The sequence below is a fragment of the Salmo trutta genome, chromosome 16 (genome assembly GCF_901001165.1).
Source record: "Salmo trutta chromosome 16, fSalTru1.1, whole genome shotgun sequence".
In the NCBI taxonomy this organism is placed as follows: Eukaryota; Metazoa; Chordata; class Actinopteri; order Salmoniformes; family Salmonidae; genus Salmo; species Salmo trutta.
This window is the reverse complement of record NC_042972.1, coordinates 6,930,509-7,002,159: the sequence shown is the minus strand read 5'-3', so window position 1 is coordinate 7,002,159 and position 71,651 is coordinate 6,930,509. Positions and strand designations below refer to the sequence as shown.

At 43.1% G+C, this 71,651-nt stretch overlaps 4 protein-coding genes and 1 pseudogene across 4 annotated transcripts; 3 read left to right on the top strand and 2 right to left on the bottom strand.

Annotated features, from left to right (window-relative positions):
- The first annotated feature begins 20,521 nt into the window (after positions 1 to 20,521).
- On the top strand, positions 20,522 to 23,728 carry LOC115150016 (L-rhamnose-binding lectin CSL3-like). Its single transcript, XM_029692874.1, has 9 exons — positions 20,522 to 20,585; positions 20,868 to 20,903; positions 20,984 to 21,028; positions 21,167 to 21,302; positions 21,430 to 21,548; positions 23,032 to 23,076; positions 23,187 to 23,322; positions 23,394 to 23,501; positions 23,573 to 23,728. The coding sequence occupies exons 1-8, from the start codon at positions 20,555 to 20,557 to the stop codon at positions 23,497 to 23,499; spliced, it is 654 nt and encodes a 217-aa protein (XP_029548734.1). The 5' UTR covers positions 20,522 to 20,554; the 3' UTR covers positions 23,500 to 23,501; positions 23,573 to 23,728.
- A 6,051-nt stretch (positions 23,729 to 29,779) lies between these two features.
- On the top strand, positions 29,780 to 31,935 carry LOC115151164 (L-rhamnose-binding lectin CSL3-like). Its single transcript, XM_029695176.1, has 5 exons — positions 29,780 to 29,783; positions 31,209 to 31,283; positions 31,394 to 31,529; positions 31,601 to 31,708; positions 31,780 to 31,935. Exons 1-4 carry the CDS (start codon positions 29,780 to 29,782, stop codon positions 31,704 to 31,706), a joined length of 321 nt encoding a protein of 106 aa, XP_029551036.1. The 3' UTR covers positions 31,707 to 31,708; positions 31,780 to 31,935.
- Positions 31,936 to 36,069: 4,134 nt separating this feature from the next.
- LOC115150007 (L-rhamnose-binding lectin CSL3) lies at positions 36,070 to 39,147 on the bottom strand. The gene is made up of 9 exons (XM_029692868.1): positions 39,063 to 39,147; positions 38,711 to 38,746; positions 38,586 to 38,630; positions 38,316 to 38,451; positions 38,070 to 38,188; positions 36,749 to 36,793; positions 36,503 to 36,638; positions 36,318 to 36,425; positions 36,070 to 36,239 (listed from the first exon to the last, which is right to left on the bottom strand). The coding sequence occupies exons 1-8, from the start codon at positions 39,091 to 39,093 to the stop codon at positions 36,320 to 36,322; spliced, it is 654 nt and encodes a 217-aa protein (XP_029548728.1). The 5' UTR covers positions 39,094 to 39,147; the 3' UTR covers positions 36,070 to 36,239; positions 36,318 to 36,319.
- Positions 39,148 to 54,361: 15,214 nt separating this feature from the next.
- On the top strand, positions 54,362 to 57,575 carry LOC115150014 (L-rhamnose-binding lectin CSL3-like; annotated as a pseudogene).
- A 5,621-nt stretch (positions 57,576 to 63,196) lies between these two features.
- Positions 63,197 to 66,269, bottom strand: LOC115150006 (L-rhamnose-binding lectin CSL3-like). Its single transcript, XM_029692867.1, has 9 exons — positions 66,184 to 66,269; positions 65,856 to 65,891; positions 65,731 to 65,775; positions 65,447 to 65,582; positions 65,201 to 65,319; positions 63,880 to 63,924; positions 63,634 to 63,769; positions 63,449 to 63,556; positions 63,197 to 63,366 (listed from the first exon to the last, which is right to left on the bottom strand). The coding sequence occupies exons 1-8, from the start codon at positions 66,212 to 66,214 to the stop codon at positions 63,451 to 63,453; spliced, it is 654 nt and encodes a 217-aa protein (XP_029548727.1). The 5' UTR covers positions 66,215 to 66,269; the 3' UTR covers positions 63,197 to 63,366; positions 63,449 to 63,450.
- Between the last annotated feature and the right edge of the window lie 5,382 nt (positions 66,270 to 71,651).

Here is a 71,651-nt window from a genome sequence, read left to right as displayed (position 1 = left end):
AGTGGATTGTAACAATATGTGGTATACTGTAGATTATTAGTGGTTTAGAACCATTAATGGTTTGGCTGACATTGCACTATTTACCAGTCCCACCTAGCCAGGTCTGAATAGACGCGTTCCAGGTCGTCCTTATTGCAGTCCTTATTGAGACCTAAAAACACCTCTCATAATGCAAAGAAAGTACAGAACTTTCATTACAATAATATAATTTGTAAAGCACATAACCAGCAGATCCGTAATGTTGATCTGACTTGAACTGCTATACTGGCTTCAACTTTTATTAACAGATTAAAAAAAATCTAATAACAATAGGAAGATGATTGGATCATATTGGTTTTTGTTTATCATTAACGTCTTTGAACCACTGTTTTCATCTGCTTTGATATAAAAATCCATAAATCAAACCTTCATCTTTGCGGGTTGGAGCCTAGTCTGCTGCTAATCTGCACATCTATTCACTGGTGGGATTTCATCAGACACCTCCATTTCTGACCAAGCTTTTAACCCACTGTGTCAGCAGGAATCCACTCAGAAGTACTCTGAGAGTACATCCCAAATGGCCCCCTATTCCTTTTGGGCCCTGGTCAAAAGTAGCTCACTACATAAGGAGTAGACTGCCATTTGGGACACACACAGAGTATATATTTCCTGGGTTTAATAGAGTGTTTTACTGGCTCATCTCCTCCTTCCTGCTTCCTGCTCTGTGCTTCTTCCCACGTTGTTGACGTTGACAGACTGTCTAACAACAGGAGGGGTTGGCTGCTGGCAGGCACAGCTAGCTACAACATCTATGGGAACATTAGTTGTTTCTCATACCCATAGAGGATACATGAAGATAACTAATTGTGTGGAATATAAGTAATGTTATATGTGTCCGCTATGTACAGTGGCTTGCGAAAGTATTCACCCCCCTTGGCATTTTTCCTATTTTGTTGCCTTACAACCTGGAATTAAAATATATGTTTTGGAGGTTTGTATCATTTGAATAACACAACACTTTGAAGATGCAAAATAGTTTTATTGTGAAACAAACAAGAAATAAGTCAAAAAACAGAAAACTTGAGCATGCATAACTATTCACCCCCCAAAGTCAATACTTTGTAGAGCCACCTTTTGCAGCAATTACAGCTGCAAGTCTCTCTTGGGGTATGTCTTTATAAGCTTGGCACATCTAGCCACTGGGATTTTTGCCCATTCTTCAAGGCAAAACTGCTCCAGCTCCTTCATGTTGGAAGGGTTCCGCTGGTGTACAGCAATATTTAAATCATACCACAGATTCTCAGTTGGATTGAGGTCTGGGCTTTGACTAGGCCATTCCAAGACATTTAAATGTTTCCCCTTAAAACACTCAAGTGTTGCTTTAGCAGTATCCTTAGGGTCATTGTCCTGCGTGAAGGTGAACCTCCGTCCCAGTCTCAAATCTCTGGAAGACTGAAACAGGTTTCCCTCAAGAATTTCCCTGTGTTTAGCACCATCCATCATTCCTTCAATTCTGACCAGTTTCCCAGTCCCTGCTTCACTGTGGGGATGGTGTTCTCGGGGTGATAAGAGGTGATAAGAGGTGTTGGGTTTGTGCCAAACATAATGTTTCCCTTGATGGCCAAAAAGCTCAATTTTAGTCTCATCTGACCAGAGAAAACTTACATATGTTTGGGGAGTCTCCCACGTGCCTTCTGGCAAACGCATATTTTTTTCATTAAGCAATGGCTTTTTTCTGGCCACTCTTCTGTAAAGTCCAGCTCTGTGGAGTGTATGGCTTAAAGTGGTCCTATGGACAAATACTTCAATCTCTGGTGTGGAGCTTTGCAGCTCCTTCAGGATTATCATTGGTCTCTTTGTTGCCTCTCCGATTCATTTGCCAGGTCCTTGAGTTTTGGTGGGCGGTCCTCTCTTGGCAGATTTGTTGTGGTGCCATATTCTGTCCATTTTTTAATAATGGATTTAATGGTGCTCTGTGGGATGTTCAAAGTTTCAGATATTTTTTTATAACCCAACCCTGATCTTTACTTCTCCACAACCTTGTCCCTGACCTATTTGGAGAGCTCCTTGGTGCCACTTGCTTGGTGGTGTCCCTTGCTTAGTTGTGTTGCAGACTCTGGGGCCTTTCAGAACATTTTACATTTTAGTCATTTAGCAGATGCTCTTATCCAGAGCGACTTACAGTAGTGAATGCATACATTTCATACATTTCATACATTATTTATTATTTTTTTTCCCCGTACTGGTCCCCAGTGGGAATCAAACCCACAACCCTGGCGTTGCAAACACCATGCTCTACCAACTGAGCCACACGGGACCAATAGGTGTATATATACTGAGATCGTGTGACAAATCATGTGACACGTAGATTGCACACAGGTGGACTTTTATTTAACCAATTATGTGACTTCTGAAGGTAATTGGTTGCACCAGATCTTATTTTCATAGTAAAGGGGTGAATACATATGCACGCACCACTTTTCGTTTAAAAAATAAATAAATTTAAACAAGTCATTTTGTTCATTTCACTTCACCAATTTGGACTATTTTGTGTATGTCCATTAAATGAAATCCAAATAAAAATCCATTTAAATTATAGGTTGTAATGCAACAAAATATGAAAAGGGGGATGAATACTTTTGCAAGGCACTGTAACGTAGCATAGCGTAACATAACATAACGTAGCATAGTGTAAGGTAATGTAGCATAACGTAGCATAGCATAGCATTACGTAGCATAGCATAGCATAACGTAACATCACATAGCATACCGTAACGTAGCATAACATAATGTAACGTAGCATACTGTAGCATAATGTAACATAATATAACGTGGCATTGGGTAGCATAAAGTAGGATAACGTAACCAGATCTTATTTAGGGGCTTAATATACATATGCACACACCACTTTTCCAGGGTTTTTTTGTTAAATTTTTTTAAACAAGTTATTTTTTTCATTTCACTTCACCAATTTGGACTATTTTGTGTATGTCTGTTACATTAAATCCAAATAAAATCTATTTAAATTACAGGTTGTAATGCAACAAAATAGGAAAAACGGCAAGGGTGATGAATACTTTTACAAGGCGGAGCTGTGGCGTATCCCCTGGTTGTTGATTGGCCGTCTTTTGCCCCGCAGTTCCTCCAGGTTTGGGGGAAGGTGTTTACCTCCTGTCCCTGGTATTCACCTCAGACTGGCGATATTCATTTATGTAGAGAGTATGGAGGTAGAGGGGCTCGTTTGCACAATGGAAAGCTGGCGAGTTACTTATCTCCAGAGGTTAAAAATGAGTCTAATCTTAGCACTGTGCTACCAAGTAAACAGTGCCGGTTCTTGGAGGATCAACTGCACACAGTGTACCGTGCTGAGGGTGTCGCTGCATGATCATTTAATGTGGTCACAACGCTGCAGATGTATTATATATATATTTGCTGCAGGAGCTGAATAGGACCTTGGAGGCGGGGAAGCCGGTTTCAGATAATCTCCACCAAATCCATGTGACGGCTGATTTTTTTATGATGCGTCTGTTCCACTGAACTATCCTGGCTGTGGCTCAGCGCCACCTCTGGTTGACGATGTCCCGGATTCCTGAGAGGGACAAGCCAATGTATTTAGATGAGCCAGTTTCGCCAAAAAGGTTGTTTGGCTAAGCTTTGGAGTACTTACAGGCCCGTTTTGAGGAGAAACAAAAACAGGACGCAGCTCTACACGTCCTTTTCCCATGAAAATCCTTTGTGGGGGGAGGCTCAGCAGTTGCTGAGGCATGAAGGAAAGGGTCCAGGCCAGAGGCGGGTTGCCATGGGCAAGGGGGCAGCTTTGAGGTCGGTTTTTGACTGTCTTTGTGATTCTGGGTAGCTGCGAACGTCTTGGCACAGGCGCCATGCTCGGCCGAAGAATAGCGGGATGAAAGCAAATTCTTACGCGGTGCAGGGGACAAAGCAGGCCTCACGACCTTAGCTTGAGGCCTCGGGAGGGGGCGTGTTCTCGACACCCTCATCCCCAAGCATTTACTGTGGCTCGGTCAATGGTCTCAAGTTACTGGTTGCTGAAGTACCCAAGTTCCAGAATGAAAAGCACATTGTTTCTACCCAAGGTTCCTCTGTGTTCACAGATATCGAGAGTGCGGTATCGTCCAAGTGTGGACGTAACAAACACAGTTCATTCCCCACATTCAGACATAGGGTTGTCAAGAGTGGTGGATATGAAAACAAGCATGACAAAAAAAACTGAATCATCTAAGTCCTCAGGGTGGCTCTCTGCCCCTTCAGGAGATAATGTGTGGGAGACTGGCAACATGCTCTGTCCAGTGGCGGGCATGCACAGTTTCACTTTGGGTGATGGGGACGGTGACGAGGCGGTACGGTCTGCAGGTCGTTATGTGTCCTCCTCCTTTTCGTTGTGTCATTACATCAATGGTTCCTAGGTCCTAGCTCCTGTCTTATTTCCTCTCTCCTTCAAAAGCAGGTTATTTGGGTGGTCCCCTTTTCAGAAGTACAGAGTGGTTGGTACAGCCAATACTTCTTAGTTCCCATTAGCGCTGGAACTTGCAAACCTCAAAGTTTGCAAGTTTAAAACGCTCACACTTTGCTGGCTATTGCAGTCGGTGTGTCCTAGCGATTAGTTCACGCCATAGATCTGAAGGATGCTTATTTTAATGTCGCTATACATCCTCCCCACAGAAAGTTTCGGAGGTTTCATTTCAACGGTGTGGTCCTTCCTTTCAGACTCTCCCTATCGCCATTCAACGTTTCTTTGACTCAAATGCAGTAGGATCAGAGTATTGGCCTATCTGGATGATTGCCGGTCATAGCGGAGTCGAGGGAACAGGTGGATCTCCACACTCCCACGCTGGTTTCCCATATTCAGTCTCTGGGGTTCCTAGTGAATAACAAGAAAAGTCTCTGGGTCTCATGCTGGACTTGGTTTTGAATCATGTGTTTTTGTCCCAATAGAGGTGGGTCGAATTCCGTCTCTGTCTGGCACGGTTTCAGCTAGGGCACTCTGTGCTTTTTAGCTTGTGCCTGCAGTTATTGGGTCTGATGTCCTCTATGATAGCTGTTGTACCTCTGGGACTTCTGTTGATGCATCTGTTTCAGCGCTGGGTGATTGCTTAGCGTCTGGACACATCTCATCACGGCTCAAGGTATCCCTGTCATGCCTCAGGGCGTTGACACCTTCCAGGAACCAGTGACTATTGTTGCAGGGATTATTAATTTGTCGGGTAGTGTTTCGCAGGGTGATCGCGACAGACGCATCCTTACCGGGATTGGGAGTTCTGTGTGTGGCCACTCGGATATGAGGGATTGGGGCAACAGCGCAAAAGGGCACTGCATATCAATTACCTAGAGCCACTGACTATTTTGCTAACACTGAGGCAATTCCTTTCGATGTTGGAGGGCAAGCATGTGTTGGTAAGGTCCGACAACAGGACGGTGTTGGCGTACATCAACAGGTAGGGGGACACACAGTCTAGCTCTCTCCTTAACCTGGCCTGTTGTCTGCTTGTATGGAGCAGTTCGCATTTCCTGTTGCTCAAGGCAACATATCTTCCAGAATCTCTTAAAGTTGGTGCATATCTATTTTCCAAGAAGGGTCCTATCTCTACAGAGTGGAGACTGCACCCCGATGTGGTTGCCCGGATATGGGACCGGTTCGGCAAGGCCGACGTAGATCTTCACGTATTGCGAGAAATCACACATTGTCATCTGTTATTCTCAATGAGGGATTTAGGCAATTCCTTGAGAACGGATGCTTTGGCATATCAGTGGCCTCGAACCCTGCACTAAGCATTTCCTCCAGGGGACCTGTTTCAGGACACTGTGGAGAGGGTCCATCAGGAGGGTCTGTTGTTGATTCTGGTGGCTCCCCGTTGGCCAAGACAACCCTGATTCCCAGAGATCATTTGCATGTTGGTCGAGGACCGGTGGAGGGTTCCGTGTCATCGGGATCTATTGTCGCAGGCACACGGGACAGTTTGGCACCCATGACCGCAGATATGGGATCTGTGGGTTTGGCCCCTGAAAGGTTGAATTGGATTGCTAGGGGTTTACCTTCAATCGTAATTACGACTATACGGTCGGCGCGTGCACTGTCTCCGAGAAGGTTGCATACATGTAAGTGCAGTGTGTTTGAGGGTTGGTGTCAGGTTAAAGGTATTTCTCCTTTTCAGAGCTCTTTAGTGAAAATTTGGATTTCTTTGCAAGAGAATTTTTTAGCTGGGCCTTTCTTTTTCCACATTTACGGTTTATATGGCAGCCATCTCAGCATGTGATGGCTGAGGTCTCTGGTGGTGCGGTTCCTGGCAGGCATGCGTCGGCTCAGACTAGTCTCTAAGCCTATGGTACCAACCTGGGACCTGGCTTTGGTCCTGGACGCTCTGTGTGAGCCTCCTTTTGAAACCATTGGAGTCTGTGGGCCTGAAGGTCCTTTCCTACAAAACTGGCCTTAGAATCGGCCAAGCATGTTGGGGATCTCCACATGCTATCAGTACACCCTTCCTGATTGGAGTTTGTGCCTGGTGACTCCAAAGTAATGTTACGTCCTAATGCAGCATTTGCTCCAAAGATTATGCCTATGTCTTACAGGTCCCTGGTTTTTCAAGCTGTTCCCTTTCTCGCCTCCACCGTTTGCTTCCAGTGAACAATGGAGGTTGCAGTGCTTTATATGGATAGGAACAAGGATATCGGCATTTGTGACCATTTTCTTTTTGTCTATTTCGCTAATCTCCCTGGCAGCAAAGGCCAGGGTTGGCCTAGTGGTGTGAATGCTTACTAGAGGTGTGGCGGCTTCTTGGGCATTGTTCAGGGTCCTGACAATTGGTGCAACGAGTTGGGGTTCCCACATTCTTTTGTGAGATTTTATCGCTTGGATGTAACTGTACCCAGTCTGGCTCATAGTGTTCTTATGGCTGGGTCCATGAGTGGGTGTTAGGCAGCGTGCACGTTGAGCAATTATCCGGGTTACTACAGTTCCCTGTGGGTTTGAGCCTTGGGATGCCATGGTTCATCGACTTTGATTGATGCTAAGCAGCGTTCACGTGCGCTTTACCAAGTCATGACAGATGTTCTGTTGTTTTGGACATGCAGTTCCTTGTATGAGGTCTGGCATTTCAGACTCAAAAGTACAGTGCATTCAGAAAGTATTCAGACCCCTGGACTTTTTCCACATTTTGTTACGTTACAGCCTTATTCCAAAATTAATTAAATAGTTTTTTTCATCATCAATCAACACACAATACCCCATAATGACAAAGCAAACATGGGTTTTTAGACATTTTTTCAAATGAAGGGTTCCAAACTTCTTCCATTTAAGAAAGATGGAGGCCACTGTGTTCTTGGGGACCTTCAATGCTGCAGACATGTATTGGTACCCTTCCCCAGAGCAGTGCCACTACACAATCCTGTCTCCAATCCTGATTTGATCTAATATTCTTCCTTGTGTCTATCATCAGGTACTTTAATTTATTATATATTTATTATTTATTTTAATTTATTATATATTGTACTATTGTTGTCATTGTTGTGATGTTTAATTAGAAATGCCCAGTCTGATATTGACGTGCAAGCGACAAATCACAAATCTACTGCACATCTTCAGTTTTCTTCTGGTGATTTGTCATTGACTCCCATAGTATGTAATACCTCGTTCCCTCCTTCAGGGAACAGCAGTTATATTCGGAACTGTACGTTTTCCCCTAAAGCTAAACATACATTTGCATCTAAATCTCTACAGTACGCTTATCATGCAACCTGTTACGCTAGTGTCGATTAACAGAACCAAAGGAAATGCAACAGGAAAGGGAACACTTGTCTATGCATAATTGAGGATACTAGGGTAGTATTCACTAGGCATCAAACAGAAGAAAACAGACTGAAAAAGGGGAGGGACTTGTCAAATAGGAAACACTAATAACTGTTTTCCGTTGCATGCTTATGAACACGACCCAGGCAACGCTGGCTCCAAAGAGCCAAACCAAACTGCTGGTGAACAGTAGAAAGTTTCTGCCTGTATAATGTAATGGAATCCCAGGTTCTACAGCAGGGCTAGATAAGTCTCATGCAGCCTGCCCTCTGCTTGTCACAAAACCCTTTCAATTTCAGCAGCCAATATTTCCATATCCAAGGTTTGCAGTATCCTGCAACCTCTGAAACCACTGTGGAAAAATTGTAATCTAGCCACTGACAGAAACTGACCTTGTTTAAGGTCTAACACAGGGGGTGTCAAACTAATTCCATGGAGGGCCTAGTGTCTGTGGGTTTTTGGTTTTTCCTTTCAATGAAGACCTACACAACCAGGTGAGAGGAGTTCTTTACTAATCAGTGACCTTAATTCATCAACCAAGTACAAAGGAGGATCAAAAACCCGCGAACACTTAGCCCTCTGTGGAGTTTGATACGTGGTCTAACAGTACTTCCTCTTTTTCACTGATTTAAGCCTCGTTCAAATAGCCATTTGACCCTACTGGCGAAGCCAATGAGTTAATACCATTCCTTTTGCTACGTGCCATGTGATGTCTACTGTCCAAGCTCCTCTCTGTCCGGGCACCCCATTGGTGGAATCAGCTGCCCCCTGAAACCAGAACAGCAGACTTCCGGCCCATCTTCTGAAAAACATCTGAAACAATACCTTGTCATATTGTATCATAAATATTCACCCCCTCCAAATAAAAACACATTTTAACCTTTAGTGAACTAACACTCACACTTTACTTTTTCCACCTAACTAGCTCTGACTTTGCTGATAGCTGCTTTATTGAGGAAAAATGTACTTACTATGACTGTGCTATGTGGTCATCTTAAGATGAATGCAATAACTGTGAGTCACTCTGGATAAGAGTGTCTGCTATTTGACTAAAATGTGAAATGTACTGACCACTGAAGGTCAGGACCTTGGTTGAACATCTCATCCCAAGGACTGCACCCTGTGCAGGCAGTGTTTCCACTTGCTGTCGTTGGGCTTAAGGGTCCCCTTAGGCTAAAGCAGAGAGAAGAGTACCCCTGCCTTTTGAGAAATGGTCCTGTCATGATGTATACGACTTTCTTCTATTCTTATGCTTCCAATTGGCTCATTGATCCCCTCTCTTCCCCCCCATAACTCTTCCCCAGATCGTTGCTGTTAAAGAGAATATGTTCTCAGTGAACTTACTTTGTTAGATAATGTTAAATAAATAAATTCTGTAAGCTTTACAGCTGCTGAAGTTGATCTGTATGTAACATGCAAATGAAAGAACTGAGAATCTTACTTACTTTGGGACATATTTTTCAACCCAAAGGCTTACTACTGTAGATATCAAGTTGACAGACAACACTACTGTATATATCAGGTTGACAATACATATCACTGTGTAGATATCAGGTTGACAGTCCATATCACTGTAGATATCAGGTTGACAGACCATTTCACTGTAGATATCAGGCTGACATACCATACTACTGTAGATATCAGGCTGACAGACCATATCACTGTAGATATCAGGTTGACATACCATACTACTTTAGATATCAGGCTGACATATCATACTACTGTAGATATCAGGCTGACATACCATACTACTGTAGATATCAGGCTGACAGACCATACTACTATAGATATCAGGCTGACATACCATACTACTGTAGATATCAGGCTGACATACCATACTACTGTAGATATCAGGTTGACATACCATACTACTGTAGATATCAGGTTGCCATACCATACTACTGTAGATATCAGGCTGACATACCATACTACTGTAGATATCAGGCTGACAATACCATACTACTGTAGATATCACGCTGACAGACCATACTACTGTAGATATCAGGCTGACAATACCATACTACTGTAGATATCAGGCTGACATACCATACTACTGTAGATATCAGGCTGACATACCATACTACTGTAGATATCAGGTTGACAGACCATACTACTGTAGATATCAGGCTGACAGACCATACTACTGTAGATATCAGGCTGACAGACCATACTACTGTAGATATCAGGCTGACATACCATACTACTGTAGATATCAGGCTGACAGACCATACTACTGTAGATATCAGGCTGACATACCATACTACTGTAGATATCAGGCTGACAGACCATACTACTGTAGATATCAGGCTGACAATACCATACTGCTGTAGATATCAGGCTGACATACCATACTACTGTAGATATCAGGCTGACATACCATACTACTGTAGATATCAGGCTGACATACCATACTACTGTAGATATCAGGCTGACAATACCATACTACTGTAGATATCAGGCTGACATACCATACTACTGTAGATATCAGGCTGACATACCATACTACTGTAGATATCAGGCTGACATACCATACTACTGTAGATATCAGGCTGACATACCATACTACTGTAGATATCAGGCTGACAGACCATACTACTGTAGATATCAGGCTGACAGACCATACTACTGTAGATATCAGGCTGACATACCATACTACTGTAGATATCAGGTTGACAGACCATGCCTCAGGACAGCCCTCACACTGAACCTTTTATCTCTCAGTTATATCCCCAATAGAGTGTATACATGCTTTATCCTGGAGAATAAGTGTGTGTCGCTCTCTCTCGCTCTCTAACACAGTTCACTCACCACAGCTGGTCATAATTGAACATTTACTGTAAGAAAGGCAGACGGGAGTGAGAAACAGCCGTAATATCACAGATATATGGAGAACCACGAGAGAGAGTCCCATGTTAGAGTACTGTTGGGATGTGAGAAGAGGATACAGGTGAGTGACACTGCCAGATAATCATATTACCACTTCCTGATGGTATGACATTGAGAACACTGTGGGTGTTCGTGTTTTATCCAAACACACAACACTCTTATTAACTACATCATCTATTTTAGCAAAATTTGTCTGATGCATAAATCTATACACATTTCATGTACAGGCTGGAAGTGTATTATCTGACAGAGACATAGGCCTATGTAACTTTCAATGTCTTCTAAAAAAACAGTATGAGTGGATTTGTCTGTATATTTTTCTCTCCGGGATTGCTACATGTTTTTCTGCACTGCACTAGCCAAGCTAGCCAACAGGGAATCTGTGCTCCACTTGACAGACATGCCGGGGCCTACTTTGCATTCAGAGCATGGGGATACATCAGATCAAAGTGTCGTGGTCCGAAATATTGGAACTGCTGTTGTCCACAAATATGCTGCTTCACAGAGGTGCCGGGTTCAAACCCAAGTCATTTCCATTCAACCCAGTTTTGCATAAGAACTAGCACAATATAGCTAATCTTTTGTTGTTGTTGTTGTTGTCATAGCTTGTTTCTGTTTCATTTCAACTTCTACAGTTTAGAAATAATTCATATTTTTCATTCAAAGGCTAGTTTTATATTAAGAAATTAAAACATTTTACTTTTTTGTTATCTCTAAAATGTTATTTCTTGCTTGGCTTTGGCATTTAAAAGGTCAAAATACACCTTTTAAAATTAAGATTTCATTAGAATAATGAAGAAATGTATGTGTATATAGGCTCCCGAGTGGTGCAGTAGTCTAAGGCACTGCATCTCTGTGCTAGAGGCATCACTACAGACCCTGGTTCGATTCCAGGCTGTATCACAACCGACTGTGATTGGGAGTCAAATCGGGTGGCGCACAATTTGCCCAGCGTCGTCTGGGTTAGGGTTTGGCTGGGGTAGGCCGTCATTGTAAATAAGAACTTGTTCTTGACTGATTTGCCTATTTAAGGTTAAATAAAAAAATATATATATTTTGAACCGCGCCGCTTGCAAAACTGCTTGCGAGTGCTACTCCCATTGAAGTCTATGACACCTTCACTTCTTACCGCAACCTGTCTGTAAGCGCCTTTAGGTATAATGCCAGGAGCCGCTTTTGGATATGACAGCTCTAAAGCAGTTCCACCTCCGACACCGCCAAAACGACTGCAATGCCCTACATCTGTATGATTTAACTTTTGGAAAGTTAAAAGGTGAAGGTTTTACTTCACAATCAAGATAATATTAGTATTTAACATTGAAGAGCATAGAAAATGGGACCTCTTATTTTAATTGAAAGATGCTTTAAAGGATGTTTGATGTCAAATTCAACAACTATATTTTATTTAACTAGGTTAAATTCGCTGAAATCTTGTGCGGCCGCCTCACACGGTTGACCAATGAGCAGTTAATCTTATCAAGCAATCAAACAATGGACAACAACCAGGACTGCTGGTCCCTACGCACGGTAGGCAGATTTTCTTGCTGTTCAATTGAGTTTACTGTCTGTAAGCGCCTTTGAGTGATAATTTGGGATTTTGGCAATGAGGCCATTTATATACAGCGACAGTCAAACGTTTGGACACACCTACTCATTCAAGGGTTTTTCTTAATTTTTACTATTTTCTACATTGTAGAATAATAGTGTAGAAATCAACACTTTGAAATAACACATATGAAATCAAGTTGTAACTAAAAACTTATAAACAAATCAAAATATATTTTGATTCTTCAAAGTAGCCACCCTTTGCTTTGATGACACCTTCATTACCTTGTAAATGCCGAAAATATCCAATCAAATAAAGTTCTACCACAGCGAACATGTTATTTTTGGGAAGCATATTATTTTCTGAGTTCGGACATATTAGCACATGAACAGAGAGAGAGAGAGAGAGAGAAAGAGAGAGAGAGAGAGAGAGAATGCAATCTTGAATGGTCGCTCTGTTCGTCTGTTGAAAGAAAATGCCTGATTTAGGGTTGAGCCCTAGCCTTGATCGCATTACTCCTGTCCTTGACACCTTTAGGTAGCAGAGAGCTCCTGGGTTGTGCGGGTTAATGGAATTGAAAGGGATGTGCAGTGAGCACGACCATATTGTTTGTTTCCCTGCTGAGCGAACTGAGGGGAAGACTAAAAAAATAAATGTCCCAACACATTACAACAACCCACCTCACCTAGCACACTAGCAGCACAGGACAGATAAGAGTAGGTGTGTTCGTGTAGAAAATGTTCAGGACCTCCATCAAATCACAGTCAGCGGTGAATACAATGTTATTCTGTTTTCCTCTGTGCCTGTTGATGGTCTCCATATTGTCCTTTCTACATCCATTAGACCGTCAATATCGTGTGTAAATTAACAACACTACCACAATCATTTCTTCAAAGAAATTTGTTTCATATGAAGTGATTCTACAAAAATTACAACTTGAACAAGCAAATGTGCAGGATAGACAGGATGAGAATGAAACACAAGGAAATTAGCATTGTATTACGAAGGGCTCACGGCTTGATTACATTATGAAAGCAAAACGTGTCAGAACCCCCCCTTGATTGTGGTGTTCGTTATGTGGCATCAAACTGTAATAAAATGGCATAAGAAAAATGTCCTCATGTATGTAAAAACAAAAACAAGAACAAATGTGTGTGCTTTTGTTATTGTTATTGGGATGTAATATCAGAGTCCTCCTAAATGCATTCATAACAAGATGCCCTGATTGTGTCAAGGTCAAGACCAACTTGTGTAATGGGAGTAAGATATGATGTAAATCATTTAGTGGAATAGGAAGCATCATTTTGTACTATCATTTAGCCATAGTAGGTCAAGATCCTTCTGTTTTGGTAAAAAGCTGAAAGATGGGACTGGAAAAATGTAACCAGTCTCATATTCACATCATGGGGGATCTGTAGACTTCTTCTTCTTCTTCTTCTTATTCTTGGTTTATTGGTAGACTACACCCCAAAAAGGTGTATTGCCACCACATTCTGTGTGGGATGAATATAAAAAAGATGTTACGAAACAGAAACATTGTGTGGTTTGGGGAAAAAAATTCCACACAAACTAGCAACAACACACACAAAAATAAAACACTAAACAAAAAACATCCTATTTCTTCTGTTAAAAACAAAAACCCCACATCCAATCTTTACTCAGGCTCAGAGATGACATGAGGTATTCAGCTTCTACTTCCATAGACACCCTGGAGATGGGGGCCGTAGTCCAAAGCAGGGGTTGGAAACGATTCAGGGAACAGAACAGAAAACAATAAAATAATTACATTTTTAGAGGAACAGAATCAGAACTGGGAACGAAAGTGATCTACACTCAGAGAAAAATGGCTCTTTAGGGTTCTATATAGAACCTATCGGAACCTCGAGGCTTATATTCCTACCCAAGCATGTAATGGGAAGTTTAGAAATCAACGGCTAATAAAAGCCAACCCAGTCGCATCAAACTCTAAAATGAGAGCTAACATTCTCTTAAACAAATTTGAGCTGTTTTCCATTGACCATTGTATCCATTTTAATGATACTGCTGTATGATTTCCCCCATTGCTTTTAGTTCAAATGTGAATTCCATAAACTTGAATACACCCTTGGTTTTCAAATCACATAGAAGCAACCAAAGCCCATGTATATCTATAATATTCCATCGTTGGTTACCCTGAAAGTTCCTCATATTGCCATTGGCTGTAGCCTAAGGCTAATAGGGAGATAGTAAATGGTGCAGTTCTATGCAATCTTATAGCCATACCAACTATATCAATATCAACCATTAGACAAGGCCTGCATCAGCTTATTGAGCATAGCTTGTTTGAGTTGGAGATTCAGGTAACTTTAAAAATTGTAAAGGACTTGGGTTGATGTATCTGAACAATAGAAGCTTACTTACTTCCTTAATTGTATTACATCCAGATCTGGCCTTTGCAGACGGATCCAGACATTCTGGTATTGACTGAAACTTGGATCTCTGGGGACAATCAGGATTCTAATTAAACAAGCTGATTAAACAGCATGACCAATACACAAGTGCACCTTGTGCTGGGGACAATGAAAGGCCACTCTAAAATGTGCAGTTTTGCGAAACAAAACACAATGCCACTTGAAGGGGTATGCAATTGGCATGCTGACTGCAGGAACGTCCACCAGAGCTGTTGCTAGAAAATTGAATGTTCATTTCTCTGCCATTAGCCACCCCCAACGTAGAGAATTTGGCAGTATATCCAACAGGCCTCACAACCACACTGTCAACCTGAAATGGTCCATTCACAGAGACAGTGTGGTGAAGGCGCAACAGTGCCCCATCAAAACTTGAGACATCAGTGGCATTGTGTTTTGTTCCATTCCTGACATTATTGAAAGAGATTGTGATGCCTCACATCTCAAAATTGGGTTACTTAATGTTAGATCCCTGACTTCCAAGGCAGTTATAGTCAATGAACTAATCATAATCACTGATAATAATCTGATCATAATCTTGATGTGATTGGCCTGACTAAAACATGGCTTAAGCCTGATGAATTTACTGTGTTAAATGAGGCCTCACCCCCTGGTTACACTAGTGACCATACCCCCCGTGCATCCGGCAAAGGCGGAGGTGTTGCTAACATTTACGATAGCAAATTTCAATTTACAAAAAAAAACAATGACGTTTTCGTCTTTTGAGCTTCTAGTCATGAAATCTATGCAGCCTACTCAATCACTTTTTATAGCTACTGTTTACAGGCCTCCTGGGCCATATGCAGTGTTCCTCACTGAGTTCCCTGAATTCCTATCGGATCTTGTAGTTATAGCAGATAATATTCAAATTTTTGGTGACTTTAACATTCACATGGAAAAGTCCACAGACCCACCCCAAAAGGCTTTCGGAGTCATCATCGACTCAGTGGGTTTTGTCCAACATGTCTTTGGATCTACTCACTGCCACAATCATACTCTGGACCTAGTTTTGTCCCATGGAATAAATGTTGTGGATCTTAATGTTTTTCGTCATAATCCTGGATTATCGGACCACCATTTTATTGCGTTTGCAATTGCAACAAATAATCTGCTCAGACCCCAACCAAGGAGCATTAAAAGTCGTGCTATAAATTCTCAGACAACCCAAAGATTCCTTGATGCCCTTCCAGACTCCCTCTGCCTACCCAAGGACGTCAGAGGACAAAAATCAGTTAACCACCTAACCGAGGAACTCAATTTAACCTTGCGCAATACCCTAGATGCACATGCACCCCTAAAAACTAAAAACATCTGTCATAAGAAACTAGCTCCCTGGTATACAGAAAATACACGAGCTCTGAAGCAAGCTTCCAGAAAATTGGAACGGAAATGGCGCCACACCAAACTGGAAGTCTTCCGACTAGCTTGGAAAGACAGTACCGTGCAGTATCGAAGAGCCCTCACTGCTGCTCGATCATCCTATTTTTCCAACTTAATTGAGGAAAATAAGAACAATCCGAAATTTCTTTTTGATACTGTCGCAAAGCTAACTAAAAAGCAGCATTCGCAAATGGAGGATGGCTTTCACTTCAGCAGTAATACATTTATGAACTTCTTTGAGGAAAAGATCATGATCATTAGAAAGCAAATTACGGACTCCTTTAAATCTGCGTATTCCTCCAAAGCTCCATTGTCCTGAGTCTGCACAACTCTGCCAGGACCTAGGATCAAGGGACATACTAAAGTGTTTTAGTACTATATCTCTTGACACAATGATGAAAATAATCATGGCCTCTAAACCCTCAAGCTGTATACTGGACACTATTCCAACTAAACTACTGAAAGAGCTGCTTCCTGTGCTTGGCCCTCCTATGTTGAACATAATAAACGGCTCTCTATCCACCGGATGTGTACCAAGCTCACTAAAAGTGGCAGTAATAAAGCCTCTCTTGAAAAAGCCGAATCTTGACCAGAAATTATAAAAAACTATCGGCCTATATCGAATCTTCCATTCCTCTCAAAAAAATTTGAAAAAGCTGTTGCGCAGCAACTCACTGCCTTCCTGAAGACAAACAATGTATATGAAACGCTTCAGTCTGGTTTTAGACCCCATCATAGCACTGAGACTGCACTTGTGAAGGTGGTAAATGACCTTTTAATGACATCAGACCGAGGCTCTGCATCTGTCCTCGTGCTCCTAGATCTTAGTGCCGCTTTTGATATCATCAATCACCACATTCTTTTGGAGAGATTGGAAACCCAAATTGGTCTACATGGACAAGTTCTGGCCTGGTTTAGATCTTATCTGTCGGAAAGATATCAGTTTGTCTCTGTGAATGGTTTGTCCTCTGACAAATCAATTGTAAATTTCGGTGTTCCTCAAGGTTCCGTTTTAAGACAACTATTGTTTTCACTATATATTTTACCTCTTCGGGATGTCATTCGAAAATATAATGTTAAATTTCACTGCTTTGCGGACGACACAGCTGTACATTTCAATGAAACATGGTGAAGCCCCAAAATTGCCCTCGCTAGAAGCCTGTGTTTCAGACATAAAGAAGTGGATGGCTGCAAACTTTCTACTTTTAAACTCGGACAAAACAGAGATGCTTGTTCTCGGTCCCAAGAAACAAAGAGATCTTCTGTTGAATCTGACAATTAATCTGGATGGTTGTACAGTCGGCTCAAATAAAACTGTGAAGGACCTCGGAGTTACTCTGGACCCTGATCTCTCTTTTGAAGAACATATCAAGACTGTTTCAAGGACAGCTTTTTTCCATCTACGTAACATTGCAAAAATTAGAAACTTTCTGTCCAAAAATGATGCAGAAAAATTACTCCATGCTTTTGTTACTTCTAGGCTTGACTACTGCAATGCTCTACTTTCCGGCTACCCGATAAAGCACTAAACAAACTTCAGTTAGTGCTAAATACGGCTGCTAGAATCCTGACTAGAACCAAAGAATGTGATCATATTACTCCAGTGCTAGCCTCCCTACACTGGCTTCCTGTTAAGGCAAGGGCTGATTTCAAGGTTTTACTGCTAACCTACAAAGCATTACATGGGCTTGCTCCTACCTATCTTTCTGATTTGGTCCTGCCGTACATACCTACATGTACGCTACGGTCACAAGACGCAGGCCTCCTAATTGTCCCTAGAATTTCTAAGCAAACGGCTGGAGGTAGGGCTTTCTCCTATAGAGCTCCATTTTTATGGAATGGTCTGCGTACCCAAGTGAGAGACGCAGACTCAGTCTCAACCTTTAAGTCTTTACTGAAGACTTATCTCTTCAGTAGGTCCTATGATTAAGTATAGTCTGGCCCAGGAGTGTGAAGGTGAACAGAAAGGCTGGAGCAACGAACCGCCCTTGCTGTCTCTGCCTTGCCGGTTCCCCTCTCTCCACTGGGATTCTCTGCCTCTAACCCTATTACAGGGGCTGAGTCACTGGCTTACTGGTGTTCTTCCATGCCGTCCGTGGGAGGGGTGCGTCACTTGAGTGGGTTGAGTCACTGACGTGGTCTTCCTGTCTGGGTTGGCGCCCCCCCTTGGGTTGTGCCATGGCGGAGATTTTGTGGGCTATACTCGGCCTTGTCTTCGGACGGTAAGTTGGTGGTTGTAGACATCCCTCTAGTGGTATGGGGGCTGTGCTTTGGCAAAGTGGGTGGGGTTATATCCTGCCTGTTTGGCCCTGTCCGGGGGTATCATCGGATGGGGCCACAGTGTCTTCTGATCCCTCCTGTCTCAGCCTCCAGTATTTATGCTGCAGTAGTTTATGTATCGGGGGGCTAGGGTCAGTCTGTTACATCTGGAGTATTTCTCTTGTCTTATCCGGTGTCCTGTATGAATTTAAATATGCTCTCTCTAATTCTCTATTTCTCTCTTTCTTTCTTTCTTTCTTTCTTTCTTTCTCTCAGAGGACCTGAGCCCTAGGACCATGCCTCAGGACTACCTGGCATGATGACTCCTTGCTGTCCCCAGTCCACCTGGCCGTGCTGCTGCTCCAGTTTCAACTGTTCTGCCTGCGGCTATGGAACCCTGACCTGTTCACCGGACGTGCTTGTTGCACCCTCGACAACTACTATGATTATTATTATTTGACCATGTTGGTCATTTATGAACATTTTAACATCTTGACCATGTTCTGTTATAATATCCACCCGGCACAGCCAGAAGAGGACTGGCCACCCCTCATAGCCTGGTTCCTCTCTAGGTTTCTTCCTAGGTTTTGGCCTTTCTAGGGAGTTTTTCCTAGGGAGTTTTTCCTAGCCACCGTGCTTCTTTCACATGCATTGCTTGCTGTTTGGGGTTTTAGGCTGGGTTTCTGTACAGCACTTTGAGATATCAGCTATATAAATACATTTTATTTGATTTGATCAACATCAGGAGGCTGAAGAAATTTGGCACAATTGAGTGCATCCTGTAGGGCTGTATCACCGCCTGGCACGGCCATTGCAACAGCAGGGCTCCCCAGGTGTGGTCAGCCCAAAACAACACCGGGGGAAACTGCCTGCCCTCCAGGACATCTATAGCACCAGGTGTCACCGGACGGGCAAGAAGATCATCAAGGACCTCAGCCACCCGAACCATGGCCTGTTCACCCCGCTACCATAGACAGTACAGTACCATAGACAGTGACGGTACAGGTGCATCAAAGCTGTGACCAAGAGACTGAGAAACTGGAGATAGAAACTTCAGGCCATCGGACTGTTAGCCGGCCTCCGCCCAGTACCCTGCCAAAATTAGTGCTGTTAAAAGCAGGGTACTGAGCTGATACCACCCGGTACACTACCCTGTACCATAGAGACTGCTGCCATGTGTACATAGTTATTCAACAAGGGTCACTTTAATAATGTTGACAGTAGTGTACCTGTACTGGGGTACTGTGGTCACCAAACTAACTTAATGCTCAACGGTCTCCCTTTACAGGAATGGCAACTGAGAAAGTATGAATGCACAAAATCACTCGGACCGGCCTTTCCGGAGCCTGATATGTGCAATACCCAAAGGGCCTGCCCAGAGATGGACAAGGCACCTGTCCAGCAGCCCTGAGGAGCGACAGTTGGGTTTCACCAGAGAGGAGGAGGACACATACTCAGCCACCAGAACGACACATCATGGGGATCTGACCATAGAGAATTATAGATACAGTATGTCATCTTTATATGTGCCCATTATGGTGTCTGTGAGTGCACAGGCAGCTCCATTCAAATAAAATAAAAAATGAATTCAAATTGGAGTCAATATTCATTTTATTAAAGTAGTCCATTTTCTTCTATAATTTCTATGAGTTGGCAAACAATCTAAAAGGCTGCACACCACCACAGAGTGTGTTGTTTGAAAAGGTACTATTTGAAGGCAAAGCTGGCAATTTACTGCCACCTACAGTTATGCAATGTTTGCTCAAGAGTATAATTAATTGGTTGATCCCTCCTGTTGACCCTGATTGAATAATAGGGTGCGTTCAGCAGGATGCAACGTTTTGGAAGGTTCAGATAAAAATATGCTATGTTGAACAAATATGTCTCTCCGACATGTAGAATAAGGAAATACATCTGCAATGCTCGAAGGTTTTGCGACTGAACGTGGCCCGTTTGATTCTTCCTTAACGAAGAAGCCCCACATAGATGGCTACTTTAAAATGTTCCAACCTCAATGGCAATGTTAATGCCAAAATTTATTTTTATCCATCCAGAGTCCTCTATCTGACTCCATGAGACTGAACCAATAGCCAGGCATAGACCAGCAAACAACGGCCCCTAATCGCAATGAGGTATACCTGGAGACAAATATATACACCTGGGTTAATTAAGACATGTCCCATAACATAAATACCAGGTGTATTGGGTCTAATTAGCATCATTTTCTCTGTTACTACCACTCCTGTACCCGGCATCATGCACATGTTCAGACTGACGGTGGTCGCATGTGAGTATACAAAATCTGTATCTGATGCAGATTAGAATTTAAATATATATGACCAAATGTTTGTATTTCAGAGTAATGGAAGTACATGTCATATATATGACTTGAGGGACATTACATTTCTATTGTTCAAAACAATTGTCTAAGAAATTGTCACATTGCATGCATGGAATAAGAGACCAAATTCTGAACTCCATGATACTGTAGTCAAATGCTAAATTCTAGCTTCATGGTCCAAGTGCATATGATGTGGAATGTTGCTGAACTAGCTGTGTGATGTTTCAGTGCTGACTGCAGCTTGCTGTACACCAACAGATGGAGGTACTGTATGTAATAATGATGATACCACTTAACCAAGCTAATGTGAGTGGTGTGTAATTCCTGTTTATTTGTCCTGGCAGCAATCAGCATCACGTGTGAAGGCCATGATGCTTTACTGCAATGTGGTAAGCTAGTCAACACTACTGTATAGTCACCTATGATATTTTCTACTGTAGATTAGCGTCACTGGCCCACACCAGTCTTAGCTCTCCTTCGTCCCTCGCCTTTCTCCTTTTCTTGATCTCTTCCCCCATCTCCCTCAGATGGAGGTCAGATTCAAATCAAGGGTGCCAACTATGGTCGTCGTAAACACGATGTGTGTTCCATTGGGCGCCCCGATAACCAACTCACCGACATCAACTGCCTCAGCCAATCCTCCACCAGCAAGATGGCAGAAAGGTACTAGAACCTGTGGTGTTTACCTGTAGGAACTCCTTGGCTGTAGTGGTAACAACCACCAGCAGCAAGAACCTGTAGTGTTTACCTGTGGGAACTCATGACCTCTACCTGTCTTTGACACAAACAGGTGCGATGGAAAGAGCAAGTGTGTTGTCCCGGCATCCAATTTCGTTTTTGGGGACCCCTGTGTTGGGACTTACAAGTACCTGGACACCAAATACTCCTGTGTCCAACAGCATGAAACCAGTCAGTCTCAATGTGTGCTAATAATAGTTAGTGGTGGGCACCACTGGCCATAATTGAATTCAACCTACTATCGGTATGACTGTTGGGATATTGTTTAATACTCCTACCCATTTTACTCTTTTGTAAAAGCGTGCACTCTGCTGATGAATAGAATGGGTTGGTTCTCCTATGGTACCAGCTTTGTTATTAAATTCTGTGTTATGGCCACAACGTTTAAAATACATGCATTTATTTCTCCATGTTTAAGCCACCCTCACCTGCTAACTAACCCTAGCACACAAGCTGTGGTTATGGAACAATGTAGCCGGCAACAACTTTAGTTAGTGTAGCCTGTAGGGAGGTCGGAGACCTGGCAGTGTGGTGCCAAGACGACAATATCGGAAAGACAAAGGAACTGATTGTGGACTACATGAAACGGAAGGCCGAGTCCCTCCCTGCCAGGAGGCTAAAAGGATTTGCTGTCAGCCTTCTGATGCTCAAATCTACAGCTGCACCATTGAGAGCTTTTTGACTGGCTGCATTACCACTAGGTATGTAGCACCTTGCGGTCATATGCCAGAGGGTAGTGCGTACGGCCCAGTATATCGCTGAGGCTGCGCTCCCTGCCATCAGCATCTCGACACCACACGTGTCGGAAAGCCCTACATTGTCAATGACACTGGCCACTGACAAATGGTACGGATGCAGCAAGTCTGGAACCTGAACGGCTTCTACTTCCCCCAAGCCATAAAACTCCTGAATGACTACCACCGACTATCTGCATTGACCCTTTTTGCAGTTACCTTTTTGACTTGTCTCCTATGCTGTTCCTCTTTAGATGTACATATCAAGCACAATTAGCCTTCCCTGTAGCTCAGTTGGTAGAGCATGGTGTTTGCAACACCAGGGTTGTGGGGTCGATTCCCACGGGGGGCCAGCACAGAAAAAAAAAAAAATGTTTTATGAAATGTATGCATTCAGTACTGTAAGTCACTCTGGATAAGAGTGTCTGCTAAATGACTAAAATGTAAATGTAATTAGCCAGCAAGAACACGGACGGGAACTGGCTTAAGCTTATTTGATGCTTGTGCGCACTTAATCTGGTTTTAGACTGAATATGTTTCAGTGAACGGTAACTAGCTAGCGCTACTCCCACAGATTTGTAGGGTATACAGCTAATCTGACACACAGCATGGCATAGAAATGCAGATTTGGTGTAGCGGGTCGACTTTATTTTTCACCAGTTTCAGTCTAGCCAGCCCGATTGCTTAACATATTAGCCTTTTGAGACCTGCTCATAAGGAACTGACACTACAAGGTAACGGTGAATGATGACGCGCATAGCCCTTTATACTTTAGTACATGCCGACAAGTTTAAAATGACTTAAAAAATGCACCTGAAATCAACATTCCCTGTTAGTGCCCATCCCTAACACTTCACCAGGCTAATGTATGTCTTAATTTGTCTGGCCAGTGTGGTGTAACTCCTGTGTTGTCCTTGCAGTAAGCAGCATCGTATGTGAAGGCTCTGATTCCCAACTACTATGTGGTAAGCTGGTTAGCACTACCGTACGGTATAATCATGTGGTGCTGTATATTAGTCACTAGCCCACACAAACGCCCAGATTTGGCCATCCTTTTCTTCTTTCTCTTCCTCAGATCAGGGTGAGATCCATATTCAGCGTGCCAACTATGGTCGTCGTCAACACGATGTGTGTTCCTTTGGGCGCCCCGATAACCAACTCACTGACACCAACTGCCTCAGCCAATCCACCACCAGCAAGATGGCAGAAAGGTACTAGAACCAGTGGTGTTTACCTGTAGGAACTCCTTGGCTGTGGTGTTAACCTCTACCTGTTGACACAGGTGTGACGGAGAGCGCCAGTGTATCGTCAAGGTATCCAACTCCGTGTTCGGCGACCCCTGTGTTGGAACTTACAAGTACTTGGATGTGGCTTACACCTGTGACTGAATGTGAGTTTTATATATGTGCATGCACACATGACTGGGAACTAGAATGCTGGTGCTGACAGTATGTCTTGCAGGATATCTTCCTGTGGAACCTGAAGATGTACAAGGCTTCTGGGATATCGTCATCAGGTTGTGCTGTTTTCCTCCAACTTCAATGACCATTGTAAACCTGTGTATTTTGTGTGGAAGCATTTCTGAACTGTGGTTGGTCTGAATAAAATGAAGTGTCAGAAAGACAAGACTCGTTGCCTCTTGTCTATTAATGTCACACTAATATTTCTGAACGTGTGTCCTTTATTGTTGCCTTTCTCCGGACTCCTTTGTACCTGGCGCTAACGTGCCTTTGTCTGTATTGTGTGCCCACCTTTAGGCAGTTGTAAAATGCTCTGGATGGTCAAACTATTTTTAAATCAATTGTACATGCCTCTCAAATCACTGACAAGTTGTACTTATTACATCAGCAGGCTTACTTGACTTAATTTGTATGCATCAACAGCTAATCTGGTGACAAAGCAGACCTGGACAGGTTATACAATGTGTAGACCCTACAAATGTACATCAGTAAGTGATTGGCTCAGATCATGAACCAAATGTTACTGTGATGTGTAAATTAAGCTAGAGGCTGTTTCTGCTCTTAATCATACTTGCAGGGAAGCTGGCCAACTACATCACATTAGTCATCTAACAGCCTCTGATCCAAAGACACGTAAACACACACACGCAAACAGGGTCAACGCCCTGCTCAAGGGCACATCGACAGATCTCCACAATGTCAAAAACGTGGTCCAACACTGTTCCAAGAGCAGCCCCTCAACCATCAGATTCAATTCATCCTTTCAGGGGGATGAAATTGAAATTGTAGTCAGTTCTGCAATGCTTGTTTGAAAAAGAGAAATACTTTGAAAAAAGTATCATTTGCAATTAATCAAAATGAGACATGGAAATCTGTACACAGGCCAAAAAGTCTATTTTAGTCAATAGATTAGCTTTATTTTAGTAATCTACTTGAGGATTATTTAGGGTTCAAGTAGAACTTTTGAATAAGTGAAGCTTTTAGAGAGAAGTTTAGTGCTTTTATATTTAATAATCGCAACACACCCTATTCATTATATAGCGAGCTAGGCCTGCATACCACCCTGCATTTTACTGCTGCTTTGCTTCTTAAGCTAAGCAGGATTGGTCCTGGTCAGTCCCTGGATGGGAGAACAGATGCTTCTCGAAGTGGTGTTGGAAGGCCAGTAGGAGGCACCCTTCTGTCTTGTCTAAAAAATATCCCATTGACCCAGGGCAGTAGGGTGCCGTCTTTTGGATGGGATGTTAAATGGCTGTCCTGACTCTCTGTGATCACTAAAGATCCCATGGCACTGATCGCAAGAGTAGGGATGTTAACCCCAGTGTCCTGGCTAAATTCCCAAATTGTCCTTCTTACCATCATGGCCACCTAATCATCGCCGGTGTACAATTAGCTACTTCATCTCCCCTACTCTCCCCTGTAACTAATCCCCAGGTTGTTGCTGTAAATGAGAATGTGTTCTCAGTCAACTTACCTGGTTAAATAAAAATAAACACATTAATAAATATAGATAGGCACACTGTATCTTGTCTGGTTTAGCGTCCCAAATTAAGATACATATTTTTTGCTCATATGAATTGAAAAACAAATCATCAGGAGTAGGCAGCGCCATATGAAAGTGAGTAAACTGTGATATGACTAAGAAGTTAATCAGGGCAAATTTGATATAAATAGACAGGAATTTACCTCTCCATGGTTGCAGGATCTTGTCTGTTTTCTATTGAAATTAATTTTGTAGGGCTCATGTAATATTTTTTATATGAATACCAAGTATGTCTACTTCACCATCAGTCAATTTTAAAGATAAACTGCATATTAATGTAAAAGTTGTATTTTTTAAAGATCCAATACCTAACATTGTACACAGGTTTTAGTCCAGAGAGTCCAGAAAATGTGTCTAGACCTTCAATGAGACATTGTAGGGATCTAGCTTGCGGACTTAATAAAAACTTGAGTCATCGGCATACATGGACACCTTTGTTTTTAAACCTTGGATTTCTAATCCTCTAATGTTGTTATTTGATCTGATTTTAGTAGCTAGCATTTCGATGGCCATAACGAATAGATATGGTGACAGCGGACACCCTTGTTTAAGTCCTCTTGATGATTCAAAACTCTCTAAAAAGTAGCCGCTATTTACTATTTTACACCTATACAGTACTTTTACCCATTTTAAAAGAGAATCACCAAAATTGTAAAATTCCAGGCATTTTATGAACAAATTTGTAGTCCGTAATTTCCTGTAGACCCTGCCACATACGTCTCGTGTCTTGGCCGTTGAATTACAACTCCATTTTCTCCCTATACCGACATTCTGCTTGTTTGATTGCCTTGCGGAGGGAATAACTACACTGTTTATATTCAGCTATATTCCCCGACCTCTTTCCATGGTTGAATGCGGTGGTTCGCGCATTCAGTTTTGCCCGAGTTTTGCGATATATAAGTCAGGTGAACAAAAGGACATGAGTTACTGTATGTTGATATTGTTACACCATGAGTCATTAATCATGAGGCATAAACCCCCAGCCTTCCACTTACCAGAGAGATGTTTGTTTCTGTCGGCGCGACGCATGAAGAAACCCGATGGTTGTATCGACTTTGATAACATATCCCGAGTGAGCCATGTTTCCGTGAATCAGAGAATGTTACAATCTCTGTCTCTCTGGAAGGCAACTCGTGCCCTAATGTTGGACACAAATAACTGCATAATTTCCTAAGGACTTGAAGCGAGGCGACCATCTCTGTCTGCGCCATCTTGAGATCATTTAGCTTCCTCACAGATTACTTTCATTTGGTAATAGATTATATTAGTTGGTTCTTGAATAAATTCCTCTCTTGTTGTTCCTCTAAATCTTGTTTTTCCTCTAATTTATTTTGTATCTCTGTAGTTTCGTTTTTATTGCTATCTACCTGTACTATTAGTGAATGTATTTCCCTTGTTAGTCTTCTCTTTAGCCAGAAACTGCTTTTCATTGTTGTTGAAAATTGAATTGAATGACCTCTGAAGGTACATTTAAAGGTATCCCAAACAGTAAGGGGATTTACTGAACCTCTATTTTACTGGAAAAATTCAGTTAAATTGTCTTAGTTAAAAATAGATTTTCCTCCAGTGGACTTTGATTAAATACACAATATCCCCATCCACGTGGAAATTCTACAAGAGTTGTGAAAGCCAATTAGATGATCCAATCGCATTCTGTCTCTTATTGCCCATTGGTTTTATTTGGGATGAGTACAGCAGTACCACAACGACAGTCCCACAGGACATATTGATGGTATAATAGAAATAAAAATGCACTATGCGGATCACGCTGCCATTTCCTGGTTGCTGAAATTCTGGTTCACATAATTTCGACAATAGTGTTGCATCATTATACCATCTAAACTGCAAAATATATTTTCAGACCAAAAGTACTATTTTCAGCTGTTCGACAATAACGTACCTCAGTAGAAATAGCGCTCTACAGATCTACCACTTAGACTTGATTTCAATGGACAGATCAATGTTGGTGCGTCGCCGAAATGTGTGGGACAGTGCCAGAGATACATTGAGATGGGGAAACTCCACTGGCATCATATTAACGCCCATTTTGTATGTTGCCCATATGTTGTCAATGGGCTGCGCAGTGCATTCTGGGGCCAATTGGGCACTAGCTCAAAAAACCCAACTTTAGCATGAATTCTGGGAAGTACAAAATTGCAACTAAGCCGAGATGTTTGATATTATTGTATTGCTTTGGAATAGTGGCATTATGTATGCGAGGAAAATAGGCAGGTTTCTCGACTTTGAGAAGGCATTGCATGATGATTAGCTTAGCAACCGTGTGACGCATTATGACCCATAAATTCTGTGGGGCGTTATACATTTCTCCATTCATTAGCCAATTGAAGCTCTCCTATTGTTCTCTAAAAATCTGACAAGCAAAAGCAGCCTTAGAAATAGCCTCAAGCTTAATGTCCACGTCACGGTATTGTTTGGCTCATGATCTGAGCCAATCACTTAATGATCAGGGTTTGTAGGGTCTACACATTGTAAGGTTAACGGTCCAGGTCTGCTTTGTGTACACATTAGATCAAGTAAGCCTGCTGATGTCATAAGTACTACCTGTCAGTGATTTGAGAGGCAGGTACAATTGTTTAAAAATAGTTTGCCCGGCCAGAGCACAATGAATATTTTACAACTGCATAAAGGTGGGCACACAATACAGACAGCAAGACAAAAGCACGTTAGCGCCAGGTACAAATGAGTCCGGTGAAAGGCAAGAATAAAGGACACATGTTCAGAAATATTGGTGTGACATTTAGTAACATACAAGAGGCAACCAGTCTCGTCTTTGACACTTCATTTAATTCAGACCAACCACAGTTCAGAAATGCTTCCACACAAAATACACAGGTTCCCAATGGTCATTGAAGTTGATTTGGCAGAAAACAGCACAACCTGATGAAGATATCCCAGAAGCCTTGTACATCTTCAGGTTCCACAGGAAGAACTCCTGCAAGGCATATTGTCAGCACCAGCATTCTAGTTCCCAGTCATGTGTGCATGCACATATATACACACACAAACTCACATTCAGTCACAGGTGTAAGCCACATCCAAGTACTTATAAGTTCCAACACAGGGGTCGCCGAACACGGAGTTGGATACCTTGACGATACACTGGCGCTCTCCATCACACCTGTGTGTCAACAGGTAGAGGTTAACACCACAGCCAATGAGTGCCTACAGGTAAATGCACACTAAAGGTTTCACTACCTTTCTGACATTGTGCTGGTGGTGGATTGGTTGATGCAGTTGGTGTTTTTGAGTTGTTTGTGTGGGCGCCCAATGGAACACACATCGTGTTGACGACGACCATAGTTGGCACGCTGAATATGGATCTCACCCCGATCTGAGGAAGAGAAAGAAGAAAAGGATGGCCAAATCTGGGTGTTTGTGTGGGCTAGTGACTAATATACATCACCACATGATTATACCGTACGGTAGTGCTAACCAGCTTACCACATAGTAGTTGGGAATCAGAGCCTTCACATATGATGCTGCTTACTGCAAGGACAACACAGGAGTTACACCACACTGGCCAGACAAATTAAGACATACATTAGCCTGGTGAAGTGTTAGGGATGGGCACTAACAGGGAATGTTGATTTCAGGCTCATTTCTTTAAAGTCATTATAAATGTGTTAGCGTGAACTAAAGTATAAACAGTTTGACGCGTCATCTTCCAACGTTCCCTTGTAGTTCCACTTCCTTATGAGCAGTCCTCAAAAATGCTAACATTTTAAGTAAACTGGCTGGCTCTAAATTGGTTAAAAATAAAGTCGACCCACTACACCACATCTGTATTTCTATGCCGTGCCAGATTAGCTGTATACCTTACAAATCTGTGGGAGTAGCGCTAGGTAGCAAGCTTCAGCCACTTCCCTGCGATGTTCTTGCTTGCTAATTGAGCTAGATATGTACATATAACAAGGAGCAGCAGCATATGTCAAAAAAGTAATTTAAAAAAAGCAATGCAGATAGTCAGGGGTAGTCATTCAGCAGTTTTATGGCTTGGGGGAAGTAGAAGCCGTTCAGGGTCCTGTTGGTTCCAGACTTGGTGCATCCGTACCATTTGTCATGGAGTAACAGGACAGTATGACTTGGGTGGCTTGAGGCATTGACAATGTAGGGCCTTCCGACACACGTGGTGTCGAGGTCCTGATTGCAGGGAGCGCGGCCTCAGTGATGTACTGGGCCGTACGCACTACTCTGTAGCACTTTGCGGACAGATGCCATACCTAGTGGTGATGCAGCCAGTCAAAAAGCTCTCAAAGGATGCAGCTGTAGATTTGAGGATCGGAGGGCTGATAACAAATCTTTTTAGCCTCCTGGTAGGGAGGGGCTTGGCCCTCTGTTTCCTGTAGTCCACAAGCAGTTCCTTAGTCCATCTTGGCACCACACTGCCTGGTCTCCGACATCCCTACGCTAAATAAAGTTGTTGCCGGCTACATTGTTCCATAACCACAGGTTGTGTGCCAGCTAGTGTTAGTTAGAAGGTGAGGTGGTTTACACTTGGAGAAACAAATGCATGTATGAAACATGTTGTGGCCATGAGGCAGCATTTAATAAAACAAAGTTAGCAAGCTGGTACTGTAGGGGAACCAACCCATTCTATTCCTTTTCTAGCAATCAGCAGAGTGCACTCTTTTACAAAAGAGTAAAATGGGTAGGAGTATTAAACAATATCCCAACAGTCATACCGATAGTAGGTTGAATTCAATTATGGCCATTGGTTCCCACCACTAACTACTCCTACCCATTTTACTCTTTTGTAAAAGCGTGCACTCTGCTGAAGAATAGAATGGGTTGGTTCTCCTATGGTACCAGCTTTGTTATTCAATTCTGTGTTATGGCCACAACGTTTTAAATACATGCATTTATTTCTCCATGTTTAAGCCACCCTCACCTGCTAACTAACCCTAGCACACAAGCTGTGGTTATGGAACAATGTAGCCGGCAACAACTTTAGTTAGTGTAGCCTGTAGGGAGGTCGGAGACCTGGCAGTGTGGTGCCAAGACAACAATATCGGAAAGACAAAGGAACTGATTGTGGACTACCTGAAACGGAGGGCCGAGCCCCTCCCTGCCAGGAGGCTAAAAGGATTTGCTGTCAGCCTTCTGATGCTCAAATATACAGCTGCACCATTGAGAGCTTTTTGACTGGCTGCATTACCACTAGGTATGTAGCACCTTGCGGTCATATGCCAGAGGGTAGTGCGTACGGCCCAGTATATCGCTGAGGCTGCGCTCCCTGCCATCCGCATCTTGACACCACACGTGTCGGAAAGCCCTACATTGTCAATGACACTGGCCACTGACAAATGGTACGGATGCACCAAGTCTGGAACCTGAACGGCTTCTACTTCCCCCAAGCCATAAAACTCCTGAATGACTACCCCCGACTATCTGCATTGACCCTTTTTGCAGTTACCTTTTTGACTTGTCTCCTATGCTGTTCCTCTTTAGATGTACATATCAAGCTCAATTAGCCTTCCCTGTAGCTCAGTTGGTAGAGCATGGTGTTTGCAACACCAGGGTTGTGGGGTCGATTCCCACGGGGGGCCAGCACAGAAAAAAAAAATGTTTTATGAAATGTATGCATTCACTACTGTAAGTCACTCTGGATAAGAGTGTCTGCTAAATGACTAAAATGTAATTAGCCAGCAAGAACACGGATGGGAAGTGGCTTAAGCTTATTTGATGCTTGTGCTCACTTAATCTGGTTTTAGACTGAATATGTTTCAGTGAACGGTAACTAGCTAGCGCTACTCCCACAGATTTGTAGGGTATACAGCTAGTCTGACACAGCATGGCATAGAAATGCAGATTTGGTGTAGCGGGTTGACTTTATTTTTCACCAGTTTCAGTCTAGCCAGCCCGTTTGCTTAACATATTAGCCTTTTGAGACCTGCTCATAAGGAACTGACACTACAAGGTAACGGTGAATGATGACGCGCATAGCCCTTTATACTTTAGTACATGCCGACAAGTTTAAAATGACTTAAAAAATGCACCTGAAATCAACATTCCCTGTTAGTGCCCATCCCTAACACTTCACCAGGCTAATGTATGTCTTAATTTGTCTGGCCAGTGTGGTGTAACTCCTGTGTTGTCCTTGCAGTAAGCAGCATCGTATGTGAAGGCTCTGATTCCCAACTACTATGTGGTAAGCTGGTTAGCACTACCGTACGGTATAATCATGTGGTGCTGTATATTAGTCACTAGCCCACACAAACGCCCAGATTTGGCCATCCTTTTCTTCTTTCTCTTCCTCAGATCAGGGTGAGATCCATATTCAGCGTGCCAACTATGGTCGTCGTCAACACGATGTGTGTTCCTTTGGGCGCCCCGATAACCAACTCACTGACACCAACTGCCTCAGCCAATCCACCACCAGCAAGATGGCAGAAAGGTACTAGAACCAGTGGTGTTTACCTGTAGGAACTCCTTGGCTGTGGTGTTAACCTCTACCTGTTGACACAGGTGTGACGGAGAGCGCCAGTGTATCGTCAAGGTATCCAACTCCGTGTTCGGCGACCCCTGTGTTGGAACTTACAAGTACTTGGATGTGGCTTACACCTGTGACTGAATGTGAGTTTTATATATGTGCATGCACACATGACTGGGAACTAGAATGCTGGTGCTGACAGTATGTCTTGCAGGATATCTTCCTGTGGAACCTGAAGATGTACAAGGCTTCTGGGATATCGTCATCAGGTTGTGCTGTTTTCCTCCAACTTCAATGACCATTGTAAACCTGTGTATTTTGTGTGGAAGCATTTCTGAACTGTGGTTGGTCTGAATAAAATGAAGTGTCAGAAAGACAAGACTCGTTGCCTCTTGTCTATTAATGTCACACTAATATTTCTGAACGTGTGTCCTTTATTGTTGCCTTTCTCCGGACTCCTTTGTACCTGGCGCTAACGTGCCTTTGTCTGTATTGTGTGCCCACCTTTAGGCAGTTGTAAAATGCTCTGGATGGTCAAACTATTTTTAAATCAATTGTACATGCCTCTCAAATCACTGACAAGTTGTACTTATTACATCAGCAGGCTTACTTGACTTAATTTGTATGCATCAACAGCTAATCTGGTGACAAAGCAGACCTGGACAGGTTATACAATGTGTAGACCCTACAAATGTACATCAGTAAGTGATTGGCTCAGATCATGAACCAAATGTTACTGTGATGTGTAAATTAAGCTAGAGGCTGTTTCTGCTCTTAATCATACTTGCAGGGAAGCTGGCCAACTACATCACATTAGTCATCTAACAGCCTCTGATCCAAAGACACGTAAACACACACACGCAAACAGGGTCAACGCCCTGCTCAAGGGCACATCGACAGATCTCCACAATGTCAAAAACGTGGTCCAACACTGTTCCAAGAGCAGCCCCTCAACCATCAGATTCAATTCATCCTTTCAGGGGGATGAAATTGAAATTGTAGTCAGTTCTGCAATGCTTGTTTGAAAAAGAGAAATACTTTGAAAAAAGTCTAATTTGCAATTAATCAAAATGAGACATGGAAATCTGTACACAGGCCAAAAAGTCTATCTTAGTCAATGGATTAGCTTTTTTTAGTAATCTACTTGAGGATTATTTAGGGTTCAAGTAGAACTTTTGAATAAGTGAAGCTTTTAGAGAGAAGTTTAGTGCTTTTATATTTAATAATCGCAACACACCCAATTCATATTCATTATATAGCGAGCTAGGCCTGCATACCACCCTGCATTTTACTGCTGCTTTGCTTCTTAAGCTAAGCAGGATTGGTCCTGGTCAGTCCCTGGATGGGAGAACAGATGCTTCTCGAAGTGGTGTTGGAAGGCCAGTAGGAGGCACCCTTCTGTCTTGTCTAAAAAATATCCCATTGACCCAGGGCAGTAGGGTGCCGTCTTTTGGATGGGATGTTAAATGGCTGTCCTGACTCTCTGTGATCACTAAAGATCCCATGGCACTGATCGCAAGAGTAGGGGTGTTAACCCCAGTGTCCTGGCTAAATTCCCAAATTGTCCTTCTTACCATCATGGCCACCTAATCATCGCCGGTGTACAATTAGCTACTTCATCTCCCATCCTCTCCCCTCTAACTAATCCCCAGGTTGTTGCTGTAAATGAGAATGTGTTCTCAGTCAACTTACCTGGTTAAATAAAAATAAACACATTAATAAATATAGATAGGCACACTGTATCTTGTCTGGTTTAGCGTCCCAAATTAAGATAAATATTTTTTGCTCATATGAATTGAAAAACAAATCATCAGGAGTAGGCAGCGCCATATGAAAGTGAGTAAACTGTGATATGACTAAGGAGTTAATCAGGGCAAATTTGATATAAATAGACAGGAATTTACCTCTCCATGGTTGCAGGACCTTGTCTGTTTTCTATTGAAATTAATTTTGTAGGGCTCATGTAATATTTTTTATATGAATACCAAGTATGTCTATTTCACCATCAGTCAATTTTAAAGATAAACTGCATATTAATGTAAAAGTTGTATTTTTTAAAGATCCAATACCTAACATTGTACACAGGTTTTAGTCCAGAGAGTCCAGAAAATGTGTCTAGACCTTCAATGAGACATTGTAGGGATCTAGCTTGCGGACTTAATAAAAACTTGAGTCATCGGCATACATGGACACCTTTGTTTTTAAACCTTGGATTTCTAATCCTCTAATGTTGTTATTTGATCTGATTTTAGTAGCTAGCATTTCGATGGCCATAACGAATAGATATGGTGACAGCGGACACCCTTGTTTAAGTCCTCTTGATGATTCAAAACTCTCTGAAAAGTAGCCGCTATTTACTATTTTACACCTATACAGTACTTTTACCCATTTTAAAAGAGAATCACCAAAATTGTAAAATTCCAGGCATTTTATGAACAAATTTGTAGTCCGTAATTTCCTGTAGACCCTGCCACATACGTCTCGTGTCTTGGCCGTTGAATTACAACTCCATTTTCTCCCTATACCGACATTCTGCTTGTTTGATTGCCTTGCGGAGGGAATAACTACACTGTTTATATTCAGCTATATTCCCCGACCTCTTTCCATGGTTGAATGCGGTGGTTCGCGCATTCAGTTTTGCCCGAGTTTTGCGATATATAAGTCAGGTGAACAAAAGGACATGAGTTACTGTATGTTGATATTGTTACACCATGAGTCATTAATCATGAGGCATAAACCCCCAGCCTTCCACTTACCAGAGAGATGTTTGTTTCTGTCGGCGCGACGCATGAAGAAACCCGATGGTTGTATCGACTTTGATAACATATCCCGAGTGAGCCATGTTTCCGTGAATCAGAGAATGTTACAATCTCTGTCTCTCTGGAAGGCAACTCGTGCCCTAATGTTGGACACAAATAACTGCATAATTTCCTAAGGACTTGAAGCGAGGCGACCATCTCTGTCTGCGCCATCTTGAGATCATTTAGCTTCCTCACAGATTACTTTCATTTGGTAATAGATTATATTAGTTGGTTCTTGAATAAGTTCCTCTCTTGTTGTTCCTCTAATTTATTTTGTATCTCTGTAGTTTCGTTTTTATTGCTATCTACCTGTACTATTAGTGAATGTATTTCCCTTGTTAGTCTTCTCTTTAGCCAGAAACTGCTTTTCATTGTTGTTGAAAATTGAATTGAATGACCTCTGAAGGTACATTTAAAGGTATCCCAAACAATAAGGGGATTTACTGAACCTCTATTGTACTGGAAAAATTCAGTTAAATTGTCTTAGTTAAAAATAGATTTTCCTCCAGTGGACTTTGATTAAATACACAATATCCCCATCCACGTGGAAATTCTACAAGAGTTGTGAAAGCCAATTAGATGATCCAATCGCATTCTGTCTCTTATTGCCCATTGGTTTTATTTGGGATGAGTACAGCAGTACCACAGGACATATTGATGGTATAATAGAAATAAAAATGCACTATGCGGATCACGCTGCCATTTCCTGGTTGCTGAAATTCTGGTTCACATAATTTTGACAAAAGTAGTGTTGCATCATTATACCATCTAAACTGCAAAATATATTTTCAGACCAAAAGTACTATTTTCAGCTGTTCGACAATAACGTACCTCAGTAGAAATAGCGCTCTACAGATCTACCACTTAGACTTGATTTCAATGGACAGATCAATGTTGGTGCGTCGCCGAAATGTGTGGGACAGTGCCAGAGATACATTGAGATGGGGAAACTCCACTGGCATCATATTAACGCCCATTTTGTATGTTGCCCATGGGCTGCGCAGTGCATTCTGGGGCCAATTGGGCACTAGCTCAAAAAACCCAACTTTAGCATGAATTCTGGGAAGTACAAAATTGCAACTAAGCCGAGATGTTTGATATTATCGTATTGCTTTGGAATAGTGGCATTATGTATGCGAGGAAAATAGGCAGGTTTCTCGACTTTGAGAAGGCATTGCATGATGATTAGCTTAGCAACCGTGTGACGCATTATGACCCATAAATTCTGTGGGGCGTTATACATTTCTCCATTCATTAGCCAATTGAAGCTCTCCTATTGTTCTCTAAAAATCTGACAAGCAAAAGCAGCCTTAGAAATAGCCTCAAGCTTAATGTCCACGTCACGGTATTGTTTGGCTCATGATCTGAGCCAATCACTTAATGATCAGGGTTTGTAGGGTCTACACATTGTAAGGTTAACGGTCCAGGTCTGCTTTGTGTACACATTAGATCAAGTAAGCCTGCTGATGTCATAAGTACTACCTGTCAGTGATTTGAGAGGCAGGTACAATTGTTTAAAAATAGTTTGCCCGGCCAGAGCACAATGAATATTTTACAACTGCATAAAGGTGGGCACACAATACAGACAGCAAGACAAAAGCACGTTAGCGCCAGGTACAAATGAGTCCGGTGAAAGGCAAGAATAAAGGACACATGTTCAGAAATATTGGTGTGACATTTAGTAACATACAAGAGGCAACCAGTCTCGTCTTTGACACTTCATTTAATTCAGACCAACCACAGTTCAGAAATGCTTCCACACAAAATACACAGGTTCCCAATGGTCATTGAAGTTGATTTGGCAGAAAACAGCACAACCTGATGAAGATATCCCAGAAGCCTTGTACATCTTCAGGTTCCACAGGAAGAACTCCTGCAAGGCATATTGTCAGCACCAGCATTCTAGTTCCCAGTCATGTGTGCATGCACATATATACACACACAAACTCACATTCAGTCACAGGTGTAAGCCACATCCAAGTACTTATAAGTTCCAACACAGGGGTCGCCGAACACGGAGTTGGATACCTTGACGATACACTGGCGCTCTCCATCACACCTGTGTGTCAACAGGTAGAGGTTAACACCACAGCCAATGAGTGCCTACAGGTAAATGCACACTAAAGGTTTCACTACCTTTCTGACATTGTGCTGGTGGTGGATTGGTTGATGCAGTTGGTGTTTTTGAGTTGTTTGTGTGGGCGCCCAATGGAACACACATCGTGTTGACGACGACCATAGTTGGCACGCTGAATATGGATCTCACCCCGATCTGAGGAAGAGAAAGAAGAAAAGGATGGCCAAATCTGGGTGTTTGTGTGGGCTAGTGACTAATATACATCACCACATGATTATACCGTACGGTAGTGCTAACCAGCTTACCACATAGTAGTTGGGAATCAGAGCCTTCACATATGATGCTGCTTACTGCAAGGACAACACAGGAGTTACACCACACTGGCCAGACAAATTAAGACATACATTAGCCTGGTGAAGTGTTAGGGATGGGCACTAACAGGGAATGTTGATTTCAGGCTCATTTGTTTAAAGTCATTATAAATGTGTTAGCGTGAACTAAAGTATAAACAGTTTGACGCGTCATCTTCCAACGTTCCCTTGTAGTTCCACTTCCTTATGAGCAGTCCTCAAAAATGCTAACATTTTAAGTAAACTGGCTGGCTCTAAATTGGTTAAAAATAAAGTCGACCCACTACACCACATCTGTATTTCTATGCCGTGCCAGATTAGCTGTATACCTTACAAATCTGTGGGAGTAGCGCTAGGTAGCAAGCTTCAGCCACTTCCCTGCGATGTTCTTGCTTGCTAATTGAGCTAGATATGTACATATAACAAGGAGCAGCAGCATATGTCAAAAAAGTAATTTAAAAAAAGCAATGCAGATAGTCAGGGGTAGTCATTCAGCAGTTTTATGGCTTGGGGGAAGTAGAAGCCGTTCAGGGTCCTGTTGGTTCCAGACTTGGTGCATCCGTACCATTTGTCATGGAGTAACAGGACAGTATGACTTGGGTGGCTTGAGGCATTGACAATGTAGGGCCTTCCGACACACGTGGTGTCGAGGTCCTGATTGCAGGGAGCGCGGCCTCAGTGATGTACTGGGCCGTACGCACTACTCTGTAGCACTTTGCGGACAGATGCCATACCTAGTGGTGATGCAGCCAGTCAAAAAGCTCTCAAAGGATGCAGCTGTAGATTTGAGGATCGGAGGGCTGATAACAAATCTTTTTAGCCTCCTGGTAGGGAGGGGCTTGGCCCTCTGTTTCCTGTAGTCCACAAGCAGTTCCTTAGTCCATCTTGGCACCACACTGCCTGGTCTCCGACATCCCTACGCTAAATAAAGTTGTTGCCGGCTACATTGTTCCATAACCACAGGTTGTGTGCCAGCTAGTGTTAGTTAGAAGGTGAGGTGGTTTACACTTGGAGAAACAAATGCATGTATGAAACATGTTGTGGCCATGAGGCAGCATTTAATAAAACAAAGTTAGCAAGCTGGTACTGTAGGGGAACCAACCCATTCTATTCCTTTTCTAGCAATCAGCAGAGTGCACTCTTTTACAAAAGAGTAAAATGGGTAGGAGTATTAAACAATATCCCAACATGCCAGTCATACCGATAGTATGTGGAATTAAATTATGGCTATTGGTGCCCACCACTAACTATTATTAGCACACATTCAGAGACTGACTTGTTTCGGGCTGTTGGACACAGGAGTATTTGGTGTCCAGGTACTTGTAAGTCCCGACACAGGGGTCTCCAAAAACCAAATTGGATGCCGGGACAATACACTGGCTCTTCCCACCGCACCTGTTTGTGTCAAAGACAGGTAGAGGTCATGAGTTCCCACAGGTAAACACTACAGGTTCTTGCAGCTGGTGGTTGTTAACACCACAGCCAAGGAGTTCCTACAGGTAAACACCACAGGTTCTAGTACCTTTCTGCCATCTTGCTGGTGGTGGATTGGCTGAGGCAGTTGGTGTCGGTGAGTTGGTTATCGGGGCGCCCAATGGAACACACATCGTGTTTACGACGACCATAGTTGGCACGCTTGATTTCAATCTTTCCTCCATCTGAGGGAGATAGGGGAAGAGACAAAGGGAGCAAGGTGAGGGACGAAGGAGAGTGAAGACTGGGTCTCTTTGGTGTGGGCCGGTGACGCCAATCTACAGTAGAAAATGTCATAGGTGGTCGGTGACTAGCTTACCACATTGCAGTAAAGCATCAGAGCCTTCACACGTGATGCTGATTGCTGAAAGGACAAATAAACAGGAATTACACACCACTCACATTAGCTTGGTTAAGTAGTATCATCATTACTACATACAGTACCTCCATCTGTTAGTGTACAGCAAGCTGCAGTCAGCACTGAAACAACATCACACAGCTAGTTCAGCAACATTCCACATCTTTTGCACTTGGACCATGAAGCTAGAATTTAGCATTTGACTCTATACTCCAGCATTTGAGTTATACTAAGTGTACTGTAGTCATCAAGTTAAGAATTTGGTCTCTTATTCCATGCATGCAATGTGACAGTTTGTTAGACAACTTTGTTTTTAACAATAGAAATGTAATGTCCCTCAAGTCATATATGACACGTACTTCCATTACTCTCAAATAAACATTTGGTCATTTATATTTAAATTCTAATCTGCATCAGATACAGATTTTGTATACTCACATGCGACCACCGTTAGTCTGAACATGCGCATGATGCCGGGTACAGGAGTGGTAGTAACAGAGAAAATGCAACTGATGCTAATTAGACCCAATACACCTGGTATTTATGTTATGTGACATGTCTTAATTAACCCAGGTGTATCTATTTGTCTCCAGGTGCACCTCATTGCAATTAGGGGCCGGTGTTTGCTGGTCTATACCTGGCTATTTGTTCAGTCTCATGGAGTTAGATAGAGGACTCTGGATGGATAAAAATACATTTTGGCATTTACATTACCATTGAGGGCGGAACATTTTAAAGTAGCCATCTAGGTGGGGCTTCTTCGTTAAGGAAGAATCACACGGGCTACGTTCAGTCGCAAAACCTTCGAGCGTTGCAGATTTCCATGTCATGAATAGAGACAACGTATTTCCTTATTCTAAATGTCGGAGAGACATATTTGTTCAACATAGCATATTTTTATCTGAACCTTCCAAAACGTTGCATCCTGCTGAACGCACCCTATTATTCAATCCGGGTCATCAGGAGGGATCAGCCAATGAATTATACTCTTGAGCAAACATTGCATAACTGTAGGTGGCAGTAAATTGCCAGCTTTGCCTTCAAATATTACCTTTTCAAACAACACACTCTGTGGTGGTGTGCAGCCTTTTAGATTATTTGCCAAGTCATAGAAATTATAGAAGAAAATGGACTACTTTAATAAAATGAATATTGCCTCTATTGTCTCAAATGTAATTATATTTGTTATTTGATTGATGTCCGAGCACTCACGAACGCCATAATATGACACATATAAAGATGATATCCTGTGTCCATCATTCTCTATGGTCAGATCCCCATGATGTGTTGTTCTGGTGGCTATGTGTCCTCTTCCTCTCAACTTTCCATTCTCAGGGCTGCTGGACAGGTGCCTTGCCCTTCAACGTGCGAGCCCTTCGGGTGTTAAACGTATCAGGCTTCACCGCTGCGGTCCGGAAATGCTGGTCCCAGTGATTTTGTGCATTTATATGTTCCCAGTTGCCACTCCTGTGAAGGGAGACCACTGAGCTTGAAGGCAGTTTGGTGACCACAGAACCCACAGTACAGGTACTATACTGTGAACATTATTAAAGTGAAGCGTGTTGAATGACTATGTACAGTCGTGGCCAAAAGTTTTGTATGATGGCAATTTGCATATACTCCAGATCAGATGAATTGCAATTAATTGCAAAGTCCCTCTTTGCCATGCAAATGAACTGAATCCCCCAAAAACATTTCCACTGCATTTCAGCCATGCCACAAAAGGACCAGCTGATATCATGTCAGTGATTATCTCGTTAACACACGTGTGAGTGTTGACGAGGATAAGGCTGGAGATCACTCTTTCATGCTGATTGAGTTCGCATAACAGACTGGAAGCTTCAAAAGGAGGGTGGTGCTTGGAATCATTGTTCTTCCTCTGTCAACCATGCTTACCTGCAAGGAAACATGTGCCGTCATCAGTGCTTTGCACAAAAAGGGCTTCACAGGCAAGGATATTGCTGCCAGTAAGATTGCACCTAAATCAACCATTTATCGGATCATCAAGAACTTCAAGGAGAGCGCTTCAATTGTTGTGAAGAAGGCTTCAGGGCGCACAGGAAAGGATATTGCTGCCAGTAAGATTGCACCTAAATCAACCATTTATCGGATCATCAAGAACTTCAAGGAGAGCGCTTCAGTTGTTGTGAAGAAGGCTTCAGGGCGCCCAAGAGAGTTCCTCAAGCACCGGGACCGTCTCCTAAAGTTGATTCAGCTCCTGACTCAGGGCACCATCAGTACAGAGCTTGCTCATGAATGGCAGCAGGCAGGTGTGAGTGCATCTGCACGCACAATGAGGCGAAGACTTTTGGAGGATGGCCCGGTGTCAAGAAGGGCAGCAAAGAAGCCGCTTCTCACCAGGAAAAACATCAGGGACAGACTGATTTTCTGCAAAAGGTACAGGGATTGGACTGCTGAGGACTGGGGTAAAGTCATTTTCCTCAGCAGCTTGCTACCTGTCTGAGTCATCGTGTCTCCAGCTCGCCAGGCTACTCACTGGACCCAATGATGATCACTCGGCTACGCATGCCTCTCCATAATGTCAATTTGCCTCGTCCATTGCTGTTTTGGTTAGTAATTATTGCCTTATTTCATTGTAGAGTCTCTAGCCCTGCTCAATACGCCTTAGCTAACCCTTTAGTTCCACCTTCCAAACATGCGGTGACCTCACCTGGTTGAAATGATGTTTCTAGAGACAATATCTCTCTCATCGTCACTCAATGCATAGGTTTTCCTCCACTGTATTCACATCCTACCATACCTTTGTCTGTACATAATGCCTTGAATCTATTCTACCGTGCCCAGAAACCTGCTCCTTTTACTCTCTGTTCCGAACGTACTAGACGACCAGTTGTTATAGCCTTTAGCCGTACACTTATCCTACTTCTACTCTGTTCCTCTGTTGATGTAGAGGTTAACCCAGGCCCTCCAGTGCCTAGCTCCACTCCCATTCCCCAGGCGCTCTCATTTGTTGACTTCTCTAACCGTACGTAAAAGGCTTGGTTTCATGCATGTTAACATTAGAAGCCCCCTCCCTAAGTTTATTATATTCACTGCTTTAGCACACTCTGCCAACCCGGTGGTCCTAGCTGTGTCTGAATCCTGGTTTAGGAGGACCACCAAAACCCCTGAAATTTCCATCCCTAACTATAACATTTTCCGACAAGATAGAACTGCCAAAGGAGGAGGAGTTACAATCTACTGCAGCGTTAGCCCGCAGAGTTCTGTCTTACTATCCAGGTCAAAGTATTTGACCTTGTACTTTTAAAAATCAACCTTTCCAGAAACAAGTCTCTCACTGTTGCCACTTGCTATAGACCACCTTCTGTGCCCTGGTCACCATATGTGAACTGATTGCCCGCCTTCTATCTTCAGAGCTCGTGCTGTTAGGTGACCTATACTGGGATATGCTTAACACCCCAGCCATCCTACAATCTAAGATTGATGCCCTCAATCTCACACAAATTATCAATGAACCTACCAGGTACAACCCCAAATCCGTAAACACGGGCACCTCATATATATCATCCTAACCAACGTGCCCTCCAAATACACCTCTGCAGTCTTCTACCAGGATGTCAGCAATCACTGCCAAGTTGCCTGCGTCCGTAATGGGTCTGCTGTCAAACAACCACATCTCATCATGTTCAAACGCTTCCTAAAACACTTCAGCGAGCAAACCGTTCTAATCGACCAGGCCCGGGTATCCTGGATGGATTTTGACCTCATTCCGACAATAGAGGATGCCTGGTTATTCATTAAAAGTGCTTTCCTCACCATCTAAAATAAGCATGCCCCATTCAAAAAATGTAGAACCAGGAACAGATATGGACCTTGGTTCACTCCAGACCTCACTGCTCTTGACCAGCACAAAAACACCCTGTGGCGTACTGCACTAGCATTGAATAGCCCCCGCGATATGCAACTTTTCAGGGAAGTTAGGAAAGCAAAGGCTAGCTTTTTCAAACGGAAATTTTCATCCTGTAACACGAACTCCAAAAAGTTCTGGGACAAATCCATGATAATTGAGAATTTCAATAAGCATTTTTCTATGGCTGGCCGTGCTTTCCACCTGGCTACCGCTACCCAGGTCAACAGCCCTGCACCCCCCACATCAACTTGCCAAAGCCTCCCCATCCTTCACCCAAATCCAGATCGCTGATGTTCTAATAGTGCTGCAAAACCTGGACCCCTACAACTCAGCCGGGCTAGACAATCTGGACCGTCTCTTTCTAAAATTATCAGCCAAAATTGTTGAAACCCCTATTACTAGCCTGTTCAACCCCTCTTACGCATAGTCTGAGATCCCCAAAGATTGGAAAGCTGTCACCCCCCTCTTCAAGGTCATCACCCTCTTCAAAGGGGGAGACACTCTAGACCCAAATTGCTACAAATCTATATCTATCCTACCCTGCCTTTCTAAGGTCTTCGAAAGTCAAGTTAACAAACAGATCACCAACCGCCATCGATAAGAGACAATACTGTGCAGCTGTATTCATCGACCTGGCCAAGGCTTTTGACTCTGTCAATCACCACATTCTTATCGGCAGACTCAACAACCTTGGTTTCTCAAATGACTGCCTAGCCTGGTTCACCAACTTCTTCTCAGACAGAGTTCAGTGGGTCAAATCGGAGGGCCTGTTGCCCGGACCTCTGGTCGAGGTATGGAAGGAGTGAACTTCTTGTGGCAATCCTGGAAGCAGAAAAAGCCAATGATAAAGCGGCTTATGTACCAGTGGAAAGTGCCAATTTAGAGGGCTATGAAGTGCACCTCGCTCTCTTGGACAAGAGGATAAGAGAGGCCATCTCAGCAATGTCATCATGGGAGCGATGGATCCCTGTAGAATTAAAGAACGAATTAGATGGAAGAGTCAAGGACGGAAGAGCATTCTACTACAGGCTTGAGTTAAGGAGACCTGAATTTGCCACTGCACGGACGACCAATGAGTGAGGCACAGGAGTGAAACTACTACCCCAACCGGCAACATCCACACCAATAGTGAGCATCAAGCCAATCTCTCTACCTATCTTCAATGGAAGCAGGAGAGAATATCACAGATGGAGGAAAGACTGGGAAAGCCTGCAAAAGCAGGGAGAGCCATCCGGATCAACTGAAGTTAAGAAAATTCAACTCCTGGAGAGTATGGATGACAAAATCTCAAAAGACCTCAGACTTTCAACCTACACCACTGCCGATGACATGTTCAGAGTCCTGGAGAACAGGTATGGCAACAAGTCAACCATCATAGTGGAAATCCTGGAAGAGCTGGAGAAGATGCCACATGTGAAAGGGAACCAACCAAGAAAGGTCATTGATCTCATACAGTCAGTGGAGAAGGCTCTAGCAGATCTCACAGAGTTAGGAAACTCTGGAGCCATAAATAACCCACTGGTAATTAGATCCATTGAAAGCAAGTTGCCTGACTTCATTAAAAGACACTGGGTTATGTTCATGGTTGAACCCAGAAACGATGTCACATCAGACAACCACTTTGTCATGCTCTTGAAGTTCCTGAAAAGTCAAGAAGGAATACTGGAGAGACTCGAACAGCTCAGAACTGAGGAGAAGGTGGAAAAATTGGATCGTTTGGACAAGAAGTATGACAGAAAGATTGCCTCAACAAAAACCACAAGGAAAGAAGAGCTTGATGAGGTATGTGGTGTATGTGGTGATAGTGGGCACAACAACAAGATATTCTTCTGTAGAAAGTTCAAAAGACTTAAGCTACCTGAAAAGAAAACTGTATTAAGAAAGCTGGTAGCATGCAGAAAATGTCTCGGATGCCATGATGAAGATGGATACTGCAGAGACACTTTCCTATGCAGAAACAAAGACTGTAAAAGGGAAGGTGGTGCCCCAGACCACCATTTTTTCCTCTGCCCAAAAGGAGAAGTCAAAAGAGGGGAAGAGAGAAAGAGTGGAAGAGATGGCAAAGGTGAAAGCAAGCTAAAGGAGGAACAAGAGAAGATCTTGTCTGAACTTTCACAGGAAATGGCAGATGGATGCAGAAAGGCTTTCACCAACACCAACAAAACCACAGTGACACACGATGCTTCAGGCCAGTCTGAGCTACTGCAGAGAAATGGGCTCACTGAACTTCCTGTCATCATGATGTTGATGCAAGTCACGGCGAACGCAGGGCAGAAGATTGGGACTTTAATTGACCTTGCTTCAGACACAAACTACATTACCCATAAGGCTGCTGAAAGACTGAGGTTAAGACATGAGAAGATAACTTTAGTTGTTCATGGGGTTGGTGGTATGACCATGAAAGTGAACACACTAAGGTATCTACTCAAAGTCAGAGTCAAGACACCTAAAGGGACAGAGAGAGCTCATGAAATGGTCTGCTACGGCTTGGATGAAATCGCCAGAGTGCATCAAGTAATTGAACCTGAGAAGTTGAAAAAATTCTTCCCAGAAGTCAAACTTACAGAATTGGAAAGGCCAGAAGAGGTCGAACTTCTCATTAGCCACCGAGAGGGAAGACTCGCTCCCCAGAGGGTAAAAATCATGGGAGACCTCGTCTTGTGAGAGGGTCCATTGGGAAAAACAGTGGGTGGAGCACATCCCGACTTATTTGAAGAAGTGGAGGTTGCACTATATGAGTCCAAAACACACTTTGCTCGCTCCATGAGGACAGCAGCTGTCAAATATCAAGAAATCACAAGTCCAACAACTGACACAGCCCAGCTACAGCAGGAGGATGTGACTCTGACCAAATTTACAGCTGCCAGTAACCGTGAGTTCCTTGAGTGGTGGCACTGGGACAGCATCGGAGCTGCATGTGAGCCAAGATGTGGAGGATGCCGATGTGGAAACTGTCCACCGGGAGGAAAAGAAATGACCCTGGCAGAGGAGAGGGAACTGGAGATCATTAAAGGAGGCCTCACCTACGAGAAGGGGGATGCGCACACACCGGCTCCACATTGGGATGCAAAGTATCCTTGGACGGTAGATCCAGCCTCTCTCCCGAATAACAAAAGTGCAGTCCAGGCTTGTTTCTTAAGGATGGAAAAACAACTAAGCAGAGAGCCAGACTGGAAAGTCGCATATGCTACCCAAATCCATGAAATGGTCGAGCGAGGCGCATCCATAAAACTCACCAACAAAATCATGGACGAGTGGAATGGACCAATGTGGTACGTAAGCCACCTGGTGGCACCAAACCCTCATTCGGTAACAACACCGGTTCGTATTGTATGGAATAGTAGCCAGAAATACAAAGGCGTGAGTATGAATGATCTCCTTCTGAAGGGACCAGACGTTCTCAACCCTATAAGAGCTGTCTTGTTGAGGTTCAGAGAGGGGACGTATGCATCTCTAGGAGACATCAAAAGATGTACAACTCTGTATGGCTGGAGGAGCGTGAGATGCATCTTCACAGGTTCCTCTGGAGGGACAGCCCAGTTGAAGAGATAAGTGAATATGCAATAACCAGAGTCAACATTGGGGACAGACCTGCTGGTTGCATTGCTCAGTTGGCTATGAGGGAAACAGCACGCCTGCCCAACTTTCTTCACTTGGAGGATGAGCGCAGAGTCATTGAAGAGGACAGTTATGTGGATGACCTCTTAACCTCCCAAAATGACCTGGATAAACTTGACAAAATCACAGCAAATGTAGAAGAGATCTTGAAAGCTGGAGGGTTCTTCCTCAAACCATGGGTCCGGTCAGGGCAAAGTGGGAGGCAAGGAATGGAGGTGGATGGTCTATCAAAGGCACAAAGTAAAACCTTAATTCTTCCAAATCAAATGAGGGACGAAGACAACAAAGCCTTGGGTATCGGCTACCGAATGGATGAAGACAAGCTCTACATGAGGACCATGCCTCGGGACTACCTGGCATGATGACTCCTTGCTGTCCCCAGTCCACCTGGCCATGCTGCTGCTCCAGTTTCAACTGTTCTGCCTGCGGATACGGAACCCTGACCTGTTCACCGGACGTGCTTGTTGCACCCTCGACAACTACAATGATTATTATTATTTGACCATGCTGGTCATTTATGAACATTTTAACATCTTGACCATGTTCTGTTATAATATCCACCCGGCACAGCCAGAAGAGGACTGGCCACCCCTCATAGCCTGGTTCCTCTCTAGGTTTCTTCCTAGGTTTTTGGCCTTTCTAGGGAGTTTTTCCTAGGGAGTTTTTCCTAGCCACCGTGCCTCTTTCACATGCATTGCTTGCTGTTTGGGGTTTTAGGCTGGGTTTCTGTACAGCACTTTGAGATTTCAGCTGATATACGAAGGGCTATATAAATAAATTTGATTTGATTTGATGTTAACCTCAGTTAACTTTTCAAAAAGGAAAAAGAAGATGAGAGTTGGGAAAAATCTTATCAAGGAGGAGGTGAGAACTGAGACACCTAACCCACTGACTAGGAGGGCCCTCTTAAGCCAAGTGGCTGGACTGTACGACCCAATTGGCTTAGTTACACCTGCCAAACAGAAGGGAGCAATTCTTGTTCGAAAAGCATTCCAAGAAGGAGGGGGTGGGAAACTAACCCAAGAAACCTGGGACCAACCTCTCTCAGAAAGCCTCAGGGAAGAAGCCATCCAGCTTTTTGAAGAATATGTGCAGCTTGGAGAGGTGAAATTCCACAGGAGCCTCACACCAGCTGGCTGGGAAGGGAAACCGTGGGGCATCACATTCTCTGATGGAAGTGATAAAACCTATGGAGCTGTGATGTACTTAAGATGGGAGACAAGTCAAGGCACTAAAGTTCGATTTGTTGAATCAAAAGCCAAGCTGACACCCCTGGATCAGAAGGGAGACGCTGTAAAAGCTGAGATCTGTGGTGCTGTCGTTGCAGCCAGGATCAGGAAGTACGTGGAAAAGCATGCTCGAATGAAGATCGAGAGATGGTTCCATCTACTTGACAGTCAAACGGTCTTGGGAGCCATTCAAAGAGTCAGTTATGGGTACAAAACCTTCTTTGCAAACAGAAGGGGTGAAATCCAGAAGGCTGGACAAGTGCAAGACTGGTGGTGGATCCGTGGGAATCTAAACATAGCTGACATCATAACAAGAGGGGGTGCTCCTGAAGATTTGAAGGAGAATTCCACATGGCAAGAGGGACCAGAGTTCCTAAAGTGGCCAGTGGAGGAGTGGCCTATAAAATCAGCTGGAGAGGTTGCAGCTCATGCCAGGGAGAGTGTAAACAAGCTCCAGAGGAAGGCATTCAGAGGGAAAACTCCAAGTTCACTCACAGGTTCAGTCCAAAGACGCCAATGGTAAAAGGCTTAAATGGTTAATTCATCTTAGTTATTTAGAATGTTATTTAGAATGTTTAAACTAATTTAAGTTCATTAAAATGTTTAATGGTAACTTTTGTTCTGTCTTTAAAGGTTTACAACCTAATTTACTGGCTAATTTACTGGCTAATTTACTGGCTAAATTACTGGACAGACCAATCAACTGAAGGCAAACTAAAAATAAAAAAGATTGAGTCGGAAAATTGAGTTGTCCCTGTGTCCTTTGGATGGTGAACAATAGGAGGACTTGACGGTCTCTATGGGGGTGCCACAGGGTTATATTCTCGGGCCGACTCTTTTCTCTGTATACATCAATGATGTTGCTCTTGCTGCTGGTGATTCTCTGATCCACCTCTACGCAGACGACACCAATTTGTATACTTCTGGCCCTTCTTTGGACAATGTATTAACCTCTCTGGCGCATGTGGGACGAACTCGTCCCACCTACGTAACAGCCACTGAAATCCAGTGGCGCGATTTTTGAATCGTTAGAAATACTATTACTTCAATTTCTCAAACATATGACTATTTTACAGCTATTTAAAGACAAGAATCTCGTTAATCTAACCCCACTGTCCGATTTCAAAAAGGCTTTACAACGAAAGCAAAACATTAGATTATGTCAGCAGAGTGCCCAGCCAGAAATAATCAGACACCCATTTTTCAAGCTAGCATATCATGTCACATAAACCCAAACCACAGCTAAATGCAGCACTAACCTTTTATGATCTTCATCAGATGACACACCTAGGACATTGTGTTATACAATACATGCATGTCTGTTCAATCAAGTTCATATTTATATCAAAAAACAGCTTTTTACATTAGCATGTGACGTTCAGAAAAAGCATAACCCCCGCAAACTTCCGGGGAATTTACTAACAGTTTGCTAAATTACTCACGATAAACGTTCACAAAAAGCATAACAATTATTTTAAGAATTATAGATACATTACTCCTCTATGCACTCGATATGTCCGATTTTAAAATAGCTTTTCGGATGAAGCACATTTTGCAATAATCTAAGTACATAGCCCGGCATCACAGGGCTAGCTATTTAGATACCCACCCAGGTCAGCCTCCACCAAAATCACATTTCCTATAAGAAAAATGTTCTTACCTTGCTTGTTCTTCGTCAGAATACACTGCCAGGACTTCTACTTCAATAACAAATGTTGGTTTGGTCCCAAATAATCCATCGTTATATCCAAACAGCGACGTTTTGTTCGTGAGTTCTAGACACTATCAGAATGCTTCATCACGGTGTCGCGCATGGCGCATTGGCGTGACAAAAATGTCTAAATATTCCATTACCGTACTTCGAAGCATGTCAACCGCTGTTTAAAACCAATTTTTATGCCATTTATCTCGTAGATAAGTGATAATATTCCGACCGGGAATATGCATTGAGCCTAAACAGCCGAATAAAATTTCTCCTCAGGAGCGAATTGTGCACGCGCCTCATTCAAAGGTCCTCTGAGCAGCCACTTACAAAAGGTGATAATGTGTTTCAGCCTGAGGCTCCCTCGTAAACCTTCAGGTTTTTCGCGGGTTCTGAGAGCCTATTGGAGCCCTGGGAATTGTCACTTTACAGCTAAGATCCTTACTTTTCAATAAAAAGATGCAAGACGCACGACTCCTTGTCAGACAGGGTACTTCCTGCTTGAAACCTTGTCAGGTTTTTGCCTGCCATAGGAGTTCTGTTATACTCACAGACACCATTCAAACAGTTTTAGAAAATTCAGAGTGTTTTCTATCCAAACCTGAACAATAATATGCATATTCTAAATGGGCACATAATTTTTCCAAAATTCTCAATACTGCCCCCTATCCCAAACAGGTTAACTAACCTCCAGACGAGCTTCAATGCCATACAACTCTCCTTCCGTGGCCTCCAACTGCTCTTAAATGCAAGTAAAACTAAGTTTATGCTCTTCAACCGATCGCTGCCCACACCTGCCCGCCCGTACAGCATCACTACTATGGACGGTTCTGAATTAGAATATGTGGACAACTATAAATACCTAGGTGTCTGGTCAGACTGTAAACTCTCCTTCCAGACTCACATTAAGGATCTCCAATGCAAAATTAAACCTAGAATCGGCTTCCTATTTCGCAACAAAGCATCCTTCACTCATGCTGCCAAACATACCCTCGTAAAACTGACAATCCTACCGATCCTTGAAATCGGCGATGTCATTTACAAAATAGCCTCCAACACTCTACTCAACAAATTTATTGCAGTCTATCGCAGTGCCATCCGTTTTGTCACCAAAACCCCATATACTAACCACCACTGCATGCTCTCGTTGGCTGGCCCTCGCTTCATATTCATCGCCAAACCAGGTCATCTATAAGTCTTTGCTAGGTAAAGTGCCACCTTATCTCAGCTCACTGGTCACCATAGCAGCACCCACCCGTAGCACGAGCTCCAGCAGGTATATCTCACTGGTCACCCCCAAGGCCAATTCCTACTTTGGCTAACTTTCCTTCCAGTTCTCTGCTGCCAATGACTGGAACGAACTGCAAAAATCACTGAAGCTGGAGACTCATATCTCCTTCACTAACTTTAAGCATCAGCTGTCAGAGCAGCTCACAGATCACTGCACCTGTACGTAGCCCATCTGTAAATAGCCCATCCAACTACCTCATCCCCCATACTGTAATTTATTTGATTTATTTTGCTCCTTTGCATCCCAGTATCTCTACTTGCACACTCATCTTCGGCACATCTATTACTCTAGTGTTTATTTGCTCTACTGTAATTATTAAGCCACTATGGCCTATTTAATGCCTTACCTCCCTTATTCTACCTCATTTGCACATGCAGTATATTGTATTATTGACTGCATGTTTGTTTATTCCATGTTTAAGTCTGTGTTGTTGTTTGTGTCGCACTGCTTTGCTTTATCTTAGCCAGGTCGCAGTTGTAAATGAGAACTTGTTCTCAACTGGCCAAACTGGTTAAGTAACGGTGAAATATAAAATAATTTTTTTTTAAAAAGTGATGAGATTGGAGGGCACTATTATGTTCCCAATGTACATAAACTGAACTTCAATTAAACTACTCAGTCTGCACTCAGAGCATTCAGAGTTTGTAAGATTCTGGTTCAATGACACAGACGGAGGCCCAGCCTACAATAGTCAACAATGTTTTTTCATGAGGGCTCTGAATATCATACAATGTACACAGCCTTTTATACCTAACCTTTGGTCATACCATATGTCATACCCCTTACAAATGCCCCTCCTCTTCTTTAACACTGTCAATGCTTGTTTACAAGTCTTCTCCATCACATACATTGCTTATCATATCCTGCCCCATGTTACATAATCTACTGCAAGCCTAAAGGTTTCTCCCCTCCCTGGGTGGGGAGACCTTCTTCCTGTTATCAGTTTCACAGTGGTCACAAGTTGTCTGCTGTCTGTTAACCTGTTGAGGTATAGGGGGCAGTATTTTCCCTTTTGGATGAAAAGCGTACCCAGAGTAAACTGCCTAATACACGGGCCCAGAGTCAAATATTTGCATATCATTAGTAGATTTGGATAGAAAACACTTTAAAGTTTCTAAAACTTTTTGAATGATGTCTGTGAATATAACAGAACTGATATGGCAGGAAAAAACCTAATAGGTATCCAACCAGGAAGTGGGAACTCTGAGGCTTGTAGTCTTTTCATTAGAACCTTGTTTGAAGCTTCTACTATGCAATTTGATTGAATAACAACTGGAACAATAAGTGGTCTGGCTGGGGTCACTTAGTTACCTCATGCGCGGTCACGCAGGGCTAGCCATTTTTATTTTTCTTCTGTAATGAATACGCTATTGTCCGGTTGGAATATTATCAAAGTTTTATGTTAACACCCTAAAGATTGATTGTGAACATGGTTTGACATGTTTCTACAAACGCGAAGGGAACTTTATAACTTTTCGTCTATGATGGATGTACGCGCATCATGCCTTTTGGAATAGTGATCTGGACGCACGAACAAAATGGATTTATTTGGACATAAATGATGGACTTTATCGAACAAAATCAACATTTCTTGTGGAAGTGGGAGTCCTTCCGTGTGCATTCCGGCGAAGATCAGCAAAGGTAAGAAAATATTTATAACAGTATTTTGGAGTTTTGACGAAGCTGTGGCTTGACGGCTAACTGTATAGCTTGCATTGATGGCCGAGCTCTGTACTCAGAATATTGAACAATGTGCTTTCTCCGTAAAGCCTTTTTGAAATCGGACAATGTGGTTGGATTAAGGAGAGGTTTATCTTTCAAATGGTTTAAAATAGTTGTTTTGAATTTGGCGCCCTGATATTTCACTGGCTGTTGAATAGTGTGAACTGTGGGTGGGACGGTAGCGTCCCACGCAGCCCCGAGAAGTTAACAGTTCCCCTTTTCCTTGAATGTCTTACTTCCATTGCCAAATAGTAAAGTCTTAGCTTGTCCTATGCACACACATTTATAGAATTAGTTTTCTAATCATTCAGTTATACATTTTCGGAGTGGAATCATTTAGTCAAAACCTTAATCATAAAAATTCCAATAACCTCTTATGGCTAGGGGGCAGTATTTTCACGGCTGGATAAAAAACGTACCCGATTTAATCTGATTATTAGTCCTGCCCAGAAACTAGAATATGCATATAATTATTAGCTTTGGAGAGAAAACACTCCACAGTTTCTGAAACTGTTTGAATGGTGTCTGTGAGTATAACAGAACTCCTATGGCAGGCAAAAACCTGACAAGGTTCTTTTCAGGAAGTACCCTGTCTGAACATTTCTTGCCCTTGTTGATTCTCTCTATCTTTTACAAAGGATCTCTGCTCTTACGTGACACTTCCCACGTCTCCAATGGAGTCTCAGAGCCCGGGAAAAACAGGAATGACGTAATTCAAAGCCCTGGCTGAAGCACACGAGAGCAAAAGCTAAGTGGTCACTCAGTGGACTAAGCCTTACGCTCGCGACCCGCCCCGCCCCCGGCTTTCGGTTTTTCCCTCAGTATACAGACAGGCAGATTCCCGGTCGGAATATTATCGCTTTTCTACGAGATAAATTGCATAAAAATTGGTTTTAAACAGCGGTTGACATGCTTCGAAGTACGGTAATGGAATATTTAGAATTTTTTTGTCACATTCTGCGTCATGCTCGTGGCCGAGATTTAGCGTTGGGATAGTGTCTAGAACGCACGAACAAAACGTCTTGACGGAACATAACGATGGATTATTTGGGACCAAACCTACATTTGTTATTGAAGTAGAAGTCCTGGCAGTGTATTCTGACGAAGAACAAGCAAGGTAAGAACATTTTTCTTATAGGAAATGTGATTTTGGTGAAGGCTAAACTTGCAGGGTGTCTAAATAGCTAGCCCTGTGATGCCGGGCTATGTACTTAGATTATTGCAAAATGTGCTTCATCCGAAAAGCTATTTTAAAATCGGACATATCGAGTGCGTAGAGGAGTTCTGTATCTATAATTCTTAAAATAATTGTTATGCTTTTTGTGAACGTTTATCGTGAGTAATTTAGTAAAATCACCGGAAGTGTTCGGTGGGAATGCTAGTTCTGAACGTCACATGCTAATGTAAAAAGCTGGTTTTTGATATAAATATGAACTTGATTGAACAGACATGCATGTATTGTATAACATAATGTCCTAGGTGTGTCATCTGATGAAGATCATAAAAGGTTAGTGCTGCATTTAGCTATGGTTTGGGTTTATGTGACATGATATGCTAGCTTGAAAAATGGGTGTCTGATTATTTCTGGCTGGGTACTCTGCTGACATAATCTAATGTTTTGCTTTCGCTGTAAAGCGTTTTTGAAATCGGACAGTGTGGTTAGATAAAGGAGAGTCTTGTCTTTAAATAGCTGTAAAATAGTCATATGTTTGAAAAATGGAAGTTTTCGGATTTTAGAGGAGTTTGTATTTCGCGCCCCGCCCATCATTGGATATTGGAGCAGACGTTCCGCTAGCGGAACGTGTAGATGTAAGAGCCTGTCTGCGCTAGGGAGCAGTATTGTCACGGCCGGATAAAAAAGTACCCGATTTAAACTGGTTACTACTCTTTCCCAGAAACGAGAATATGCATATAATTAGTAGATTTGGATAGAAAACACTCTGATGTTTATAAAACTGTTTGAATGGTGTCTGTGAGTATAACAGAACGCATATGGTAAATCTGCAACGCTCAAAGGTTTTAAGACTGATCGTGGCCCGTGTGATTCTTCCTTAACGAAGAAGCCCCACCTAGATGGCTACTTTAAAATGTTGGAAGCCCTCAATGGTAATGTTAATGTCAAAATTGATTTTATCCATCTAGAGTCCTCTATCTAACTCCATGAGATGAGACTGAACCAATAGCCAGGTATAGACCAGCAAACTCCGGCCCCTAATTGCAATGAGGTGTACCTGGAAACAAATAGATACACCTGGGTTAATTAAGACATGTCCCATAACATAAATACCAGGTGTATTGGGTCCAATTAGCATCAGTTGCCTTTTCTCTGTTACTACCACTTCTGTACCCGGCATCATGCGCATGTTCAGACTGACGGTGGTCGCATGTGAGTATACAAAATCTGTATCTAATGCAGATTAGAATTTAAATATAAATGACCAAATGTTTGTATTTGAGAGTAATGGAAGTACGTGTCATATATGACCTGAGGGACATTCAATTTCTATTGTTCAAAACAAAATTGTCTAACAAATTGTCACATCGCATGCATGGAATAAGAGACTAAATTCTGAACTTGATGACTCAAATGCTGGAGTATACCTTAATGGTCCAAGTGCATATGATGTGGAATGTTGCCTAACTAGCTGTGTGATGTTGTTTCAGTGCTGACTGCAGCTTGCTGTACACTAACAGATGGAGGTACTGTATGTAGTAATGAAGATACTACTTAACCAAACTAATGTGAGTGGTGTGTAATTCCTGTTTTTGTCCTGGCAGCAATCAGCATCACGTGTGAAGGCCATGATGCTTTACTGCAATGTGGTAAGCTAGTCAACACTACTGTATAGTCACCTATGATATTTTCTACTGTAAATTAGCGTCACTGGCCCACACCAGTCTTCGCTCTCCTTCGTCCCTCACCTTTCTCCTTTTCTTGATCTCTTCCCCCATCTCCCTCAGATGGAGGTAAGATTCAAGTCAAGCGTGCCAACTATGGTCGTCGTAAACACGATGTGTGTTCCATTGGGCGCCCCGATAACCAACTCACCGACACCAACTGCCTCAGCCAATCCACCACCAGCAAGATGGCAGAAAGGTACTAGAACCAGTGGTGTTTACCTGTAGGAGCTCCTTGGCTGTAGTGGTAACAACCACCAGCAGCAAGAACCTGTAGTGTTTACCTGTGGGAACTCATGACCTCTTCCTGTCTTTGACACAAACAGGTGAGATGGAAAGAGCCAGTGTGTTGTCCCGGCATCCAATTTCGTTTTTGGGGACCCCTGTGTCGGGACTTACAAGTACCTGGACACCAAATACTCCTGTGTCCAACAGCACGAAACAAGTCAGTCTCTGAATGTGTGCTAATAATAGTTAGTGGTGGGCACCAATGGCCATAATTGAATTCAACCTACTATCGGTATGACTGTGGCATGTTGGGATATTGTTTAATACTCCTACCCATTTTACTCTTTTGTAAAAGCGTGCACTCTGCTGATGACTAGAATGGGTTGGTTCCCCTATGGTACCAGCTTTGTTATTAAATTCTTTTTTATGGCCCCAACGTGTTAAATGCATTTATTTCTCCATGTTTAAGCCACCCTCACCTGCTAACTAACCCTAGCACACAAGCTGTGGTTATGGAACAATGTAGCCGGCAACATCTTTAGTTAGCGTAGCCTATAGGGAGGTCGGAGACCTGGCAGTGTGGTGCCAAGACGACAATATCGGCAAGACAAAGGAACTGATTGTGGACTACATGAAACGGAGGGCTGAGCCCCTCCCTGCCAGGAGGCTAAAAGGATTTGCTATCAGCCTTCCGATGCTCAATTCTACAGCTGCACCATTGAGAGCTTTTTGACTGGCTGCATTACCACTAGGTATGTAGCACGTTGCGGTCATATGCCAGAGGGTAGTGCGTACGGCCCTGTCCATCACTGAGGCCGCTCTCCCTGCCATCAGCATCTCGACACCACACGTGTCGGAAAGCCCTACATTGTCAATGACACTGGCCACTGACAAATGGTACGGATGCACCAAGTCTGGAACCTGAACAGCTTCTACTTCCCCCAAGCCATAAAACTCCTGAATGACTACCCCCGACTATCTACATTGACCCTTTTTGCAGTAACCTTTTTGACTTGTCTCATATGCTGTTCCTTTTCAGATGTACATATCAAGCTCAATTAGCCTTCCCTGTAGCTCAGTTGGTAGAGCATGGTGTTTGCAACACCAGGGTTGTGGGGTCGATTCCCACGGGGGGCCAGCACAGAAAAAGAAATGTATGCATTCACTACTGTAAGTCACTCTGGATAAGAGTGTCTGCTAAATGACTAAAATGTAAATGTAATTAGCCAGCAAGAACACGGATGGGAAGTGGCTTAAGCTTATTTGATGCTTGTGCGCACTTAATCTGGCTTTAGACTGAATATGTTTCAGTGAACGGTAACTAGCTAGCGCTACTCCCACAGATTTGTAGGGTATACAGCTAGTCTGACACAGCATGGCATAGAAATGCAGATTTGGTGTAGCGGGTTGACTTTATTTTTCACCAGTTTCAGTCTAGCCAGCCCGATTGCTTAACATATTAGCCTTTTGAGACCTGCTCATAAGGAACTGACACTACAAGGTAACGGTGAATGATGACGCGCATAGCCCTTTATACTTTAGTACATGCCGACAAGTTTAAAATGACTTAAAAAATGCACCTGAAATCAACATTCCCTGTTAGTGCCCATCCCTAACACTTCACCAGGCTAATGTATGTCTTAATTTGTCTGGCCAGTGTGGTGTAACTCCTGTGTTGTCCTTGCAGTAAGCAGCATCGTATGTGAAGGCTCTGATTCCCAACTACTATGTGGTAAGCTGGTTAGCACTACCGTACTGTATAATCATGTGGTGATGTATATTAGTCACTAGCCCACACAAACACCCAGATTTGGCCATCCTTCTTTCTCTTCCTCAGATCGGGGTGAGATCCATATTCAGCGTGCCAACTATGGTCGTCGTCAACACGATGTGTGTTCCATTGGGCGCCCCGATAACCAACTCAAAAACACCAACTGCCTCAGCCAATCCAGCACCAGCACAATGTCAGAAAGGTAGTGAAACCTTTAGTGTGCATTTGCCTGTAGGCACTCATTGGCTGTGGTGTTAACCTCTACCTGTTGACACACAGGTGTGACGGAGAGCGCCAGTGTATCGTCAAGGTATCCAACTCCGTGTTCGGCGACCCCTGTGTTGGAACTTATAAGTACTTGGATGTGGCTTACACCTGTGACTGAATGTGAGTTTTATATATGTGCATGCACACATGACTGGGAACTAGAATGCTGGTGCTGACAGTATGCCTTGCAGGATATCTTCCTGTGGAACCTGAAGATGTACAAGGCTTCTGGGATATCGTCATCAGGTTGTGCTGTTTTCCTCCAACTTCAATGACCATTGTAAACCTGTGTATTTTGTGTTGAAGCATTTCTGAACTGTGGTTGGTCTGAATTAAATGAAGTGTCAAAGACAAGACTGGTTGCCTCTTGTATATTACTAAATGTCACACCAATATTTCTGAACGTGTGTCCTTTATTGTTGCCTTTCTCGGGACTCATTTGTACCACCTTTAGGCAGTTGTAAAATGCTCTGGATGGTCAAACTATTTTTAAATCAATTGTACCTGCCTCTCAAATCACTGACAAGTTGTACTTATGACATCAGCATGCTTACTTGACCTAATTTGTATGCATCAACAGCTAACCTGGTGACAAAGCAGACCTGGACAGGTTATACAATGTGTAGACCCTACAAATGTACATCAGTAAGTGATTGGCTCAGATCATGAACCAAATGTTACTGTGATGTGTAAATTAAGCTAGAGGCTGTTTCTTCTCTTAATCATACTTGCAGGGAAGCTGGCCAACTACATCACATTAGTCATCTAACAGCCTCTGATCCAAAGACGCGTAAACACGCAAACAGGGTCAACACCCTGCTCAAGGGCACATCGACAGATCTCCACAATGTCAAAAATGTGGTCCAACACTGTTCCAAGAGCAGCCCCTCAACCATCAGATTCCAGCCAGAGAATAAATAGAATTCCATTCCCTGCACCACAAACAAAACAAACATCCAGGACAATACAACAGCAAGGCCAATGTTTGAGTGCATGTATGGCACCATGTCCATCTTGGTGCATTTGAATGAGTGTACAAATGCATTCAAACACCTGCATGGCATCAGCCTCAACTATATCAACACAGCCCCTCAGTGTCAAAGTATTTACCTTTTATATATAATTTAGATCTGTCATTCTATCCTTCGCCCAGCAACTCCACTCCCACTTGTCTCCAATTCCACATCACAGTTCCCTTAGCCCATCCCGCCTGTCTCTACTGGCAACCCTTCGGATTTCTATGCAGCATATCTTTCAACAATACAGTTTAACTCAGTCTAGAGTCTATTCAATTAGATATAATCTTTTACTATGAGCGTTAGTAATTGACGAGATCTCCAGTATTTCTAGGGTCCATTTCAGATCTATGTTATACATTTTCAGCCATTCCTGACAGGCTGCTTGAAGACAATACCAAAATAAATGGTCAATTCTGTATCCTCACAACAAAATATGCAGAACTTTGTATGCCCCAAATATTCAGCGTTTTGTTGGCAAGAATTCTATACAATTTTAGCTGAAAAGCACAAGTCTTTTTAGCTAAAATTGAACAGGGCTCCGGGCAGCCGAGCGGAAATGGAGGAAAAATCGCCTCCCTGGCATCCTTTCACTCCCTCTCTACATTTTCCTCTTCTGTCTCTGCTGCTAAAGCCACTTTCTACCACTCTAAATTCCAAGCATCTGCCTCTAACCCTAGGAAGCTCTTTGCCACCTTCTCCTCCCTCCTGAATCCTCCTCCCCCTCCCCCCCCTCCTCCCTCTCTGCGGATGACTTCGTCAACCATTTTGAAAAGGTCGACGACATCCGATCCTCGTTTGCTAAGTCAAACGACACCGCTGGTCCTGCTCACACTGCCCTACCCTGTGCTTTGACCTCTTTCTCCCCTCTCTCTCCAGATGAAATCTTGCGTCTTGTGACGGCCGGCCGCCCAACAACCTGCCCGCTTGACCCCTACCTCACCTCGCTCATCAACTCATCCTTGACCGCTGGCTACGTCCCTTCCGTCTTCAAGAGAGCGAGAGTTGCACCCCTTCTGAAAAAAACCAAACAAAGGGCAGTAGGGTCAAAAATTTCTTCCCAACAATTTTGCAGTCTGTATGGCACAGATGTCAACATCCTGGTCCTCAAATGAAACTGTTATAACATTCCTATTTAAGCTATTTTTTTCCCTCTGCAAGTTTTGGTCCTTTATATTGGGCAGACAGACCAGTTCCCTACCTCTTCCTGCCTCCATTGTTGGGGTAATGTAATCAATTGGTTATAATCTTGGATTGAGCAGACCTTTCCAAATAATTCTGATAACTCCATGAAAGACATATCTACCATTCCAATTGACAATATCTTTAAAAACAAATACACTTTTCAAACTTTTTTCCCATAAATATAGGTCTTTTATAAACCATCACATTTGAGTAGAGCCATAATATTTGTAATATTTGTTCTATCCTTTCAGGGGGATGAAATTGAAATTGTAGTCAGTTCTGCAATGCTTGTTTGAAAAAGAGAAATACTTTGAAAAAAGTATCATTTGCAATTAATCAAAATGAGACATGGAAATCTGTACACAGGCCAAAAAGTCTATTTTAGTCAATGGATTAGCTTTTTTTAGTAATCTACTTGAGGATTATTTAGGGTTCAAGTAGAACTTTTGAATAAGTGAAGCTTTTAGAGAGAAGTTTAGTGCTTTTATATTTAATAATCGCAACACACCCAATTCATATTCATTATATAGCGAGCTAGGCCTGCATACCACCCTGCATTTTACTGCTGCTTTGCTTCTTAAACTAAGCAGGATTGGTCCTGGTCAGTCCCTGGATGGGAGAACAGATGCTTCTCGAAGTGGTGTTGGAAGGCCAGTAGGAGGCACCCTTCTGTCTTGTCTAAAAATATCCCATTGACCCAGGGCAGTAGGGTGCCGTCTTTTGGATGGGATGTTAAATGGCTGTCCTGACTCTCTGTGATCACTAAAGATCCCATGGCACTGATCGCAAGAGTAGGGGTGTTAACCCCAGTGTCCTGGCTAAATTCCCAAATTGTCCTTCTTACCATCATGGCCACCTAGTCATCGCCGGTGTACAATTAGCTACTTCATCTCCCCTCCTCTCCCCTGTAACTAATCCCCAGGTTGTTGCTGTAAATGAGAATGTGTTCTCAGTCAACTTACCTGGTTAAATAAAAATAAACACATTAATAAATATAGATAGGCACACTGTATCTTGTCTGGTTTAGCGTCCCAAATTAAGATACATATTTTTTGCTCATATGAATTGAAAAACAAATCATCAGGAGTAGGCAGCGCCATATGAAAGTGAGTAAACTGTGATATGACTAAGGAGTTAATCAGGGCAAATTTGATATAAATAGACAGGAATTTACCTCTCCATGGTTGCAGGATCTTGTCTGTTTTCTATTGAAATTAATTTTGTAGGGCTCATGTAATATTTTTTATATGAATACCAAGTATGTCTACTTCACCATCAGTCAATTTTAAAGATAAACTGCATATTAATGTAAAAGTTGTATTTTTTAAAGATCCAATACCTAACATTGTACACAGGTTTTAGTCCAGAGAGTCCAGAAAATGTGTCTAGACCTTCAATGAGACATTGTAGGGATCTAGCTTGCGGACTTAATAAAAACTTGAGTCATCGGCATACATGGACACCTTTGTTTTTAAACCTTGGATTTCTAATCCTCTAATGTTGTTATTTGATCTGATTTTAGTAGCTAGCATTTCGATGGCCATAACGAATAGATATGGTGACAGCGGACACCCTTGTTTAAGTCCTCTTGATGATTCAAAACTCTCTGAAAAGTAGCCGCTATTTACTATTTTACACCTATACAGTACTTTTACCCATTTTAAAAGAGAATCACCAAAATTGTAAAATTCCAGGCATTTTATGAACAAATTTGTAGTCCGTAATTTCCTGTAGACCCTGCCACATACGTCTCGTGTCTTGGCCGTTGAATTACAACTCCATTTTCTCCCTATACCGACATTCTGCTTGTTTGATTGCCTTGCGGAGGGAATAACTACACTGTTTATATTCAGCTATATTCCCCGACCTCTTTCCATGGTTGAATGCGGTGGTTCGCGCATTCAGTTTTGCCCGAGTTTTGCGATATATAAGTCAGGTGAACAAAAGGACATGAGTTACTGTATATTGATATTGTTACACCATGAGTCATTAATCATGAGGCATAAACCCCCAGCCTTCCACCTACCAGAGAGATGTTTGTTTCTGTCGGCGCGACGCATGAAGAAACCCGATGGTTGTATCGACTTTGATAACATATCCCGAGTGAGCCATGTTTCCGTGAATCAGAGAATGTTACAATCTCTGTCTCTCTGGAAGGCAACTCGTGCCCTAATGTTGGACACAAATAACTGCATAATTTCCTAAGGACTTGAAGCGAGGTGACCATCTCTGTCTGCGCCATCTTGAGATCATTTAGCTTCCTCACAGATTACTTTCATTTGGTAATAGATTATATTAGTTGGTTCTTGAATAAGTTCCTCTCTTGTTGTTCCTCTAATTTATTTTGTATCTCTGTAGTTTCGTTTTTATTGCTATCTACCTGTACTATTAGTGAATGTATTTCCCTTGTTAGTCTTCTCTTTAGCCAGAAACTGCTTTTCATTGTTGTTGAAAATTGAATTGAATGACCTCTGAAGGTACATTTAAAGGTATCCCAAACAATAAGGGGATTTACTGAACCTCTATTGTACTGGAAAAATTCAGTTAAATTGTCTTAGTTAAAAATAGATTTTCCTCCAGTGGACTTTGATTAAATACACAATATCCCCATCCACGTGGAAATTCTACAAGAGTTGTGAAAGCCAATTAGATGATCCAATCGAATTCTGTCTCTTATTGCCCATTGGTTTTATTTGGGATGAGTACAGCAGTACCACAGGACATATTGATGGTATAATAGAAATAAAAATGCACTATGCGGATCACGCTGCCATTTCCTGGTTGCTGAAATTCTGGTTCACATAATTTTGACAAAAGTAGTGTTGCATCATTATACCATCTAAACTGCAAAATATATTTTCAGACCAAAAGTACTATTTTCAGCTGTTCGACAATAACGTACCTCAGTAGAAATAGCGCTCTACAGATCTACCACTTAGACTTGATTTCAATGGACAGATCAATGTTGGTGCGTCGCCGAAATGTGTGGGACAGTGCCAGAGATACATTGAGATGGGGAAACTCCACTGGCATCATATTAACGCCCATTTTGTATGTTGCCCATGGGCTGCGCAGTGCATTCTGGGGCCAATTGGGCACTAGCTCAAAAAACCCAACTTTAGCATGAATTCTGGGAAGTACAAAATTGCAACTAAGCCGAGATGTTTGATATTATCGTATTGCTTTGGAATAGTGGCATTATGTATGCGAGGAAAATAGGCAGGTTTCTCGACTTTGAGAAGGCATTGCATGATGATTAGCTTAGCAACCGTGTGACGCATTATGACCCATAAATTCTGTGGGGCGTTATACATTTCTCCATTCATTAGCCAATTGAAGCTCTCCTATTGTTCTCTAAAAATCTGACAAGCAAAAGCAGCCTTAGAAATAGCCTCAAGCTTAATGTCCACGTCACGGTATTGTTTGGCTCATGATCTGAGCCAATCACTTAATGATCAGGGTTTGTAGGGTCTACACATTGTAAGGTTAACGGTCCAGGTCTGCTTTGTGTACACATTAGATCAAGTAAGCCTGCTGATGTCATAAGTACTACCTGTCAGTGATTTGAGAGGCAGGTACAATTGTTTAAAAATAGTTTGCCCGGCCAGAGCACAATGAATATTTTACAACTGCATAAAGGTGGGCACACAATACAGACAGCAAGACAAAAGCACGTTAGCGCCAGGTACAAATGAGTCCGGTGAAAGGCAAGAATAAAGGACACATGTTCAGAAATATTGGTGTGACATTTAGTAACATACAAGAGGCAACCAGTCTCGTCTTTGACACTTCATTTAATTCAGACCAACCACAGTTCAGAAATGCTTCCACACAAAATACACAGGTTCCCAATGGTCATTGAAGTTGATTTGGCAGAAAACAGCACAACCTGATGAAGATATCCCAGAAGCCTTGTACATCTTCAGGTTCCACAGGAAGAACTCCTGCAAGGCATATTGTCAGCACCAGCATTCTAGTTCCCAGTCATGTGTGCATGCACATATATATATACACACACAAACTCACATTCAGTCACAGGTGTAAGCCACATCCAAGTACTTATAAGTTCCAACACAGGGGTCGCCGAACACGGAGTTGGATACCTTGACGATACACTGGCGCTCTCCATCACACCTGTGTGTCAACAGGTAGAGGTTAACACCACAGCCAATGAGTGCCTACAGGTAAATGCACACTAAAGGTTTCACTACCTTTCTGACATTGTGCTGGTGGTGGATTGGTTGATGCAGTTGGTGTTTTTGAGTTGTTTGTGTGGGCGCCCAATGGAACACACATCGTGTTGACGACGACCATAGTTGGCACGCTGAATATGGATCTCACCCCGATCTGAGGAAGAGAAAGAAGAAAAGGATGGCCAAATCTGGGTGTTTGTGTGGGCTAGTGACTAATATACATCACCACATGATTATACCGTACGGTAGTGCTAACCAGCTTACCACATAGTAGTTGGGAATCAGAGCCTTCACATATGATGCTGCTTACTGCAAGGACAACACAGGAGTTACACCACACTGGCCAGACAAATTAAGACATACATTAGCCTGGTGAAGTGTTAGGGATGGGCACTAACAGGGAATGTTGATTTCAGGCTCATTTCTTTAAAGTCATTATAAATGTGTTAGCGTGAACTAAAGTATAAACAGTTTGACGCGTCATCTTCCAACGTTCCCTTGTAGTTCCACTTCCTTATGAGCAGTCCTCAAAAATGCTAACATTTTAAGTAAACTGGCTGGCTCTAAATTGGTTAAAAATAAAGTCGACCCACTACACCACATCTGTATTTCTATGCCGTGCCAGATTAGCTGTATACCTTACAAATCTGTGGGAGTAGCGCTAGGTAGCAAGCTTCAGCCACTTCCCTGCGATGTTCTTGCTTGCTAATTGAGCTAGATATGTACATATAACAAGGAGCAGCAGCATATGTCAAAAAAGTAATTTAAAAAAAGCAATGCAGATAGTCAGGGGTAGTCATTCAGCAGTTTTATGGCTTGGGGGAAGTAGAAGCCGTTCAGGGTCCTGTTGGTTCCAGACTTGGTGCATCCGTACCATTTGTCATGGAGTAACAGGACAGTATGACTTGGGTGGCTTGAGGCATTGACAATGTAGGGCCTTCCGACACACGTGGTGTCGAGGTCCTGATTGCAGGGAGCGCGGCCTCAGTGATGTACTGGGCCGTACGCACTACTCTGTAGCACTTTGCGGACAGATGCCATACCTAGTGGTGATGCAGCCAGTCAAAAAGCTCTCAAAGGATGCAGCTGTAGATTTGAGGATCGGAGGGCTGATAACAAATCTTTTTAGCCTCCTGGTAGGGAGGGGCTTGGCCCTCTGTTTCCTGTAGTCCACAAGCAGTTCCTTAGTCCATCTTGGCACCACACTGCCTGGTCTCCGACATCCCTACGCTAAATAAAGTTGTTGCCGGCTACATTGTTCCATAACCACAGGTTGTGTGCCAGCTAGTGTTAGTTAGAAGGTGAGGTGGTTTACACTTGGAGAAACAAATGCATGTATGAAACATGTTGTGGCCATAAGGCAGCATTTAATAAAACAAAGTTAGCAAGCTGGTACTGTAGGGGAACCAACCCATTCTATTCCTTTTCTAGCAATCAGCAGAGTGCACTCTTTTACAAAAGAGTAAAATGGGTAGGAGTATTAAACAATATCCCAACATGCCAGTCATACCGATAGTATGTGGGATTAAATTATGGCTATTGGTGCCCACCACTAACTATTATTAGCACACATTCAGAGACTGACTTGTTTCAGGCTGTTGGACACAGGAGTATTTGGTGTCCAGGTACTTGTAAGTCCCGACACAGGGGTCTCCAAAAACCAAATTGGATGCCGGGACAATACACTGGCTCTTCCCACCGCACCTGTTTGTGTCAAAGACAGGTAGAGGTCATGAGTTCCCACAGGTAAACACTACAGGTTCTTGCTGCTGGTGGTTGTTAACACCACAGCCAAGGAGTTCCTACAGGTAAACACCACAGGTTCTAGTACCTTTCTGCCATCTTGCTGGTGGTGGATTGGCTGAGGCAGTTGGTGTCGGTGAGTTGGTTTTCGGGGCGCCCAATGGAACACACATCGTGTTTACGACGACCATAGTTGGCACGCTTGATTTGAATCTTACCTCCATCTGAGGGAGATGGGGGGGGGGGGGAAGAGAGACAAAGAAAAGGAGAAAGGTGAGGGATGAAGGAGAGCGAAGACTGGTGTGGGCCAGTGACGCTAATCTACAGTAGAAAATATCATAGGTGACTATACAGTAGTGTTGACTAGCTTACCACATTGCAGTAAAGCATCAGAGCCTTCACACGTGATGCTGATTGCTGCCAGGACAAATAAACAGGAATTACACACCACTCACATTAGCTTGGTTAAGTGGTATCATCATTACTACATACAGTACCTCCATCTGTTAGTGTACAGCAAGCTGCAGCCAGCACTGAAACAACATCACACAGCTAGTTCAGCAACATTCCACATCATATGCACTTGGACCATGAAGCTAGAATTTAGCATTTGACTCTATACTCCAGCATTTGAGTTATACTAAGTGTACTGTAGTCATCAAGTTAAGAATTTGGTCTCTTATTCCATGCATGCAATGTGACAGTTTGTTAGACAACTTTGTTTTTAACAATAGACATGTAATGTCCCGCAAGTCATATATGATATGTACTTCCATTACTCTCAAATACAAACATTTGGTCATATATATTTAAATGTATACTCACATGTGACCACCGTCAGTCTGACCATGTGCATGATGCCGGGTACAGGAGTGGTAGTAACAGAGAAAATGCAACTGATGCTAATTAGACCCAATACACCTGGTATTTATGTTATGTGACATGTCTTAATTAACCCAGGTGTATCTATTTGTCTCCAGGTGCACCTCATTGCAATTAGGGGCCGGTGTTTGCTGGTCTTTACCTGGCTATTTGTTCAGTCTCATGGAGTTAGATAGAGGACTCTAGATGGATAAAATCAATTTTGGCATTAACATTGCCATTGAGGGCTTCCAACATTTTAAAGTAGCCATCTAGGTGGGGCATGTTCGTTAAGGAAGAATCACACGGGTCACGTTCAGTCGCAAAACCTTCGAGCGTTGCAGATTTACATTTCATGAATAGAGACAACGTATTTCCTTATTCTACATGTCGGAGAGACATTTGTTCAACATAGCATATTTTTATCTGAAAATGTCCAAAACGTTGCATCCTGCTGAACGCACCCTATTATTCAATCTACTTTAATAAAATGAATATTGCCTCTGTTGTCTCAAATGTAATTACATTTGTTATTTGATTTGCATGTCCGTGTGCTCACGGATGCCATAATGGGACACATATAAAGATGATATCCTGTGTCCATCATTCTCTATGGTCAGATCCCCATGATGTGTTGTTCTGGTGGCTGAGTATGTGTCCTCTTCCTCTCACCTTTCCATTCTCAGGGATGCTGAACAGGTGCCTTGTCCTTCAACGTGCGAGCCCTTTGGGTGTTGCACTTATCAGGCTTCACCGCCGCGGTACGGAAAGGCTGGTCCGAGTGATTTTGTGCATTGATATGTTCCCAGTTGCCACTCCTGTGAAGCGAGACCACTGAGCTTGAAGGCAGTTTGGTGACCACAGAACCCACAGTACAGGTACTCTACTGTAAATATTATTAAAGTGAACCGTTTTGAATGACTATGTACAGTCGTGGCCAAAGGTTTTGTATGATGGCAATTTGCATATACTCCAGAATGTTTTGAAGAGTGATCAGATGAATTGCAATTATTTGCAAAGCCCCTCTTTGCCATGCAAATGAACTGAATCCCCCAAAAACATTTCCACTGCATTTCAGCCTTGCCACAAAAGGACCAGCTGATATCATGTCAGTGATTCTCTTGTTAACACAGGTGTGAGTGTTGACGAGGATAAGGCTGGAGATCACTCTTTCATGCTGATTGAGTTGGAATAACAGACTGGAAGCTTCAAAAGGAGGGTGGTGCTTGGAATCATTGTTCTTCATCTGTCAACCATGCTTACCTGCAAGGAAACATGTGTTGTCATCATTGCTTTGCACAAAAAGGGCGTCATAGCCAAGGATATTGCTGCCAGTACGATTGCACCTAAATCAACCATTTATCAAATCATCAAGAACTTCAAGGAGAGCGGTTCAATCTTTGTGAAGAAGGCTTCAGGGCGCCCAAGAAAGTTCAGCAAGCACCAGGACCGTCTCCTAAAGTTGATTCAGCTGCTGGATCGGGGCACCATCAGTACAGAGCTTGTTCAGGAATGGCAGCAGGCAGGTGTGAGTGCATCTGGGGTAAAGTCATTTTCTCCGATGAATCCCGTTTCCGATTGTTTTGGGCATATGGAAAAAAGCTTGTCCAGAGAAGACAAGGTGAGCGCCACCATCAGTCCTGTGTCATGCCAACAGTAAAGCATCCTGAGACCATTCATGTGTGGGGTTGCTTCTCAGCCAAAGGAGTGGGCTCACTCACAATTTTGCCTAAGAACACAGCCATGAATAAAGAATGGAACCAACACATCTTCCGAGAGCAACTTCTCCCAACCATCCAGGAACAGTTTGGTGAAGAACAATGCCTTTTCCAGCATGATGGTGCACCTTACCATAAGGCAAAAGTGATAGCTAAGTGGCTCGGCAAACAAAACATCGATATTTTGGAGATAGAAGTTTTCTATCTCCAGTTTCTCAGTCTCTTGGTCACAGCTTTGATGCACCTGTACTTTCACCTCCTTCTAGATGGTAGCGGGGTGAACAGGCCATGGCTCTGAGTAACTTAAAGCTTTTCATCCTCTCCAGTGCGGCCCCGTAGACGTGGATGGGGACTAGCTCTCTGCTGTCTACTGTAGTCCACGATCATCTCATTTGTTTTGTTGACATTGAGGGAGAGGTTATTTTCCTGGCATCATTCCGTCAGGGCCCTCAATTCCTCACAGTAGGGCGTCTCGACGTGTGATTACCACTGTTGTCAGCAAACTTGATGATTGAGTTGCCACACAGTCATGGGTGAACAGAGAGTACAGGAGGAGGCTGAGCACACACCCTTGTGGGGCCCCAGTCTTGAGGATCAGCGTGGCGGAGGTGTTGTTGCCTACCTTCACACCTGAGGTCGGCCCGTCTGCCCAGCTGCACAGGGCGGGGTTGAGACCAAGGGCCCAAGCTTAGTGATGTGGTATGATTGCTATTTTCTTTCGTTTTTTAACCAGAACCCCCAACAGAAGCTAGCCAGCTAACTAGCTACTAGCTAGCAGTCAGCTAGCCACTGCTAGCGGTCACCAGCTACCTTTAGCCCAGAATACTCTTGCCAGTTTGCACAGCACGAATCAAACCAGAGCAAATCTGACTTATTTTTCTTCATATCTCCTTATTCCCACTTCAAGCTCTAAACCTTTTCAACTGGATCATCGCAGCTAGCTGCTATCGGATTGGCTTCTCCTGGCTAACGTCTCTGTCCCGAAGCAAGCGCCTATTAGCCTGGAGTTATTTCATGCTAGGCCCATCTCCCAGCTAGCTAAAGAAGTCCATCAGCCACTCCTTAGGCTTCAATACCTATTTTGCCAATTGGCCTGGACCCCTTTTATTGCCGATACGGAGCCCCGACGATCCTTCACGACTGGACTACCGATGTAATCCACCCGAGGGGCTTTTCAACTGGCTCCCCCGTAACGTCATCCCTCGAATGCCCATCTACTAGCCTTCTAGACGCAGCCCGCTAATTCTTTTGGGGCTACTATACCTATTTTGCAAATTGGCCTGGACCCTTTTACTACACGGAGCCCAAATGATCCATCACGACTGATCTGCCGACGTAACAGCACGAAGGGGCTACAACTGACTTCTTCCGTTGCGACATCCCTCGAATGCACATCTGCTAGCCCCGGCCAGCTAGCTGTCTGAATCGTCGTGTGTCCAGCTCGCCAAGCTACTCACTGGAGCCAATGATGATCACTCGGCTATGCATGCCTCTCCCTAATGTCAATGTGCCTCGTCCATTGCTGTTTTGGTTAGTAATTATTGCCTTATTTCATTGTAGAGTCTCTAGCCATGCTCAATACGCCTTAGCTAACCCTTTAGTTCCACCTTCCAAACATGCGGTGACCTCACCTGGTTGAAATGATGTTTCTAGAGACAATATCTCTCTCATCGTCACTCAATGCATAGATTTACCTCCACTGTACTCACATCCTACCATGCCCTTGCCTGTACATTATGCCTTGAATCTATTCTACCGTGCCCAGAAACCTGCTACTTTTACTCTCTGTTCCGAACGTACTAGACGACCAGTTGTTATAGAATTTAGCCGTACACTTATCCTACTCCTAATCTGGTCCTTTGGTAATGTAGAGGTTAACCCAGGCCCTCCAGTGCCTAGCTCCACTCCCATTCCCCAGGAACTCTCATTTGTTGACTTAAAAGCCTTGGTTTCATGCATGTTAATATTAGAAGCCCCCTCCCTAAGTTTATTTTATTCACTGCTTTAGCACACTCTGCCAACATGGTTGTCCAAGCCGTGTCTGAATCCTGGTTTAGGAGGACCACCAAAACCCCTGAAATTTCCATCCCTAACTATAACATTTTCCGACAAGATAGAACTGCCAAAGGAGGCAAAGTTTCAATCTACTGCAGCGTTAGCCTGCAGAGTTCTGTCTTACTATCCTGGTCTGTGCCCAAACAATATGAGCTTCTACTTTTAAAAATCAACCTTTCCAGAAACAAGTCTCTCATCTTTGCCAATTGCTATAGACCACTTTCTGTGCCCTGGACACCATATGTGAACTGATTTCCCCCATCTATCTTCAGAGCTTGTGCTCTTAGGTGACCAAAACTGGGATATGCTTAACACCCCAGCCATCCTAGAATCTAAGCTTGATGCCCTCAATCTCACACAAATTATCAATGAACCTACCATGTACAATCCCAAATCCGTAAACACGGGCACCCTCATATATATCATCCTAACCAACATGCCCTTCAAATACACCTCTGCTGTCTTCAACCAGGATCTCAGCGATCACTGCCTCATTGCCTGCGTCCGTAATGGGTCTGCTGTCAAACAACCACCTCATCATTTTCAAAAGCTTCCTAAAACACTTCAGCGAGCAAACCTGTCCAATCGACCGGGCCCGGGTATCCTGGAAGGATTTTGACCTCATTCCGACAATAGAGGAAGCCTGGTTATTCATTAAAAGTCCTTTCCTCACCATCTTAAATGAGCATGCCCCATTAAAAAAATGTAGAACCGGGAACAGATATGGACCTTGGTTCACTCCAGACCTGACTGCTCTTGACCAGCACAAAAACATCCTGTGGCGTACTGCATTGGCATCGAATAGACCCTGCGATATGCAACTTTTCAGGGAAGTTAGGAAAGCAAAGGCTAGCATTTTCAAACGGACATTTTCATCCTGTAACACGAACTCCAAAAAGTTCTGGGACACTGTCACCACCGATAAATACATGATAATTGAGAATTTCAATAAGCTTTTTTCTACGGCTGTCCGTGCTTTCCACCTGGCTACCCCTACCCAGGTCAAAAGCCCTGCACCCCCCACATCAACTTGCCAAAGCCTCCCCCATCCTTCACCCAAATCCAGATAGCTGATGTTCTGATAGTGCTGCAAAATCTGGACCCCTACAACTCAGCCGGGCTAGACAATCTGGACCGTCTCATTCTAAAATTATCAGCCAAAATTGTTGCAACCCCTATTACTAGCCTGTTCAGCCTCTCTTTCACATCGTCTGAGATCCCCAAAGATTGGAAAGCTGTCATCCCCCTCTTCAAAGGGGGAGACACTCTAGACCCATATCTATCCTACCCTGCCTTTCTAAGGTCTTTGAAAGGCAAGTTAACCTCTCTAGGGTAGGGGGCAGTATTTGCACGGCCGGATAAAAAACGTACCTGATTTAATCTGGTTATTACTACTGCCCAGAAACTAGAATATGCATGTCATTATTGGCTTTGGATAGAAAACACCCTAAAGTTTCTAAAACTGTTTGAATGGTGTCTGTGAGTATAACATAACTCATATGGCAGGCAAAAACCTGAGAAGATTCCTTACAGGAAGTGCCCTCTCTGACCATTTCTTGGCCTTCTACACTCTCTTTATTGAAAACTGAGGATCTCTGCTGTAACGTGACAATTCCTACGGCTCCCATAGGCTCTCAGAAGGCGGCAGAACGTTGAATG

Excerpts from the sequence above, each read along its gene's own strand:
- LOC115150016 (XM_029692874.1), top strand. The coding sequence starts at position 20,555 with ATGCACATGTTCAGACTGACGGTGGTCGCAT. Across the intron at positions 20,904-20,983 it reads CTGTACACCAACAGATGGAG|CAATCAGCATCACGTGTGAA; the intron begins GTACTGTATGTA and ends TTGTCCTGGCAG. Across the intron at positions 23,077-23,186 it reads TGATTCCCAACTACTATGTG|ATCAGGGTGAGATCCATATT; the intron begins GTAAGCTGGTTA and ends TCTCTTCCTCAG.
- LOC115151164 (XM_029695176.1), top strand. Across the intron at positions 31,284-31,393 it reads TGATTCCCAACTACTATGTG|ATCAGGGTGAGATCCATATT; the intron begins GTAAGCTGGTTA and ends TCTCTTCCTCAG. Across the intron at positions 31,530-31,600 it reads ACCAGCAAGATGGCAGAAAG|GTGTGACGGAGAGCGCCAGT; the intron begins GTACTAGAACCA and ends CTGTTGACACAG.
- LOC115150007 (XM_029692868.1), bottom strand. The coding sequence starts at position 39,093 with ATGCGCATGTTCAGACTAACGGTGGTCGCAT. Across the intron at positions 38,747-39,062 it reads CAGACTAACGGTGGTCGCAT|TGCTGACTGCAGCTTGCTGT; the intron begins GTGAGTATACAA and ends ATGTTGTTTCAG. Across the intron at positions 38,452-38,585 it reads TGATGCTTTACTGCAATGTG|ATGGAGGAAAGATTGAAATC; the intron begins GTAAGCTAGTCA and ends TATCTCCCTCAG.
- LOC115150006 (XM_029692867.1), bottom strand. The coding sequence starts at position 66,214 with ATGCACATGGTCAGACTGACGGTGGTCACAT. Across the intron at positions 65,892-66,183 it reads CAGACTGACGGTGGTCACAT|TGCTGGCTGCAGCTTGCTGT; the intron begins GTGAGTATACAT and ends ATGTTGTTTCAG. Across the intron at positions 65,320-65,446 it reads ACCAGCAAGATGGCAGAAAG|GTGCGGTGGGAAGAGCCAGT; the intron begins GTACTAGAACCT and ends TGACACAAACAG.